General features: G+C 38.2%; 2 protein-coding genes and 1 pseudogene across 4 annotated transcripts; 1 reads left to right on the top strand and 2 right to left on the bottom strand.

The window, feature by feature from the left end:
* Nucleotides 1–3,478: 3,478 nt before the first annotated feature.
* Nucleotides 3,479–4,133, bottom strand: LOC104092395 (protein BUD31 homolog 1-like; annotated as a pseudogene).
* A 27,152-nt stretch (nt 4,134–31,285) lies between these two features.
* LOC104098004 (uncharacterized) lies at nt 31,286–37,547 on the top strand. Of its 2 annotated transcripts, none has more exons than XM_018771412.3 (7): nt 31,286–31,467; nt 31,575–31,768; nt 31,855–31,994; nt 35,120–35,266; nt 35,398–35,457; nt 36,038–36,237; nt 37,226–37,547. In XM_018771412.3, the coding sequence occupies exons 2-6, from the start codon at nt 31,591–31,593 to the stop codon at nt 36,218–36,220; spliced, it is 708 nt and encodes a 235-aa protein (XP_018626928.1). In that variant the 5' UTR covers nt 31,286–31,467; nt 31,575–31,590; the 3' UTR covers nt 36,221–36,237; nt 37,226–37,547. The 2 variants fall into 2 exon arrangements, with proteins under 2 accessions (XP_018626928.1, XP_018626929.1); XM_018771413.3 differs by having other exon boundaries at nt 31,288–31,467; nt 36,044–36,237.
* Nucleotides 37,548–48,841: 11,294 nt separating this feature from the next.
* On the bottom strand, nt 48,842–69,573 carry LOC104098001 (uncharacterized). 2 transcript variants are annotated; one of them, XR_011411661.1, is made up of 13 exons: nt 69,161–69,573; nt 68,257–68,324; nt 67,366–67,635; nt 67,175–67,261; nt 67,029–67,091; nt 66,811–66,945; nt 55,016–55,173; nt 52,016–52,497; nt 50,572–50,696; nt 50,410–50,488; nt 49,344–49,473; nt 49,088–49,245; nt 48,842–48,966 (listed from the first exon to the last, which is right to left on the bottom strand). XR_011411661.1 is itself a non-coding variant. In XM_018771409.3 (7 exons), the coding sequence occupies exons 1-7, from the start codon at nt 69,295–69,297 to the stop codon at nt 55,163–55,165; spliced, it is 771 nt and encodes a 256-aa protein (XP_018626925.1). In that variant the 5' UTR covers nt 69,298–69,573; the 3' UTR covers nt 55,015–55,162. The 2 variants fall into 2 exon arrangements, 1 of the variants encoding a protein (XP_018626925.1); XM_018771409.3 differs by lacking the exons at nt 48,842–48,966; nt 49,088–49,245; nt 49,344–49,473; ... (1 more) ...; nt 50,572–50,696; nt 52,016–52,497 and having other exon boundaries at nt 55,015–55,173.
* Between the last annotated feature and the right edge of the window lie 2,516 nt (nt 69,574–72,089).

Here is a 72,089-nt window from a genome sequence, read left to right as displayed (position 1 = left end):
GAAATTGCAGCAACACCTGTAACAGTAGATCCCAAAAGAGTATACAACGTACCAGATCTGTGTGCTTTCATGATCACAAGAGCACCATGAGAAATTTTCAGAACTCTACCTTCACCTGTGTACTTGCACCCAAGAGATTCTAGAGTGCCCAAAGCGATGTGATTTTTCTTCAAGTCAGGAACATGTCTAACATCGGTGAGAGTTCTCACCACACCATCATGCATTTTGATTCGAACTGTACCTTTTCCAATAACTTTGCAGGCAGCATTGTTGCCCATCAAGACAACTCCACCTCCAATAGATTCATATGTGGTAAATAAATCCCGACTGGGACACATATAATAAGAACAACCCGAATCTAAAATCCACTCATTGTTAGATTTGAAACTATTATTAGTTACTAAAAAAATAGTTCCCTCAATCTCATCAGCAGCTACACTTGCTTCGACAGTGTTAGTATTTTTGTGCTCATTTTTGTTTTCTGTATGTTTTTCTTTGTTTTTCAATTTAATGCATTCAGAAATAATGTGACCTTTCTTATGACAATATTTGCACATGACATTTCTGTATCTGAATTTTGACCTTGATTTAGGTTTCTCACTACTTGAATCTTTCTTATTGGATCTACCTCTTATGAATAAGCCTTCCCCTTGGTTTCCACTAGTTTTCCCAGTAATATCTCTATCTATTTGTTCTTTTGATTTCAAAATAGATTTGATATCTTTATAAGAGATATTATTCTTTCCATAAAGCATAGTATCTCTTATATGTTTAAACGACTGGTGTAAGGAAACAAGCAATAACACAGCTTGATCCTCATCTTTGATTTCAACATCTATGTTACTTAAATCCATAAGAAGAGAATCAAAAGTATCAAGATGAGTAAGTATAGAGGTACCTTCAGCCATACGAAAAGTGTAGAGTTTTTGCTTTAGGTAAAGCCTGTTTTCTACTGTTCTTTTCATATATAAGGTTTTAAGCTTTTCCCATATGCCTTTGGCTGAGCTTTCTGCTGCAACTTCATATAAAATCTCATTTGAAAGATTTAAAATAATATCTACTTTTGCCTTTTTGTCTATGACGGCAAACTCCTCGTCCGTCATTTTATCTGACATTTTCTCCTTTCCTTGCAGTGCCAAATCTAAGCCATCCTGAATTAGGATAACTTCCATCTTTAATTGTCACATTTCGAAGTTTGCACTTCGGTCAAATTTCTCAACATAAGACTTTATTAGAGTCATTTTGGCTATTTAAACTAACCCGATTAGATCTGGCTCTGATACCAATTTGTTAGGATCGGGAACTCGGGTAGTGCGGAATTTAGCCAAACAACGGTATAATGACAATAACAAAGACAATGGAAGTTGATAATAACGGCAATTAAAGAATATAAAAAAGACAAAAATTTAACGTGGTTCGGTCAAGGTGACCTACGTCCACAAGCGGAGAGGAGCAATTTCACTATACCAACAAGAGTACAAAAGAGAGTACAAAATTAGAGTAAATACTCTAATTAATCCTAAATACCCCAAGAGAATAATCTCACAAGATCACTCCAAAGAAAGGGTTCACACAAGTGTTTCCCAACACTCACTCTCTTACAAAATACTCTATAATAAAATAAAGGATGAGAAAGAAAGACAAAAGTGAAAAACTCTTGAATTGGTGTGTTTACAAATGAGGAGATACTCCTCTATTTATAGCAAGAAATCCTTGGCCTTATAATAGATATTATGTCATGGCAAATGTCATGAACCACAAATTTGTTATAATGGATATTATGTCATGGCAAATGTCATGAAAATTTGGCCATATTACACTATTTCACAAACGTTTTCTTGTTTCAGCAAGATTCATATTTCCTTTATGTTTCATCTGTTGCTTAAACTTTTACATGTACGATAATATTGTCTGTGCATATAACCAGGATATTAAATATATAGACACATAGTCTAGGGAAAAAGTATATAAATGCCAGGTTAAGGGATTTTATTGAAGCGATTGCAGTAAAGAATTAATCTGAAATGAAACACTTCATCTATAGGCATCGTACGTAGAAAGAACAGAATATACAGAATATGAGCCTAATCATTCATCTCAAATTAATCCAGTACGACACGGAGGAGGGGGAGGGGAGGGGAGGGAGGGGAAGGGGGATCTGCCAGAGAAAATACAACACGATAAAAGAGTTTGCTCCGCTGCTTAAAATCCTCAAATCAATCATGACTACTATATAATTTTTTGTTGTCGTCGTAGAGACGGGTACAAAGGTCGAATGAAGAATGTTCGGAGAAAGACATAGGCCTTAGTCTATGTTATGCAATGACATGAAACATATTTTTATTTTCCGACGATACAAAAAAAGGGATTTTTAATAGAGAATATTCATGTAGTTGCCACAAAAACATAGTGTTTCTATTACGACTTCACAAGTTGCCACGATATAAATAGGTGTTTAGTGCGATCAAAATAATCGACACGAAAAATAACTTTTATATGACACTACGCAAGGAGTTACTACTTATAAATGAGAATAAGGTTATAAGTTAAAGATTAGATTTTCTCCATGCGAAAGAAATAGCATGAAAACATTTTGGTGGCGACATAAATAGTCAGTCTAGTGGCAGCATAAAACGTTTTGTGGCGACCCTAGTGGTTATGAATTTTATATTTAAAATTTAGAATAAGGTTAAATTACATTAAACACAACTATAATGTGACTTCGTAGTAGATACACACCTTATATTTCAAAATCATACACTTAACTCCCTTATACCAAGAAATTATACACAAGTATTGGATTGAATGATATTTTCGTTTTATGAAGGCATTAAGTGTTGGTTTTGAAAAACTTAATTAAGCGTTTGGATTTGAAAGACAAGTTGAAATTACAAATAGAAACTTTTTATGCATTTAATTATATGAAGAAATTAATTAAGGAAGAAATTAACTTTTTAAGAAAATATTTATCCCCATTTTGATTAAAAAAGCAAAATTAATATTTTTGAAACATATTACTTTCAAAACTTTTAAGTAGAAAATGATCACAAATTATTTTAAAAAATATATACTATCCGACTATCAATTAGTAGTAAGTAATAACTTTCTAACATTTCTAACATGAATATTATATTTATTTATTTATTTATTTATTTTGAATTGCTTGTTATTGTTTCCTTTCAAACTAGTATCCGTACCCGCACGTTGCATGGAGAATAATAAATATATTTTTTCATAAGAGCATGGAAATGCTATTATTTTTAGAACATATAAATGTAATGGTATTCGTACAATGAAGTCATAAGAAAACACGATAAAGAAACATACCGTTATTTTCTTAAGTCCAATAATATTTTTTATAGCTTCAATAAAGCAAGTCATATATACCAGCTAAAGTGCCACAAAGAAATGTTTCTAAGGCCTTGAAAATTCACAAAGACGACAAAGCTATAGTCTTTCAAAATAGAAAAATCAGGCATCATAACATGGAGTTACGAGAAAATAATTTATCTCCACTTGCACAACCTTGACATCCACAATATATACACTCTATTATAACAACTTCTCTGAGGAGCTTGGGGACACGACATGCACAAGTAGTTGCAAAGTTGTGATCCCGATGTTGTATACAGTGCTAGCAGCAGAGACGCTCATATCCATATCCAGGCTGCAAGTCAAAACACAGAAAATAGGAAAGAATTAAATATAAGAAACAAGATTTTTTCAGTTGTAGAGGATGTTGCCTTCAAACACCTTCTTCCACCTTTCAATCAGGTTGCGATCTGCATAATCTTGTTCCAAACAGAACTCATACAACTCTTTAGATATTTCATTCCATCCATAGTAAAGGTCATAAACATATCACTCCTCTTATGTGCAATCTTGAATATGGGCCAGAATGCTTTACCCCTTCTTTTACCATCATTAGGGTCATTGCCAGCTTTCAAAACCCAGAAAATAGAATTTAAAGTCAGGAAATTCAATCAACAAAATAAGACAAAAAAGATTACTCAGTGCCACCATGCATCAAATTACTAACCTTATCTCATTTAAACATCCAATTCATGTAGGTTAGGCTCAATCAACTATCAACCCTCGGGGTATTTTATAAGATTTATCTTGACCCTAGGCATTTTTCAACTGCAAATCAGAAAAAATGAGAGAGACTTATTTCATATGCAAGAAAAGATGAAGAGAGTAGTAACAACCTGCATACCCACTACATGCACATAAATACAATTTTATAGGTAACTAAGTTTTTATAGTCAGTAATCAGCATAAAAAATGTGCTACATCTGCACAAAAGTTAGTGTGCAATCATTCTCCATAAGAGTGCAGAAAAGTCTATGAATTATACTATATTAATAGGATCATCTATCTGGGTTTCTATTACTACAAAATTACATATTATGTAAGTATCTGAATGTTTCCAGTAAAGATAGAGTTTTATCCTGAAATATCTATAGTTCCTTTGAATCCAGACTTCCCTATAATTATACAAAGGAGCGATATTGGTAAGCTTTCTCCGGCTCTTCTTAATTCCGTCCCCGCCACCTGCTTAAACCTGATTAAGGGGGAGGGTATAATAATTCACTGATTGATCATGATCAACAGGTGATCATGATTGTTCCTAGTGAAGCCTTTACCATACAATGATACACAATCTTCAAAGCACCATTTTCCTTTCTTGCATTGTGAATGACTTACCATTACTATAAATTTGGTTCAATACAAACTGTAATACTTCTTCAAGCTACCATGGTGTACTTCAAGATTAGGAAATTTCATATACATACCTTTAGATTGCGTGTTTTAGACAGGATCCAAATGCCAAAGTTCTTTAAATGGGTGTTAATTCTCCAGTTATTGGTGCTTTCCCGCTAATGAGGCAATCCCTTGACTCTTTGCTTCACCTTTCAGAATGTTTAATGAAGGAGGCATTCAATGTTCTCAAAAGTTTTTTGGGGCAAAGCAGGCGAAATGAGCAGATTTAGATGAGCGAGAATTAATCTAAATTATCTGTTCCTTTTGCTACTAAATAGAGATATGTGGTTAATTAATAAGAATACTGATCGAGTCAATATCTTTATTTTTTTACTCTACCATTATTTTAGTTGATATGCTATTTATACTCAGGTAGTAGTAAAGTTTATATTGCAGCCTGTATCGATGTCCTTATCTTTGATATTTTTTGAGAATTCAGATACACTCACTTATATTTGAAGACCAATTTATTTGTCTGATTTATTTCAAACTTTTGATGAGATATTTCATAGTATGCAAACAGATATTTATGATTCTATCCTCAATCACATTTTCTATTAACATACATGAGTGCATGGAGGATGTTGGAGATGTGACTTTTCACTTTATGTTTCTTCCTTCATTGTCATTTGCTTTGGATATATATATCCCCATTGTATTTGCAGGAGGAATTATTTTCAGTATAAGAATGGTGAACAAAGGAGGTATATAATGTTGTCGAAAGTTTCTTAGGCAAAGCATATAAAAGTATGAATTTTGCCTATATGTAATTCCGATTGAATATGATATAATAATAACATATAACACTTCGAATAGAATGGCACACGTGACAGAAAGATCCTTCGCAACTGCTTCATATTTCTCTAATATTTTGGCAACTTAATATTGTTAAGTGTATAATTTTAATAATGATCAAATATCCATAAAGAAATCTTGACTAATGTTATATTAGTGTATGCATATTCAGGTGAAGCAAGCATTGCCAAAAAGGAATGAAGATCCACTTAATAGCTATGCATCTTGAACCATTGCCTTACATGTAACTCACTTGCAAATATAAATAGCAGATTCTGTATGAAGGAAGATTCAAAGTGGAAGAAAAACACAATGTAATGGGAGATAACTTGAAGTGTTGTTCCTCTACCCAATAAATCATAGAGCATGGAAAGCACTCCCTGGATAAATTAATCCAGGCCATCAACTACTCCTTTCTTCGACAAAGCATGGAGCATGGAAGCACTTCCTAGATCTCGGCTTGGAGCACTCCCTGAATTATTAAATCCAGCCCATCCTTCTTGAAGGAATTAAAGGCACGGGTCATGAATAGAATATCAAAAACAAATCAACAACAGCTCAAAAATCTGGTCTATAAGAAGACTTGCATACTCAAGGATTGGATACGCAACTACACAAACTGAGTCTAAACCTTTCTAGTTCTTAGTACAAACACTGTATTCTTGAGTCTACAAATGTCATAAAAGATAGAAAGAGATAGAACGCAAAAAGAGAGTTGTGTCAACATTACGAAAGCTAGTATCACTGAATGTTGTTGATGGTGAGTGAACCAAAACCATCATCATTGTAACCTATTATCAAAGATCTAAGAAGTTCTTGTGACCCAAGGGAAACTGGATATAAGTACCTCACCGGTACTGAACCAGTATAAAAATTGTTGTGTCCTGTTATCTTTCAGTTTGCTTGATTTACTTCTTTTTAACTGTTTACTGTGCAGAATCTAGTCGACTAAACTCATATTTAGTCAACTAAGTTTTAATCTATCACAATTCACCCCCCCACCCCCTTGTTCTTTCAATTGGTATCAGAGCAAGGCTCACAAACTTTGCTTAACAGCTAGTGAGAAAAAGATCATGGGATCAAACACAGTCGTCGGCGCATTATTTCAAGAGGTAACCTCTCAGGTACGACCTCCATATTTCAACGGGCAACACTTTTCTCACTAGAAAGTTCGGATAGAAACATACACTATGTCATATGACATCAAAGTTTGGCGTGTGATCAAAAAGAAAAATCTTCCAATTCTGTCAAAGAAAGATGAGGATGGTCAAGTCATAGTATCAACTGACCTACTTGACTTATATGATTACATTGATGAACATGCTGTTGTCATAACTGTGAATGGAAAAACAAAAAATCTTATGTATAATGCTATCAGTGGAGAAGAGTATGAAAAGATTTCGAGCTGTGAAACTGCTAAGGAAATGTGAGATAAATTGGAAGTGACATATGAAGAGACCAACAAGGTAAAAGAAACAAGGATCAATCTTCTAGTTCATGACTATGAACTATTTCAAATGAAAGATGGAGAATCAGTGGAGGAAATGTTCTCCAGGTTCAGCAAAATCCTTGGAGATCTAAAATCTCTTGGTAGAACAATCAAAAGCGGAGAACAGGTCAGAAAAATTCTTAGAAATCTACCCACAATTTGGCAGCCCAAAGTTATTGCTCTAGAATGTCAAGACCTTGATAAAATGTCCTATGATGAACTTAGAGGTGATCTAATTGCCTTTGAGCAAACTCACTTGGACATGCAAATTCAACAAGAAAAGAAGAAGACGGTTTCCTTTAAAGCAACTGTTACTGAACCAGAAAATGAAGAAGAAGAGGAAGGAAGAGAACAAGATGAAAATATAGCCATGCTCTCCCAAGTTGTCACAAACATGATGAGAAAAAATAGATATAGCAGGAGAGGTAGATCAAACTTCAGAAAAGGAAGGACGAATAATTAAAATGATAAAAATAATAGAAGATGCTATGAATGTGGAAAATATGGACACATTCAAGCTGATTGTCCTGAACTGAAGAAAAAGCTAAGCAGGAACTTTCAAAAGAAGAAGTCCTTTGGAGCCTGGAGCGATGAAGAAGAATCTGACCATGAAGAAATTGCAAATATGTGTTTCATGGTCATAAAAGAAGATAGCAATAAAGACCCAGGTGAGCTTGGGCTCATGGCAAACAAAAGATCAGATGAGGAAGAAGACACCAGCGAACTTTGTCTAATGGCAGATAAGGGAACCAGTGAGGTACGTCTTCTTACATGTCCCAACTGTTATGAACTTCAAGAATTTGTTGATATTGCTCTTGCAGATATTGAAAGAGTTTTAAATGAACTCAGAAAAATCCAAAGAGAAAAGAAAGATTGGGCCTTGAAGCTGGAAGTTTGTGAAATTTAGCGTGACATGCTTCAAGATGAAGTTAATGAACTTAAACTTCAACTGAATGGATTACTAAAATCCACAAGTCATAGTTTTGTCAAATCAAATCAGACTGTTCCTCATACATCTTTGATTAGAACTAGAAACTCTCAGGGATATTTTTATTATGGAAAACCTGGTCACACTTCTTACCGTTGCAGGATCAAAGACAACAAGAGATGGGTCTGGCGACCTAAATCCGTTAGTCAAGATAACACTCAGAAGTCTAACCATTCAGGACTCAAGCAGGCTTGGGTACCTAAAAATAAGTAATTTTGTTTTGCAGGAACACCACAAGAAGAATCAAAAAGGAAAATAGTATCTTGACAGCGCATGTTCCAGACTAGGGGTGGCAAGTGGGTCAGGTCCGGTCCTAAGTGGGCTTCGCGGGCCCGGTCCTAAGTGGGCCGGTCCTATGCGGTCCGGTCCTAAACGGTCCTGGGCTTCGCAGGCTTATTGCTGGAACCGGCTTGGGACCGGGACCACGAACTAACGGGCCCGGGTTATTTCTCTTCCCCAAGATCTCCACAACTAGATGGAGCAGTAGAACGTAAAAACAGAACTCTACAAGATATGGCAAGAACTATGATTATGGAAAATTCTCTCCCGCATCACTTCTGGGCAAAAGCCGTAAGTATAGCATGTCATATCATCAACAAATGCCTTATTCGACCAATACTCAAGAGGACTCCATATGAACTATGGAGAGGAAAAATACCCAACATTAGTTATTTCCATCCCTTCGGTTTTAAGTATTTTATTCACAACAATGGAAAAGATAATCTTGGTAAGTTCGATCCCAAAAACGATGAAGGTATTTTTCTCGGATACTCTCCCTCTAGTAGAGCATATAGAGCTTTTAATAAGCGTACTTTATCCATTGAAGAATCTATACATGTTGTTTTTGTGGATACTAACCCTCATTTGAAGAATGATCATCTTCCTGAAAATGAAGAAATTTTCATAGTGCCAAAGTCTATCGATACAAGTGGAATTGCCTCTGATGAAGTGACTGATCAGCAAGATCAGTCGACTATGCATCTTACAGAAAATCAGGAGTCCACTTTGATTGGTCCAACCAACTTTACTGAAAAAGAGTCAGAATTATCCGTCCCAAACGAATGGAAAAGTGAACCTGAATATCCTCATAAGTATATCATTGGAGACCCTCAGGAAGGGATGAAGACTAGAAGATCTCTAAAGCAAACATCAAATATCACTCTCATATCCCAACTTGAACCAAAAAGGGTAGACGAAGCACTTGGCGACAAAAGCTGGATAACTGCAATGAAGGAGGAGCTTGATCAATTTGAGAACAACAAAGTATGGGAACTCATTCCTAAGCCACCAAATGCATCCATTGTTGGAACAAAATGGGTATTCAGAAATAAGTTGAACGAATCCGGATAAGTCGTGCGAAATAAAGCCAGACTAGTTGCTCAAGGTTATTCACAACAAGAAGGGATTGATTTTGAGGAGACTTTCACCCCTGTTGCCAGGTTAGAATCCATTCGCATTCTATTAGCTTATGCTGCTCATATGTGTTTCAGACTATTTCAGATGGATGTGAAAAGTGCCTTCTTGAATGGATTTATTTCTGAGGAAGTTTTCGTTAAGCAACCTCCGGAATTTGTAAATGAATCATTTCCTAATCATGTCTACAAATTATCCAAAGCTTTATATGGCCTAAAACAAACTCCTAGAGCCTGGCATGAAAGGTTAATCTCATTCCTAATTAAACATGGATTCGACATAGATAATATTGATACTACTCTTTTCATCAAGCGATCATCTCTAGGTAACTTAATTGTACAGATTTATGTAGATGATATTATTTTTGGCAGTACTAATACTGTTTTGTGCAAGAATTTCTCAAATATCATGAACGGAGAATTTGAAATGAGTATGATAAGAGAATTAACTTTCTTCCCTGGACTTCAAATCAAGCAAATACAGAAAGGAATCTTCATTAGTCAAACAAAATATACGAAAGAACTCATCAAAAAGTTTGGTATGTCCAATGCAAAATCCATAGGAACACCTATGAGTCCATCGACTACTTTGGATGAAGACAAAAATGGTTAGAGTGTTGATGAAACAATGTATCGAGGTATGATTGGCTCATTACTCTCTCTCAGTGCTAGTCGACCAGATATTATATTTAGTGTTTGCAAATGTGCTAGATATTAGTCAGCTCCTAAAGAGACTCATTTGACTGCTGTTAAACGTATTATTAGATATTTCATAGGAACAGTCGACTATGGATTATGGTATGAAAGTCTGAAAAATTTCAATCTCAAAGGTTTTTCAGATGCAGACTTTGCAGGAGATAAATTTGATAGAAAAATCACAAGTGGAACGTGTCAACTACTTGGAAAATCCCTTGTATCCTGGCACAGCAAGAAACAAAGCCGTGTGGCCTTATCCACCACATAAGCTGAATATTTGGTACTAGAAAACTGCTGCACACAAGTGCTATGGATCATGCATCAACTGTTAGATTATGATTTACATCTTAATTCTGTTCCGATCATGTGTGACAATAATAGTGCAATTTGTTTATTAAAAAATTCTGTGCATCATTCTAGGGCTAAGCATATTGAGATCAAGCATCATTTTATACGCGATCATGTTGCTAAAGGAGATATTGTGTTAGAATTTGTTAATACTGAAAATCAGTTGGCAGATATTTTTACAAAACCTTTACTTGAAGAAATATTTCGTTTTCTTCTGAACAAAATTGGCATTTGCACAATTCCCTCATAACCATGGTTAATGTATCCCATAATTACTTTTATTTAATTCCATGTATGTTGTTGTTTGTGCCAAAAAAATCTCTTAGTACTTAATTAGTCTTCACTTCTATTCATGATGAACTGACGGTGTAGTTTTACATAAGGAAACTTTTTAGTTGTCTTTCATACGTCTCTCCAGAAATTGAGGCATCCTTTTTTTTCTTTTTTAACTTCTCCTCTCTCGAGTGTATCTCCCATTCTATCAAAGGAACCAAATCTCTCTCTCTCTCTCTCTCTCTCTCTCTCTCTGTGTGTGTGTGTGTGTGTGTGTTTTTTTTTCCTCTTACTCATGGCCAAAGCAAAACCCTCTCCCTCCTCTTCCTTACCCAGAAGAAGCCACCGATTCAAGAAATTCAAAGATGATCCTGTTGATATCGAATCCTCCGAAAGCACAGACAACTTACTCACTGAAGAAGAATTAAGTGGCTCTCAAGAAGAAATCCTCATATCTCAAAAGAGGGCACAAAAACGACCAATAAAATCTATCCCCAAACAATCCTCTCAGAAAAAGGGAAAACTGAAAATATTGAGTTTGGTTCTGAAGACAAGATGATTTTCTATGGCCCTGAAGAGAAGGCTAGATTTGTCGCCTTCAAAGGAAAGTCAATTGCATTTAGTCGCACTGCAAGCTTAAAGTCTATGCAAAACTCTCACTGTGATGTTATGCCTATTTTTGAAACTCAAAAACTTGTTTCCCTATTTGCTATTGTTGGTGATACTTTCTATGAAGAGCCTGTGCACATATTTTATGCAAAGCTTTTTGTGAATGATAAATAAGATCTAGAAACCATGGTCTTAGGAACTCGTATTATCCTTGATTCTTATCAGTTTGAAAAAATCTTTGCACAAAGTTTGTTGGATACAACTTCTTTGTACAATATTCCTGGCCAGATAATTTTGAAGTATCTTTTGATGAGGCCAAAAGTGTTCTGTCTGAAAAAACCCTTGATATAGGTCCTAAGAACTTGAAATTTGAACATCGTGTTCTAGCCCACATTATCGCAACCACTTTGCTACCCCGTATTGGTTCACTCAGTACTTTGTCTCTCAGAGATGTATTTGTTCAGTATTGTTTGGTAAATGGTAAAGCTATAAACTGGTTTGCCTGGGTACGCCAATACATGCTTGAAAGTATCAGGGACGTTTCCTTTTCTGCGAGCATCTTGCCTTATGGTCTACTAGTTTATCACATCTTGAAAGTCATGAAAGTGGACCTATCTCTCTATGTTCCAAAGATTATCTCCAGCACCTATGACAAGACTGCATTTGCCATGATGGGGTATACTTTAATTGAGGGAACTTGTCTTAAAAAGGACAAAGCATCAGAAGTCATCCCTACTCAGAGCAGTGGGGGACTAAAATCTGAAGCCAACAAATCCTCTTCTTCAGACCAACTGATGCTGATGCAGCACAACATTGTAGGTATCAAGGATTTACTAACCTCTATGCAGGAGCAGGTGGACAAGATCAGAGAAGTAACCAAGGAAACCGGGGCAGACGTGGCCAAACTTAGGATTACTCTTCAAGCCACAAGGAGGCAAGGAATCAGGGTCATGCAGGATATTTCTGAGAAGCTAACCAAAGTCACCAAAGACATTGATGCCTCTTATGAAAGCTTCTGCACTAAAGTGATCAACACCCTAAAATATTTCCTTGGGAGGCATTGAATGTTTAGTAATGTTTAAGATAGTCCTTTTTGCTTTGTGTGATAGTTTAAGACTATTTTCTTTTGGCTATGTCTGGGGTGAGCATTAGTCGACTATGCTCACTATAACTGCTTAGCTGTACAAATTTTATGCTTGCTTAGCTAGTACTATTACTGCAAGTAGTTTCTCTTATTTTTTTGATTGATGTCAAAGGGGGAGAAAGCAAGTAAAAGAGTTGCAGGTGTGTTACAGGTGAACTACAAGCTTCTTAAGTACAGATTTAAATCAACAACCAACTTAAAGACATGGGGAGCACACTTGAAAAGAAAAGTGCAGATGCAAATTCAAATCAAATCAAAAATCATCTTAAAGATAGGGGGAGCACACTTGAAAAGAACAGGGAAGTATCCATAAATTAGTCAAACTCTTTTTAGCTTATTGTCATCATCAAAAGGGGGGAGATTGTTAAGTGTAGAATTTTAATAATGATCAAATATCCATAAAGATATCTTGACTAATGTTATATTAGTGTATGCAGATTCTGGTGAAGCAAGCATTGCCAAAAAGGAATGAAGATCCACTCAATGACTATGTATCTTGAACCATTGCCTTACATGTAACTCACCTACAAATACAAATAGCAGATTTTGTATGAAGGAAGATTCAAAGTAGAAGGAAAACACAATGTAATGGGAGACAACTTGAAGTGTTGTTCCTCTACCCAATAAAGCATGGAGCATGGAAAGCACTCCCTGGATAAATTAATCCATCCCATCAACTACTCCTTTCTTCGACAAAGCATGGAGCATGGAAGCACTTTGTAACGACCCGGCCGGTTGTTTCGAGAGTTATAGCCCTATTTCCCCCATTTGTGATTCTTTGTGCTTTACAACTATATTATGTCTTACCGGGTTGGTTGGTTCGGGTCCGGAGTGGTTTTGGAGTGAATTGAGACACTTAGTCTCTTAATTGGAAGCTTAAGTTGAAAAAGTCGACCGGATGTCGGCTTGTGGGAAAACGATCTTGGATTTGAATTTTTATGGTTCTGTTAGCTCTATTATGTGATTTTGGACTTAGAAGCGCGTCCAGAATGTGATTTGGAGGTTCGTAGTAGAATTAGACATTAATTGGTGAAAGTTGGAATTTTGGCGATTTTGGCCTGCAGTGGAAATTTTGATATCGGGGTCAGATTGAATTTCCGAAAGTTGGAATAAGTTCGTGGTGTCATTTTTGACCTTTTTATAAAATTTGAGGTCAATCGGACGTGGTTTGGTAGGTTTCGGCGTCATTTGTGGAATTTGAAAGTTTAGAAGTTCTTTAGGCTTGAATCCGGGTGTAATTGGTGTTTTGATGTTGTATTGAGTGATTCGAAGGTTCTACTAAGTTTACATGGGGTTATATGACTTATTGGTATGATTGGTTGAGGTCCTAGAGGACTCGGGGTGATTTCAGGTGGTTAACGGCTTAATGGGAGTTGAGGAATTACAGCTGAAGCTGCTGCTACTGGTGTAACCGCACCTGCAGAGTGGGAACCGCAGGTGCGAGCCCGCAGAAGCGAAGGAGGAGCCACATATGCGGCTAAGGAGGATCTGGGCAGAGGACGCAGGTGCGATGGAATTCCCGCACCTACGATGGTCGCAGAAGCGGATTTAGGGGCGCAGGTGCGAGTTTGGACCGCAAGTGCGATGAAGTTCCCGCACCCGCCCGCGAAGAGCGTAGATGCGGTCACTTGATTGCAGGAGCGGAGGTAGTATGTAGTGATTTTTCCACAGAAATGGGGCTTTGCCCGCAAATGCAGCTCCGCAGATGTGGAAATAGAGCCGCATGTGCGAGAAGTCTGGGAAGAACCTATAAATAGAACACTTTGAGATTTTTCACCATTTTCATCATTTTTGAGCTCGGATTTTTGAGATTTTGAAGTAATCACTGAGGTAAGTTCCTTGTGCCTATTTATCTTCAATAATGGTGTTTTTTCACTAATTTTACACCTAGTTGGTGAGTGTTTGAGGTGAGATTTGAGAGATTAGGGCTTGGGAATTGGAGAGTGAATTTTGGGGTTTTGGAGGGGCAATTGAGGTTGGATTTTGATAAATTTGATATAGTTACACTAGTGAGTGAATGATCTTTCGGGTTTTGTGACTTTCTTCGGGTTTCGAGACGTGGGCCCGAGGGCCGGGATGAGCCGATTTCGAATTTTGGACTATAGTTTAGTAGTTTTCTTGTGGAATTGATCCTTTTAGCACATATTGATTATCTCGTATTGTTTGTGGCTAGATTCAGGGCATTTGGAGGCCGATTTGAGAGGCAAAGGCATTTCAGAATAGGATTTCTACGCTTTTGAGTTAAGTAAAAGTCTTAAATTTGGTTTTGAGGGTATGAAACCCCGAGAATTGGTATGATGTGAATATTTGGAGGTGACGCACATGCTAGGTGACGGGCGTACGAGCGTGCACCGTGAGGGATCGTGACTCGATCCGTCTCGTGAGACTGTAAAGCCGAGTAGCCATTGTTATTACTTGTTTTTCCTTGTCTTTGAGCAATTGACTGCCTTTCATGTTAGAAACCATGCTTAGGCCATATGATATCACTGTTGGGACCCGCAACGATCGTATACTTGTTGAATTGACTGCTAATTGCTGTCTTGTACTCAGTCACAGTCTTACTTGTATGTTATATCTATGTTCCCTCTCATTTCTTGTTGATACGTGTTGTATTCTCTGTTGGGCTAATTATTATGATATTTTGTGAGCCCGAGGGGCTGGAGAGGTTAGTGACTGAGATAGGGCCTGAGTGCCGAGCTGCGAGCTGCAAGCTGTGAGATATATGGATCGGGTTGCACACCGCAGCAATATAGCGCTTGGGCTGAAGGAGCCCCTCCGAAGTCTGTACACCCCTAGTGAGCGCAGGTACCTATTGAGAGTGTGTATTGAGGGCTGAGAGCCAAGAGTATGAGATGTTGAAATGAGTTGAGTGACTGTTGCCTTGAGAGGCTGTACTTGCTTTTATTTATTGTTGCACTTAGTTGTTATCTGTTGTTGTTGTGAAATTTCTGGAAGATTCATATCTGTTTTACTTGAGTTCGAACTAATTTGACTTATACCATCAGATTTGAGAGCATGTTCACTCTTTACTGAAAACTTTTGAAATAATATGTATTTTTATAGTTCGTCACTGCTTCTCAGTTCCATTTTTAATTTTGTTACTTGCTGAATTGGTTGTACTTATGCTACACCCTACACTTCATGTGCAGATCCAGGTGTGTACGGTTCTGGCGGTCACTGAGTTCGTGCGCGAGCTGATTATCAGAGACTTACAAGGTAGCTGTCGGTGTCCACAGTAGACTCTATTTTCTAGATTGGTTATTAGATGCTCATGACTTAGTAACACCCTGATGTCGGGCTATCATTCCGCACTTGTGTTTTGGATTTTTACCCTGTTATTATGTAAACCTTCAGTTAGTTTAATTACTTTAGCTCACTTCTGTTATATAATGAAAGCATATTGAGAATGTTGGCTTGCCTAGTTTCACGATAGGCGCCATCACGACTGGTTAGGTATTTGGGTCGTGACAAGTTGGTATTAGAGCCTAGGTTACATAGGTCTCACGAGTCATGAGCAGGTTTAGTAGAGTCTTGCGTATCGGTACAGAGACATCTGTACTTATCTTCGAGAGGCTGCAGAACAATTAGGAAACTTCATATTCTTGAATTCTTGTCATGCGAATCTATTGATTCTAGTAACTAAATATCTGTTATTTCATTCTCTCACAGATGGTGAGGACTCGTACTACCAGGCAGGATGGACAACCACTGGTACCACCAGCCAGGGCCGCGAGAGGCTGAGGTCGCGGTAGGGGCAGAGGTACAGCCTGCATAACAGCTAGGGCAGTACCTGTAAATCCACCAGTTGCCTCCAGATCAGGACCAGATTCCAGTTGTTGATGCACCAGCTCAGGCACCACCTGTGCCTATTGTGATTCCAGGCCTTCAGGAGGCCTTAGCTCAGATTCTGACCGCGTGTACCAGTCTTGCTCAGGCGGTCTCTGTTCCGGCCACAGCAGCTACTTATCAGGCCGGGGGAGGTGCTCAGACTCCCGCTGCCCGTACACCAGAGCAGGTGGTACAGGGATTCCAGACACCGAGGGCAACACCAGCCCAGCCGGCTGCAACTGCTCAGGATTATGTGGTTTCTGCTATGCCTGAGGATGAGCAGCGTAGATTGGAGAGGTTTGGGAAACTCTAGCCTCCATCTTTCAGTGGTGCAGAGGGAGAGGATGCACAGGGTTTCCTGTACAGGTGTCAGAGGATACTCCATATAGCAGGTATTCTGGAGACCAGTGGGGTCTCGTTCACTACCTTTCAGTTCTCTGGGGCTGCATTCAGTTGGTGGGAGGAGAGGCGTAGGCCGGTGGCATAGCGCCCCTTACCAAGCAGCAGTTCTCCGTTATCTTTCTGGAAAGGTTTGTGCCTAAGTCCCGCAGAGAAGAGCTGCACAGACAGTTTGAGCAGCTTCATCAGGTTGATATGTCTGTGACGCAATATGAGATGCGATTCTCGGAGTTGGCTCGTCATGCTATCTGGTTGGTTCCCACAGACAGGGAGAGGATCAAGAGGTTTATAGATGGCCTCATTTATCAGCTGTGATTGCTTATGACTAGAGAGAGAGTGTCTGGTGCTACTTTTGATGAGGTTGTCGACATTACTCGTCAGATTGAGATGGTTCGCAGTTAGGAGAGGGTTGAGAGGGAGGCCAAGAGGCCTCGTGGACAGGGAGGATTTAGCGGTGCTCCTTCTGGGGTCAGTTCCAGCAAGGTAGAGGCCGTCCTTTCAGACATGCTCAGACGTCTCATCTAATTCACCGTGGTGCATCATCTGGCCATGGTTCTCACAGTTATCAACATGGCCGGTCATCTCTCGGTGCCCTCCCAGTGAAGAGTTCATCCCGTGCTCCATCGGGTCAGGGTTCGTCTATGCCAGGCCCTTCTGCCAGTTATCCCGCTGCTCGGGGCTCCTTCAGTCCCCTGCACCAGCACTGGGGAGTTACTATGAGTGTGGGGAGTTTGGTCATATGAGGAGAGAGTGTCCCCGTATGGTGGGTGGTCCTGCTCTATAGAGGAGCCAGTCTATGTCATCAGCACCAGCCCCTCCACCACCCGGTCAGCTAGGGGTCGCCCGAGAGGGGGAGGCAGATCAGGGGGTGGCCATGCCCATTTCTATGCCCTCCCTGCCATACCAGATGTCATTTCTTAAGATCCTGTGATTACAGGCATTGTCTCAGTTTACCACATAGATGCCTCTGTATTATTTGACCCTGGTTCCACTTATTCATATGTTTCCTCGTATTTCGCTCATTTTTTGGATATGCCCCGTGAGTCTTTAGTTTCATCTGTTCATGTATCTACTCATGTGGGTGATACTATTATTGTGGACCGTGTATATCGGTCATGCGTGGTGACTATTGGGGGTCTGGAGACCAGAGTGGATCTTTTGCTACTCAGTATGGTCGATTTTGATGTGATATTGGGTATGGATTAGTTGTTTCCATGTCATGTTGTTCTAGATTATCACGCTAAGACTGTGACGTTGGCGATGCCGGGGTTGCCAAGGGTGGAGTGGAGCCGTTCTACAGACTATGTTCCCAGTAGAGTGATTTCATACTTGAAGGCTCAGCGGATGGTTGAGAAGGGTTGTCTATCCTATTTGGCTTTTGTGAGGGATGTTAGTGCAGAGACTCCTGCCATTGATTCTGTTCCGGTGGTGCGTGGTTTTTCAGATGTGTTTCCTGCAGACCTGTCGGGCATGCCGCCTGACAGGGATATTAACTTCGGTATTGATTTGGTGCCGGGCACTCAGCCCATTTCTATTCCACCATATCGTATGGCACCGGCGGAGTTGAAGGAGTTGAAGGAATAACTTCAGGAACTCCTTGATAAGGGGTTTATTCGGCCTAGCGTGTCACCTTGGGGTGCACTAGTTCTATTTGTAAAGAAGAAAGATGGTTCTATGAGGATGTGCATTGACTACCGCCAGTTGAACAAGGTCACAGTCAAGAACAAGTATCCTTTGCCACGTATTGATGATCTATTTGACCAGCTTCAGGGGGCGAAGTTGTTCTCTAAGATTGATTTGAGGTCGGGGTATCACCAGATGAAGATTGGGGATTCGGATATTATTAAGATAGCGTTCAGGACCCGATATGGCCATTATGAGTTCTTTGTGATGTCTTTTGTGCTGACTAACGCCCCATCAGCGTTCATGTATTTGATTAACAGTGTGTTTCAACCTTATTTGGACTCGTTCGTTATTGTATTCATTGATGATATCCTGGTGTACTCTCATAGCCAGGAGGATCATGCCCAACATCTAAGGATTGTGTTACAGAGATTGAGGGAGGAGAAGCTTTATGCAAAGTTCTCCAAGGGTGAGTTTTGGCTCAATTCAGTGGCATTCTTGGGGTACGTGGTGTCCAGCGAGGGTATTCAGGTGGATCCAAAGTAGATAGAGGCGGTGCAGAGTTGGCCCAGACCGTCCTCAGTCACGGAGATTAGGAGATTTCTTGGTTTGGCGGGCTATTACCGTCGTTTTGTAGAGTGTTTTTCATCTATTGCATCGCCCTTGACCAAATTGACACAAAAGGGTGCTCCATTCAGGTGGTCAGATGAGTGCAAAGAGAGCTTTCAGAAGCTCAAGACTGCCTTGACCACGGCCCCAGTTCTAATTCTGCCATCAGCTTCTGGTTCTTACATATTGTATTGTGATGCCTCGCGGATAGGTATTGGATGTGTTCTGATGCAGGAGGGTAAAGTGATTGCTTATGCTTCACGCCAATTGAAGACCCATAAGAAGAACTATCCTGTCCATGATCTTGAGTTAGCAGCTATTGTTCACGCCATGAAGATTTGGCGGCACTATCTATACGGGGTTCATTGTGAGATCTACACTGATCACCGGAGTTTGCAACATTTGTTCAAGCAGAAGGATCTTAACTTGCGTCAGCGGAGGTGGTTGGAGCTTCTCAAGGACTATGATATCACCATTATGTACCATCCCGGGAAGGCCAATGTGGTGGCCAATGCCTTGAGTCGCCGGGCGGAGAGTTTGGGGAGTTTAGTGTATCTTCCAGCAGCAGAGAGACCCTTGGCATTGGATGTTCAGGCCTTAGCTAGCCAGCTTGTCAGATTGGATATTTCGGAGCCGAGTCGGGTATTGGCTTGTATGGTCTCTTGGTCTTCTCTTTATGATCGTATCAGGGAGCGTCAGTATGATGACCCTCCCATCTGCTCGTCCTCCAGGACAGGGTTCGGCGAGGTGATGCTAGAGATATGACTATTGGTGATGATGGCGTGTTGAGGATGTAGGGCCGGATATGTGTGCCCAATGTGGATGGGCTCGCGGTATTCCATTCATCCGGGTGCCGCGAAGATGTACTAGGATTTGAGACAACACTATTGGTGGATGAGGATAAAGAAGGATATAGTTGGGTTTGTGGCTCGGTGTCTCAACTGTCACCAGGTTAAGTATGAACATCAGACACCGGGTGGCTTGTTTCAGAGGTTAGAGATCCCAGAGTGGAAGTGGGAGCGGATCACCATGGATTTCATAGTTGGGCTCCCACGGACTTCGAGGAAGTTCGATGCTATTTGGGTGATTGTGGATCGGCTGACCAAGTCCGCGCACTTCATTCCAGTTGGTACTACTTATTCTTCAGAGCAGTTGGATGAGATTTACATCCGAGAGATTGTTTGCCTTCACGGTGTCCCAGTTTCCATCATTTCAGATAGAGGCACATAGTTTACATCGCAATTTTGGAGGGTCGTGCAGCAAGAGTTGGGTACTTAGGTTGAGTTGAGCACAACCTTTCACCCTCAGATGGATGGACAGTCCGAGCGCACTATCCAGATATTGGAGTGTAACGACCCGGTCGGTCGTTTCGAGAGTTATAACCCTGTTTTCTACATTCCTACTTCTTTTTGAGTTATTCAGCTATATTATGTTATATCGGGTTAGTTGGTTCGAGTCCGGAAGGAACTCGGAGTGAAATGAGACATTTAGTCTCATAATTAAAAAAATTTAGTTAGAAAAGTGGACCGGATATGGACCTATGTGTAAACGACCTCGGATTTGAATTTTGATGATTCCAATAGCTCTGTATGGTGATTTTGGGCTTAGGTGCATGTCCGGAATATTTTTTGGAGGTCCGTAGAGGAATTAGGCTTGAAATGCTGAAAGTTTTATTTTTGAGAAGTTTGACCGGGGGGTTGGCTTTTTGATATCGGGGTCGAAATCCGATTCTGAAAATTGGAATACCTCTGTTATGTCATTTAGGACTTGTGTGCAAAATTTGAGGTCAATCGGACGTGATTTGATAGGTTCCGGAGTTGTTTGTAAAAATTAAAAATTTCAAAGTTCATAAGGCTTGAATTGGGGGTGTAATTCATGGTTTTAGCATTGTTTGAGGTGAATTGAGGATTCGACTAAGTTCGTATGATGTTTTAGGACTTGTTGGTATATTTGGTTGAGGTCCCGAGGGCCTCGGGTGAGTTTCTGATGGTTAACGGATCAAAATTTGAACTAGAACAATTGCTGCAATTTCCTTCTGTTGGAAATTGCTTCTGCCCAGATGTAAGCCCAGATCAAGCTCGGAGTCGAGGGCCACGACCGAAGCCCAGATCGAGCTCAGGGTCGAGGGCCACGACCGAAGCCCAGATCGAGCTTAGGGTCGAGGGCCACGATCGAAGGCATGATCGAGTCCAGAGTCGAAGGCCACGATTGAAGGCATGATCGAGCCCAGGGTCGAGGGTCACGGTCGAAGGCTGGGTCGAAGACATAATCGAGGGCCAAGATCGAGGCAGAACCGAGGATGTCTGGGCACAATTATAAAAAAAATGGGGACTTCGTCCCATTTGCCATTTTTGACAAATTGGAGCTTGAGGAGAGGCGATTTTTGATATATTTTCAAGGAAAACTTGAGGTAAGTCCCTTTTGATCATTTCTACTCCATAATATTAAATTATCATCGAATAATCCGACTAGATTACATGATCTTGAGGTGTAAATCGGAGATTGGAACTTAAAAATTTGGAAATAAGATTTGTAGATTTGAGGGTCGAGTTGAAGTCGGATTTTGGTAAAATTGGTATGGGTAGACTCGTGGTTGAATGGGCTTTCGGATTTGGTAACTTTTGTCGAGTTCCGAGACGTGGGCCCCACAGGCAATTTTTGAGCCAATTTCAGGTTTTGGTCTAATTTTGAAGCTTTTCTTGTGGAATTCATTCCATTAGCGTATATTGATGGTATTATACTGATTGTGAATAGATTTGGAGCATTTGGAGGCCGAGTCCAGAGGCAAGAGCATTGCGGGGTAGAGATTTGACCGGTTTGAGGTAAGTAACGATTGTAAATCTAGTCATGAGGGTATGAAACCCCAGATTTCGTATCATTCTACTATTTTGAGGTGACGGGCGTGTGAGCGTGCACTGTTGGGGATTTGCAACTTGGTCCGTCCCGTAACAACTGTAAAGTTGCATACTTTGTTGAAACCATATGATACTTATATGTTTTAGAAAGAATTTCTGTAAATTGGGCTGAATGCCATGTTTGGGCCTTGCGCCAATGCTGTTTGGACCCTTAGAGGCTGTTTCTTACCATCCTCTCATTGTTTTCGATTGAAAATCTATACTCAGTCATGCTTATACTTGTTTACCGCATAACTCTGTTTTATGACTCTATTTTGATGCATATAAATGTTTTGGGCTGAATGCCCTGTTTTACTGAAATGCCCGAGTGGCTTGAGAGATTTATGACTGAGTGAGGCCGAGGGCCTGATTTGTGAGGATGAGTGTGGATCGGGGCTGCCCGCCTGCAGCATACTTTATTATTATCGCACGTGAGTTGTCCGTGCAGATTATAGCGCTTGGGCTGAAGGAGCCCCTCCGGAGTCTGTACACACCCCCAGTGAGCGCAGGTACCTACTGAGTGCGAGTGTCGAGTGCTGAGTGACTGGGAGGCATGAGCGATTGTGAGGTATGCCCGAGTGGCAAGAGTGATTGTGAGGTATGCCCGAGTGGCAAGAGTGATTGTGAGGTATGCCCGAGTGGCACGAGTGACTGTGAGGTTTGCCCGAGTGGCTGTTTATGATTTCATCATTTTTGCTCACCTTTGCATTGAGCCTTTGTTTGAAAAACTATTGGAAAAATGTCTTTAAAATGATTTTTATTGGAACTGGGTTTAAACGAGATGTTTGATTCAAATCCTGATTTTTAAGAGCATGTGGTATTTTACTGAGATTTCCTGATATGAACGTTATATGCTTTATTCCTCGTCACTACTGCTCAGTCTTTATTTATTGTTGTTACTTACTGAGTTGGTGTACTCACGTTACTCCCTGCACCTTGTGTGCAGATCCAGGTGTAGCTAGACACGGTAGCGGTTATTGAGTGTTCTGGTTGCAGATTTTCTTGGAGATAGCAATGTAGCTGTTTGGCGATCGCAGCCCCTGCTCTTCTCCCTCTTATCTTCCTCTAGTTGTATTTAGCTATTTTTCGGGCTGAGTTAGCCTTGATATTGTTAGACAGATTGTAGTATATGCTCATGACTAGTGACACCCTGATGTCGGGCTTTTCTTTTCCGCACTTCAGTTTTTTTTTTATTTGAACTCTTTAAATGAAGGTTTATGTTAAATAACCTTGAATTTTTCTTTAAAATAAAAATATCGGTTTGTTTTGGAAATGAGTCGGCTTGCCTAGTTCTACGATAGGCGCCATCACGACAGGGGTTAGTTTTTGGGTCGTGACAGATTGGTATCAGAGCCTAGGTTACATAGGTATCATGAGTCATGAGCGGGTTTAGTAGAGTCTTGCGGATCGGTACGGAGACGTCTGTACTTATCTTCAAGAGGCTGCAGAACTCTTAGGAAAATTTCACTTGCTTGTATTTTATCGTGTAAAAATGATTCAGCTTGAGACATAACTCTTTGAATTCCTTCCACGCATCTCGTATGCGCACATGAGCGCTCGGTATCAGTTGTGCATCGTCGGCTTGTGATTCTATGAACAAGGTTGAGATGTGTATTCTGTGTTATGGTGGTGGGCCAGTCTGGAGGACTTGAGGCCATGGTTAGACCGCATCTTAGGCTCGGTAGCTTCAGTTGTAACCTATACATTTGGACTCATATGTCCGATAATGTCCCTACGAGTTGAATTGTCGCTCGATGAGCAGTGGAATGGTTTTGTGGTGAGTATGACGTAACTGCTGGAAGTGTTAAGACTATGTGAATGTGATGAGAAGTGTTTTCTTTGAATGTAAAGGAAGGCCATTGGGTGCTTGGATTTTCGTTTTGATGCGACGTACCGTCTCGAGTGTGAATGTTTTGAAGAATTTTTCACGTTGTTAAATTTTGGGGCAAATTAAATTCTCATGTTTGTCAATGACTTTGAACTCAATAAGAGTAAGTGGTTGTGTAGTAATTGTGGTTGCGAATGGGTATTTTGATGTTGATGGCTCGGGAAAGATAATCTTTGAAGGGACTTAGAGTCGGTAATATTTTTATTGGTTCAGGTGCGACAGAAATACATTTTGATTTGATGCAGCAGTTGGGTAGCAAAGTATGAGGGAAGACATGGCGGGAAGTGCTTGGGGTGGTTGAAGTACTAGCAGGTCAAGTAGGAGAAGTAGGGGTTGAGAAGTTTCTTAAAGGAGATGGTTTAACCGAAGTAAGAGTGTCAGATTAGCATATGAATTCACTAGTAGGGTAGTCGTGCGCCTTGAGAAAGTGTAGAATGGTTTGGAATTGTGTTAATATGTGAATCAGCATGCATACTCTGCATACTCTAAATTGAATATGGCAGAAAGAAGTGTGTTTGAAATGAATAGAGGCGTGAAGATGTGATTATTGTGTCAGGTGCAATATGACTTGAGTTCGGAAGGTATTGTTGACGTACAGTTGATGTCAATAGGGAAAGTGTAGACTTATATAAATGGTGGACGAGCATGAACTCAGGGGAATTTACAAATTTTGTGCTTGTTGCACTCAGTGCAGTGTCATTGGGAGATGTCGGTAAGGAATTCCACATGTGGGTTATCTCCTGTGTGCAGCTAGCGGTGACGTGATGTTGATGAAGCTTTTGTGAGGAATATTACTAGCTACCCGGTAGGAGGTCGCGTGTGTAATTTTGGCTGGAGATTCAGAATGTTCATGAAAGGCTTAATAAAAGACTTCGAGAAGTCTGGCAGGTTAACGGTGCGAGACCTTTGTAATTGAGAAGGAGAAATCCTTACAGGTTCTAATTTTATATAATTGTAGTTTAAGGCTAAGTGGGGGTGTCTGCTATCGACGAGTTGATTGCACGGTTATGGGTCTTATTAGTTTCGGTTCGGGGTATACCGGTAAAGCAGTTATGACTTGCAGAGGTCGAGGTCGAAGATGACTCGGGTAAAGGAATTTCTGGACACAAGTTGCATTACACTCTATTGTTATAGGAGGACCATAAAATAATTGAGTAGTTATTCACAGAGAATGTAGTGTACATGGAGCGGGAATTTGCTCGGTTGCGTAGGAGTGTGGGTTACTCTTTATTCCCTTGGGTGTTGGTGCGCTGATGGGGCACAGGTCGTTTCGGTCCGTTTGGTCGGTTAATTCGATAATGGTTACAATGGATTCAAGATTTATAAATATGGCTAGAAAATTGGGAGTTGCATTGAACGGTGTTGAGACTCATGGCATCTTATATCATTGTGAATTATGCATTTCAGTATCAAGAAGGTGAAGGAAACAGTTTTAGATTCACCTAAAGTCTCTTCAGAGTAAACATTTTTGGTTGTGGAACCTTTGGAATACATAAAAAGAGAATTCAGGGGCTTATAAGCCTTAGGGCGGTGTGATTCTATGCTAGAGTTCGCGGGGCAAGTTTTTAGTTAAGGATAGTAGTGTTCTAATAAGGAAATAAAATAGCAATTTGAAGGCAATTTGAAAAGGACTTGGGGAAATAGGACAGTTCAGAAGTAGGTTGGGGCAGCACAGTAATGGGTATGATCGGTTATTTGTGTACTTATGACGTTGCTAGTATCTATAGGTGCTTCATGGCAGTGCTCCCGGATTTGGCAACCTGTGTGGCTTGGTGAAGATAAAGGAATTCGGTTCAGATAGCTTGATTATGTGCAAATGGATTTCAAAGTGTTCATGATGGGTTCTACCATGGTTTAAACTGGATAATTTCTACCGATGTACGGAGCGTGTTGTGTGTTATGATTTTCTCCTAGAAAGAAGCAAGAAAGAGGTTTCTGACTAATAAGGTATGTAATTGCTAGTGACTCAGAGTTGATAATGGAATTCTTATGCTTGTCACATGATGGCATAATAGATGTGGTGTGTTGAGCGGGAATATGATTTAAATGTACCAGGTCACAATTCAGTTTTGAAGGGAAGGACATAAATTCTTAAGCGGCATGAACGGTTTCTGATGACTAGGTAAATGATATTACTATCTGGTATAGCTTGATGAGAGTGTACATTTCAGAAGGGGCAGTGTGTTTTGATTTATGGGTACTTCGCTAGTATTGCGGCACTCTCCTGGTTGATCGACTGTTGATATTCAAATTTTTGCCAGGTGGCACGGAAGAAGTTTCAAAGTATTTCTCATGGGAGGATTGTGTATGAGAGAGGTGTTAGGCATTCGGGCGGTGAAGGTGGAATCAAATAGGGTGATTCATGTGTTCTATGGAATTGAAGATTGGGAGTTCTCATGAGCAGATTGTTTCATTGTGGTGGACTGTGAAGTTGTGGCTGGAGCTAGCCAGATGATAGAAGGTGTTATGATTCCATCATTGTGGACTTTCGGGGGTTGTTTATCTATTGGTGGCTGACCATAGTTGATCCAGGGCCCATTGGTAGGCCCAATTAGGATGTGTATTCTACACCGAGCCGGATTGATTGGCTCCATACTGCTATTGTTGAAGGATGTGCCATTCAGTTGATATGAAGCTTATTCGTGCTCTGAAATGATCAGTGAGTTACTCTTCTATGCTACGAGGAGTTGGGATTCGTGGTTATATGCACATATGGTGCGGTTCTATTGTGGCCTTATGGCGGAATTTGAGTGAGAATAGTATTGGATATTGCTTAGTTGATGACGTATTGGTTGTGTTCTTTCGGGTTTTATGTGGCATGGTGTCGTTTGCTTCTCTGTGGTTATGGTAATGCACGTTGGGTACTTGATGTCAAATTGCGCATGGTTATTGATTTTTAGCAGGGTGACTTGAGGTGTTTCATATGGACCAGTATTTGGATAGGATCGCGTATTGCAGCAGAGTTATGTGGAAATATGATCCCTTGTGTAAGATTTATATGTTATGGATCTGCAGTATGTGATGGGTTCTTAACATTGCGTCGGGGTGGTACTCGTCGAGCTTGCGGAACGGTTCTCCTATTTGGGTCATTATTACGATTGGGTACATTTGGAATGTTGCTATCTGGTGCACGGGTTGTGGCTTTAAAATTGTATTGATGTGTCATGTCACTAGAGTGGTCGTGTTGGAGGAGACGAGGTCATTGAGCCTAGAATGGATGCTATCAGATTTGATCGTGGTATAATTAGGAGGATAATATCGGAAGTCAGCTTTGAAATTGGCTATAGTTCTTATAGAAGGAACGAGAGCTCCATGGCCTGATAGTCTAATAAATGGTTATGAATTCGGTATGTTTCTTTCATCATCGGCATTGTACGGAGGTTTTAGAACGAGGGTTTGGTTGATATGAGGTTTATTGCTGGCACTGGATTGATTTGAGTCGATACTGTGATTTGAAATCATTGCTTCGAGCATTCGAGCTATGCGGTATTTGAATTTGAGTATTTGAGTTATGGTTACAACTTTTGGTACAGATTGTTCAGACTTATACGGTATGTAAGTGCAAACTTCTCATCTTATAGGAAATTTCGGATATTGGAAATTTGATTTGAAGGCTTGTGGGCTAGGTTGAATTGAGAAATTTCAAACATGCTGTGCTATTGGACATGTATGGGATAGGGTGACGTGGGATCACCCCGGGGTATGTACATGTGAAAGCTACACAGCGATTTGATGGCTTTTGGAACAACTCTGGGCACATTCGAGGACGAACGTATGTTTAAGAGGGGGAGGATGTAACGATCCGGTCGGTCGTTTCGAGAGTTATAACCCCATTTTCCACATTTCTACTTCTTTTTGTTTTATTAAGCTATATTATGTTATATCGGGTTAGTTGGTTCGAGTTCGGAAGGAACTCGGATTGAAATGAGATACTTAGTCTCATAATTAAAAATTTTAAGTTAGAAAAGTGGACCGGATATGGACCTATGTGTAAACAACCTCGGATTTAAATTTTGATGATTCCAATAGCTCCGTATGGTGATTCTGGGCTTAGGTGCGTGTCCGGAATATTTTTTGGAAGTCCGTAGAGGAATTAGGCTTGAAATGCTGAAAGTTTTATTTTTGAGAAGTTTGACCGGGGGTTGGCTTTTTGATATCGGGGTCGGAATCCGATTCTGAAAATTGAAATACTTCTGTTATGTCATTTAGAACTTGTGTGCAAAATTTGAGGTCAATCGGACGTGATTTGATAGGTTCCGAAGTTGTTTGTAGAAATTAGAAATTTCAAAGTTCATTAGGCTTGAATTGGGGTGTAATTCATGGTTTTAGCGTTGTTTGAGGTGAATTGAGGATTCGACTAAGTTCGTATGATATTTTAGGATTTGTTGGTATATTTGGTTGAGGTCCCGAGGGCCTCGGGTGAGTTTCAGATGGTTAACGGATCAAAAATTGAACTAGAACAGCTGCTGCAATTTCCTTCTATTGGAAATTGCTTCTGCCCAGATGTAAGCCCAGATCGAGCTCAGGGTCGAGGGCCACGACGGAAGCCCAGATCGAGCTCAGGGTCGAGGGCCACGACCGAAGCCCAGATCGAGCTCAGGGTCGAGGGCCACGATCGAAGGCATGATCGAGCCCAGAGTCGAGGGCCACGATCGAAGGCATGATCGAGCCCAGGGTCGAGGGTCACAGTCGAAGGCCGGGTCAAAGACATAATCGAGGGCCAAGATCGAGGCAGAACTGAGGATGTCTCGGCACAATTATTAAAAAAATGGGGACTTCGTCCCATTAGCCATTTTTGACAAATTGGAGCTTGAGGAGAGGCGATTTTTGATATATTTTCAAGGAAAACTTGAGGTAAGTCCCTTGTGATTATTTCTACTCCATAATATTAAATTATCTTCGAATAATCCGACTAGATTACATGATCTTGAGGTGTAAATCGGAGATTGGAACTTAAAAATTTGGAAATAAGATTTGTAGATTTGAGGGTCGAGTTGAGGACGGATTTTGGTAAAATTGGTATGGGTAGACTCGTGGTTGAATGAGCTTTCGGATTTTGAAACTTTTGTCGAGTTCCGAGATGTGGGCCCCACAAGCAATTTTTGAGCCAATTTCGGGTTTTGGTCTAATTTTGAAGCTTTTCTTGTGGAATTCATTCCATTAGCGTATATTGATGGTATTATACTGATTGTGAATAGATTTGGAGCATTTGGAGGCCGAGTCCAGAGGCAAGAGCATTGCGGGGTAGAGATTTGACCGGTTTGAGGTAAGTAACGATTGTAAATCTAGTCCTGAGGGTATGAAACCCCAGATTTCTTATCATTCTACTATTTTGAAGTGACGCACATGCTAGGTGACGGGCGTGTGAGCATGCACTGTTGGGGATTTGCGAATTGGTCTGTCCCATAACAACTGTAAAGTTCCATACTTTGTTGAAACCATATGATACTTATATGTTTTAGAAAGAATTTCTGTAAATTGGGCTGAATGCCATGTTTGGGCCTTGCGCCAATGCTGTTTGGACCCTTAGGGATTGTTTCTTACCATCCTCTCATTGTTTTCGATTGAAAATATATACTCAGTCATGTTTATACTTGTTTACCGCATAACTCTGTTTTATGACTCTATTTTGATGCATATAAATGTTTTGGGCCGAATGCCCTGTTTTACTAAAATGCCCGAGTGGCTTGAGAGGTTTATGACTGAGTGAGGCCGAGGGCCTGATTTGTGAGGATGAGTGTGGATCGGGGCTGCCCGCCTGCAACATACTTTATTATTATCACACGTGAGTTGTCCGTGCAGATTATAGCGCTTGGGCTGAAGGAGCCCCTCCGGAGTCTGTACACACCTCCACTGAACGCATGTACCTACTAAGTGTGAGTGCCGAGTGCTGAGTGACTGGGAGGCATGAGTGATTGTGAGGTATGCCTGAGTGGCAAGAGTGATTGTGAGGTCAGTGATGTGTCTTTCATGGTCGGGGAGAAAGTTCTGCTGAAGGTATCACCCATGAAGGGTGTTATGAGGTTTGGGAAGAGGGACAAGTTGATCCCTCGGTTCATTGGGCCTTTTGAGGTACTTCAGAGGATCAGAGAAGTGGCTTACAAGCTTGCCTTGCCACCTACCTTGTCGAGTGTGCATCCAGTATTTCATGTTTCTATGCTCCGAAAGTATATCGGCGATCCATGCCATGTGTTTGGATTTTAGCACGGTTCAGTTGGATAGTGATATGACTTATGATGTGGAGCTGGTGGCCATTTTGGAGCGGCAGGTTCGGAAGTTGAGGTCAAAGGATATAGCTTTAGTGAAGGTGCATTGGAGAGGTCAGCCTGTGGAGGAGACCACTTGGGAGACCGAACGGGAGATGCGGAGAAAATATCCACACCTATTTGAGACTCCAAGTATATTTCTAGACCCGTTCGAGGACGAACGTGTGTTTAAGAGGGGGAGGATGTAACGACCCGGCCGGTCGTTTAGAGAGTTATAGCCCCGTTTCTCCCATTTCTGCTTCTTTTGTGCTTTACAACTGTATTATGTCTTACCCGGTTGGTTAGTTCGGGTCCAGAGTGGTTTTAGAGTGAATTGAGATACTTAGTCTCTTAATTGGAAGCTTAAGTTGGAAAAGTCGATCGGATGTCGACTTGTGGGAAAACGACCTCAGATTTGAATTTTTATGGTTCCGTTAGCTCCGTTAGGTGATTTTGGACTTAGGAGCGCGTCCGGAATGTGATTTGGAGGTCCGTAGTAGAATTAGACTTGAATTGGCAAAAGTTGGAATTTTGACGATTTTGTCCTGTAGTGGAAATTTTGATATCGGGGTCGGATTGGATTTCCGAAAGTTGGAATAAGTTCGTGGTGTCATTTTTGACTTGTGTGTAAAATTTGAGGTCAATCGGACGTGGTTTGGTAGGTTTCGGTGTTGTTTGTAAAATTTAAAAGTTTAGAAGTTCTTTATGCTTGAATCCGGGTGTAATTGGTGTTTTGATGTTGTCTTAAGTGATTCGAAGGTTCGACTAAGTTTGCATGGGGTTATATGACTTGTTGGTATGATTGGTTGAGGTCCCGGAGGCCTCGGGGTGATTTCAGGTGGTTAACAGCTTGATGGGAGTTGAGGAATTGCAGCTGAAGCTGCTGTTACTGGTGTAATCGCACCTGCGGAGTGGGAACCGCAGGTGCGAGCCCGCAGAAGCGAAGGAGGAGCCGGAGAAGTCCAAACACATTTTCATTTTCAAACCAAACTTCACCAAAATCAGATTTTTTAGAATAAATTTAGGAATGTATGGCCAAACGCTAACTTAATGTTATGCCACTTGTCATCCTATCTTTATTTTGTCTCTCCTATATATACTATTATATATTTGACAAGAGGGGTTATTTTGATGGTAAGCGATCTCCACTTCCAACCAAGAGGTTGTGAGTTCGAGTCACCCAAGAGTAAGGTGAGGAGTTGGTGAGGAGTTTTTGGATGGAAGGATGCCGAGTGTGTATTGAAAACAGCCTTTACCTCATGGTAGGGGTAAACTTTGGGTACACAGTACCTAGGTTGTTGTTTTTGATAGATGAGCACCACCTTTCGATAGCGACTAAATCCCTAAATTCACCTGCCCTTGGGCTTTTCTCCTCATTCTGCCATTGAATCAAAAAACCCGATTCTTTTTTTGTTCTTCAAAATTCACAAATCACTCTACTATTAAAAAGATCAAAGATTGAGGTATAAGTTTAATTCTATATCTACTCATTAGTGTTCATATTGATGAATTGATATTTGATTTTTTCTTTAAGTATAGTGAAATGAAAAAAAAATGTGTTCTTTTGCAGAGTTTGAGGTTCGGAAATGGAGAAGGAGAGCTATTGCCTCTCTGCCATCTCACCGTTAGATGCTGTACTTCTTTTAACTATTGGTGTGGTCACAATAGTTATGATTCGAATTGTCTATATTGTATATCGGAGAAGCAAACCGTTCAATCCAAAATCACCACAACCTCTCAGTACTCTTATTGTTTTGGGTTCAGGTCTGATTTTTAATTATCTTTTTAGGTTTTGTTATCTTTTGTTCATCTCATTGTTGTAATTTTCTGAAAGTTTGATTGTAATATAGGTGGTCACACAGCAGAAATGCTAAATTTATTAAATGTGCTTCAAATGGATAGGTTTAAGCCAAGGTTTTATGTTGCTGCTGCTACAGATAATATGAGTCTCCAAAAGGCACGCGTGTGTGAGGATTCCTTGGTTGATAAGGTATGTTACGATGTATTTAATTCAATTGGTCGTTATATTCCGTTTGTGTTCTTTTGCTGGGTCAATTTGGGGAGTCAAAATATAAAGAAGTAAACACATGAAGAAGCCAAGGGTATTAAACATATACTGTATATACATAAAAGATAAACTTTGACCTTGTATATACAATGTTATTTTCCGGGGAAGGGGATTCAGATGAACCCTTTGCGGCTTGCGCCCCCTAGTGCCACCCCTGGATACCATCATGACAGCCTATTAAGATGAAAAGGCAACATGCGAGTGGAATACAATGAATATTCACTTGCTTCTCTGGCCGAGGAATTAAAAGATTTTTTACATTAGAGTGAAGATGACTAGGAGGCACTTCCTCTTGAGAAGTAGTTTGATAGACATTAATTTGCTTACTTTAATGAATCGAAATATCTCCCTTAACTGAATTTTTGTTCAGTGTAACAGATATAGTCAACAAATTTTGTTGCCTATGGTGTAAATTAGGAAATAATGACTGCTTGAGGTACATTCGCCATCCTCAAAATGGTCAGTACTTGCATGGTTTCGAAAATTCATGAGCTCCATACATGCTATTTAAGCTCACTTAAACATTATTAAATGAATTCACTGATGTCTTGGTTTGTTTGAGGCTGCAAGATACTAAGATATAATTGAGTCTAGAGAGATAAGCTCCTTTTCTCTACTTTAACATCCATCACAGAAAGTAAGATTTACTTCGTAGCTGGGAACAAATCTTAAGATATTACAGAAAAACCCCACAAATTCAGAAGCTTCTGGGATGGATCTGTCTGCAACTAAACAAAGCATCGGAAGCTGAAGGCAACAGCTACAGGAAACGAAAGCTCACAAAAACTGGCGTAGACTACTATATCCAAAAGATCAATTAGTATGGGAGATATGTAAGTATGGTAGCCATACAAAGAAACATGAGAATTGTTCTAATATTGCCGAAGATATTTACAAATGCTCGATGGGAGCACATTGCCAACGGGATTTTGAGATTTGTTGAAAAAGGATTTGCTCACAGGAAAAAACACAACCACTAAGACTGTATTGCTGAGGTTACTGAGATTTATCTGGTACGGCCTGAATTTATTTTATCAACAATGAAAGATGAAGAATAACCCCAATCAGAACTGGTGGCACTATTCTTCAGACAAAATTGGATTTCCTTAGCAGGTGTGAGGTCAGGAGATTCATTGGAAGCTACCAAGAGGTGCCTACGACCTTAAAAATTCAAAAATGTGTTTCAAAGTAAATGGAAGGTATCTACCAAAGTCCAGACTTTAATTCCTCTTAGAATTTCCATAAAGAAGAGAAGCGGAGAGGATCCTTACGGTTCAAGCTATCATATCCACGGATTGGTAGGAATTCCTTGCTAGCTATCCTTATAACTTCATACCTAGCTTCATTTTAGGAATTCATAGCTAGCTATCATTTCTATCAATTCTAGCTATCATTTCTATCAATTCTAGCTATCATTTCTCGGAATTCCTAGCAAGCTATCATTTCTAGGAATTCATAGCTAGCTATCATTTGTAGGAGTTAATAGCGACCATTTCTTGGAATCTGTAGCTATCATTTCTAGAAACTTGTAACTATCGTTTCGAGAAATTCATAGCTATGATTTCTAGGAATTAGTATTGTCATTCCTAGAAATTCGTAGCTATCATTCATAGGAATCCATGGCTATCACTCCTAGGAATCTATGGCTATCATTACTAGGTATCCTTAGCTATCATCCCTAAGAATCCCTAGCTATCATTCCTTGGAATTCTTGGTAATGATGGCTAGGAACTTGTAGCTATCATTTCTAGCAATTCATTACTATCATTTCTAGCAATTCATTACTATACTTTGTTGGAATTCACTACTATCATCTCGTATATGGATGACCAAAAACAATTAAAAACAATTGTTTTATCGTTAGTGAACAGAGTTACCTGCTACCTGTTGTTGGTGGGAGGTGGCAGGTATCCCCTGGAATTAGTCGAGGTGCGCGCAAGCTGGCCCCGAAACCACGGTTATTAAAAAAAAATTAAAAATAACTTCTGTGGAATATATTGCAAAAATGAACACTAAGTAAGACTTACACAAAAGAAATATTGCTTAGCGACCTTCTTGGTCTATCTGTCACCATAACTTTCTTAATAATAATTTCTATAGGATTGGTTGGAAAACTTGAAGAGGTTCCGAGCATCATGATGTTTCTCTCAATTTTTGTAGACTTGCAACATCTTGTTGGTAGATTTAGAAAATAACACTTTGTTGACTGATATTCCGAGAAGAAGAACACTTGGGGCTTGTTAGCTAAAACCTTTTCTTTATAGTGCATCAAAGAGTAAACAAGCATATGAATAGTTGTGTAATAATTGGTGTATTTTGAAAAAGCTGCATTCATTCTTGAAATTTTGTTAGTATTATCAGCATATATCTAATACAAGAATGAGTTTATTCATTACTGAGAGTGGTTATTGAAACTTGAAAGTAGCGTGTTAATGGAAAATGTTAGTTATAAAAGACATGTCTTTTCAAAAGGTAGAGTAGTTGTCAAATTCTTTCACTTATGTCTGGTTCATCTATAGGAAAATTTTCTTTCACTTATTGTCTCAATAATTTTGAGACTAAAAAGAGAAACATCTGCATATTTGTACAATTTGTTCCCTTTTTATGCTGAAAACATTTAGCTATCAAGTGTCTGCCCAGCTTTGCTCTATGGTATCTGCTTTTGTCCTTAGAGCTAATCAATGATCTTACTTTTTTTATGTACTTTGGAATCTTCAATTCCAGGTTAAGAGAAAAGTTAGTTTCCTTATAGTAGTACCTTACTTTCTACCACAACATATGCAACCTAGTAGGTCGACTACTCTATCCTTCTTCCCCTCTAATTTTCTGATGCTATATTTTAGATAAAGGAATAGGGTTGCGGTAGGTTGTCGGCCCGCTTAGAAATTGTGAACTCTGTAAATCTCTGAATGTTGAGCCTTAATAGAGCAAAAGGGGTACAGAGAATTCATCTAGCCGATCCCAACTAGCTTTGGGTTGAGGCATAGTTGATTGATTTGATTATTCCTTGATATCGTGTATATTAACAGGTTCACCTCTTATTCTAGGAAGGAGGAGATGCAGTAGGAAGAGCTGAATTCATGCAGATATATCGGAGTCGAGAAGTTGGTCAATCATATATTACCTCTGTTGGGACGACATTGATTGCTATGGCACATGCGTTGTGGTTGATGATCAAGATCAGACCCGAAGTGGTACCAGACAAACTTAGTTCATATTACTTTTTCGGAAACCCCCTTTCCCGATGCAACCTTTCTGCATTTCCAGATTCTTTTTTCCTTTTAAGATCCTGCTTAACTGATTTATATATTTTTTGATATCCCAGATCTTGTGCAATGGCCCAGGAACATGTGTTCCACTATGTGTAATTGCCTTCTTTTTTAAGGTTCGTATGTTAGAGAGTGATTTTTCTGTTTTTTGATTTATTTCGATTTGCTTCAGCATGAAAAAATTGCTTGTTAAACGCTTGATCCCATTAGGTTTGAGGTTGCACATGGATAATATCTGTTATATTCCTGATTTGGGATATCAGGCTCTTAAGAGCTTGGTTTCAGCATGAATCCACTTAACTTTTATTCGTAGAAAGAACATTAAAAGTATATTAGTTGTTAGACCATTTCTATGTTCTCTTTTGGGGCACCATGGTAGGTGTTATTGAGAACTCTATTTACCAAATTTCGAGCTTATTTTGTAATCCTATCATACTCCAACAACCATTGGCCCTTCCTCTATTAAAAAAATAATAAATAGAGAAAAATAAACGAGAACAAATAGATGAAAAGGGAGAGAAACAGTTAATAAACTGAACAATGGATTAGAGATATCCCTCAGTCAGCTTGAATCATTGACCTTGATAGCTCGGTGAGGGGTTAATCAATCATTTCCATTACAGTAGGATTCGGTAAAGCTACTTGCATTTTTGTTTTACTTAGCTGACAATTTGAGACGCTAATGAAACTTTATAGCTTCAGGTCTTGGGAATAAGGTGGTCATCTGTTTTCTATGTGGAGAGCATTGCAAGAGTCAGGAAACTTTCTTTGAGTGGTTTGCTTCTTTACAAGCTACACATGGTTGATCAGTTATTCGTCCAATGGCCACAATTGAAAGAGAAATATCCTCGAGCTCATTATGTGGGTTGTCTTATGTAAATAGAGTTGTTCCCAAGGTACGTCTCATAGTCGACCTCCTTTTATGCTCTTGGAGGAACTTAATAGACTTGGTTTTCGTAACGGATGCCCTTCTTCTCTTCGACAGTAATTTTGCTGTCTTCGTGAGCTAAAAGTTGATAATTTTGAAGTTATATTCACTGACTTGAATACACTTACTGGTCACATATAATTGAAAAGATCGACAGGATTTTTTTGCTATCGAAGTTGGCTTTTCCTTTTAAGAATGTTTTAGAGAACAGTAACAAGGTAGTTGAGTTGATGCGTTTGATGTTCAATTGCAATTGCAATGCTGTGTCAGTGTGTGTGTTTCAAACTACTCATGAGCATTACTTTTCTGTAAGATTTAATCTTAAAGCTCTAAGCTTTAACTCTCATCAGAAGTTCGTAGATTTATGTCACTATGCAGGTTTCCATATTAAGAAAATAGTGACGATTAGTACTCCACAAAATTATATAACATCCATATTCCCTTTATGTTATTGCATTTAATTTCCTGGAACTATTAGTTAATTAGCGTCAATCTGAAATTGAAAAGGCGTACGTCCTAAACTCATCATCTGGGTCAATCATAACATTCAAGAAAAATGACATATTTAAACTAATTATGTATGTGTGTGTATGTATATATACAATTGAAAGAACTTATTCAAAGAGTTGAATAACATTATCCCTCTCACCTAAATAACTTAGAGGCAGGTGAAATAAAAAAACAATAATTTAAAGACTAACTAAACATCTAAATAGACTAAATACTTGGACAAACACCAGAACAAAACAGAAATACTGCTACTTCACATACCCTCGAATCGAGCAGGACGAACATCAGGAAATTTTTGTACTATACCAGAAGAAACATTTTCAATCAAAACTTGACAAGTAGGGCAGTGAACCGAAGTTGTAGGATTACGTTCAGGCGTGTTAATCCAGGACAAATCTCCCAACAACATATTCAAATAACACCTTGTATGCATTGAATGTCCGCAGGGCTCAGCAATAATAAACCACTTACGGCGAAAGTGTGGATACTCACAGCAACCAGAACGGAAATTCAGAAGCATCTCGTCGTTGTGCCCTAGAGGGATAACAGGTGCCAATGGCAACTGCGGATTTGGTGGTTCTAAGCAAGTTGAAGGCGGATACATGCTGTTGAAATAAATAAAACTGGTTTTATCCTCTAACGGACGCTTGCATGTAAAAGTACTTCAGGTCAGTAATAAATTTAACGTCACGTTAGTAAAAGAGGCACTCCACATGGACTGGATGTGCAAAACATTCCATTGGAAAGACAATTCGTTGGCTTTTGCGACTTGGAACTTCTGTTGTGTATGGTGATACTAGTGTGCGTCAGCCCGAGCCCAATCATCGTAGCCAAATTCAAATACATAAGAAATTGCTTATGAGGATACTTTAAAAATCTATGTTTACTTGACGGTCAAAAGGAATGGCAAATCAAGTTCATAGCAGATATAGAAGAACACTTCATGCAGCTAACAGGAAAGACAATCTAATTGCACTAATCACAGCAAAACCAAAATGTAGGAGAATGTTTGATTTTGTAGATATAGAGACATCCACACGAGTAGTTACATTGAAGCAGTATTTATATTTCTGACAAAGTATGCATCAAACTCCATCTTCAAAGGTATGCCACAAGTGTCAAACTTCATCTTCAATGACAAAGCTACTGTATAGATACGCAAGCGTCAAACTCCATCTTCAAAGGTATGCCACTGATTATTTGTCGCGAGAATGAATACTGGTGAGGAGAGAAAAACACTCTCTAACAAAGGATGTTAGTAATGAAAATAATGTTCCCAAATATCTGCAAGCAACAAAAAAATGTCACAAATATGGAATGCAGAGTTTTCGAGCGTGAGATCTTCCACTATATTGGATTGGCATTATTACAGCAAAAAATTTCAGATTTTAAATGTAAAAACAAGAAAAACCGAAGAGAGATTTTTCAAGGCAGCAGTTAATGTTGAAGCAACAAAAAAATTCAAGAAGAGTAGCAAGTCGGGACGAATTGCCAATCTTGATAGCCCTCCTGTTCACAAGATTCGTAAGGAAAAGTGCAGTCTCAAATAAGGAGTTGGAGACCCAAGTACAACGTTGAAATATCTATTTGACTAATAACTCACCTAAGTTGTGGTCACAAAGATACTTTGACCTTCTAACATCTTCTGTATCTGGTTTTTTAAGTCTCTGCACATTTAAATGTAAGGCATAGAGTTTTCAACTACACTTTCTGTACCTATTTTTAAACACCTTGCATGTAATTTGTGTTTCCTCCTAAAAGAAAACATGTAGTTGTATCTCAGAAGAATTCGGTGCATAAAGAGCATATATTAACAGGATAACTCCACGAAGATGAGAAGCCTATCCATAAGCATGTCAATCAACATGTTCAGTCAGAGGACTCAATTTTTTTTAATAAAAAAATATAGGTGTCAATTATAGGACCCTTAGTTTACTGAAAGAGAATGTTTCGAACTCTTTTAAGGATTATTTGGTGGTGCGGTCAAATTCATCTATAAATTACGATAATTTATGTGACTTATCAACAGCAAAAGAACTCTAGTTGTGTGTCGAGACAACAATTTCTAGTTTAAGGGATAAGCTCCTTCACAATTATATATGAGTATGAACTTCAGCTAACAAAGCAACAACAAACTACACATTGCATTTTCTTATGGCATTAACAATATATGTCTACATATACAACAATGGTAGATCTCCATAATCAAATAGAAACATGCTGCACTTATTTTTCTTAAGAAAGGGAAAAGGGAATGAAGAAGAAGAACGAACTGAACTCAACTTTTTCACTAAGAACTGTTTTCTATGCACTTCCATTACTTTGATTTTGTTTATATCAATTTCTCTCTCACTTGTTCTTTCCATTGCTAATTGAACAGAATTACCTCATTAAATACTTATTGAACATACTAACAGAATCTACTTGTTTATTTCTCATCCAGTAATAAAATATATATACATATAATTTATCTTTTAGATACCCAGTGTTGAGTTTTTTCATAAGTCAGATCCATCCCCATTGTTTATCTCAGTCATCCTGCTTTGAAAATTTAAAGACTTCAAGTTGAATTTTTTTGATAAGTAAGAATTCAACTTGAAATTACATGGATATGTTTCCACTAAAAGGCAAGTCCTTATTTTTCAGCGTTTAGGATCAACAGCCACATCTGTCATATTTGTGTGGGCATCGATGTCTCAGCTTCACAGCTATTAATATGACTATCATAAAAAGTACTCTTCCATCATGGCCCAATCCGAGGTTATACGGAAGAAATTGGTCAGATCCCATACACGGATGACATAACTCATATCATTGCTATAATCCATGCTTACTACTTTTTTTAGTAAAACGAAAAAAGCAATCTTTGAATATTGACACGCAAAGTGCAGCGATCAGTAAGTCGTTACGAAGCAGGGTGATCAAGACATGAAGGGGAAATGGAGAAGGACTTAAGCAACTCTTAAGACCAGCTATTCATGCACATAATATGTTTATTCTATAAATAGGACAACAGAATCTTATGTAGAGGACCAAATTGTAAAGTCAAATAGAAGTAAATTATGTGCCTTGTAAGTTGTTGAATGATAGATTTGAATGTTGCAAAAAATCTGTTGAAAAAAAAAATACAACAAAATATTATTAGTGGTTTCACGCATATAATCAAACACCTTAAACGTGCACGGTGCAGTAGTGCTCAAGGTGTTTTAAATGAACCTCATCTTGCATAAAATACGTAAGGAAGAATATGTAAAAGATTACAATTAGAAAATAACTTTTCGGCGAAGAAATTCTGACTGCATAATGTTTATGAGTTATAGCTAAAACCACCAAAAGTAATCTCAATTACCGGGTATTTTGGAGATAATCTTGCAGAGGTTTTGATATTAGCAGAAAAGCACTCAAAATTCCAGTGCTGGCCTACAGATTTATCATATTTACTGTCAATGTGTAATTGAAAAGAGAAATTAAAAACAAAACTCTAAGAAAACGCGAACGAATGAGAAAAGTAAGAACAATCAGTTGGTTAGGTATATTCTCAAACACCCTAGGTCCATCAGAGGGCAAACCTGATATGATTTCTAACATGTATGGGAAATCTAGCAAGATAATGTCCAAAAGAACAAAAAAGCTACCAGATATCCACCAAAATTCTGTTGGCAATAACAGGGTGCGTTAAAAAAAAGGCTGAGTATAGAAAAGCTTAACTGGACAAGATTAAGCATATAGCAGAAAAATTAAGCACATAAACAAAATTAAGCACACACCAGAAAAATATAGAACTTGAATTGAGAAATTTATGAATTTGACAAAAAGAACCTCGACTACAGATGAATGCAAGCATGACATATTGACATTTGCCAACACACCAAGCAAGAGGAGCAAAAGATTCAAACTAAACTCACGGGTAAGAGCAGACAGTAGACGGAACCACGGAAGCAACCAAATCAGAAGTACAATCAGAACAAAGGACAAACGATTGGAGGCAAAATTAGTAGAAGCATCATTTATAGAACAAAGAATAATGAAGAGATTCACAGATTGTAATACTCTAAACCATTTAGCAACACAAAGCTATATTCAAAAACTCCACTCTTTTTAAAAATGTCACCTTTCTACAAAATAGCAGATCAAAAAAGAGACTATTGATGAGGAAAAAAACTCTGACTAAACAAGCAAAATTCATCAGCTTTCAACATCTAAGAACTGCAAGGAAACCAAGTCCGCATAGCAGAACGAAAAGTAGGCGCATTGGAGCAACAAAAATTTAGTGTTGCAACAGCTTGTTCCCCCCCCCCCCCCCATAATTGAACATCAAATGTGAAATTATACTAAGAAAAGAGCACCCACACGATGATATAGATGACTAAGTCGGGACTCGAGTGTTAAACTCTTGCCCAACAATGTTCTTAAACTCATGAAAGATATCTTTGCAGTTATCAGTTCAACCAAATAAATCATCACCTAAAAAGTTGATATTGGAGAAAAATTGCACAATATGGCAACATACTGCTGAAAACAACGCTTAAGCAACAGATTACTTTATGTTTCACCATTTTTTAGCCACTACAATGAAAACACATGTATCATAATTCCGCAGAAATCCAACATAAAAAATAATTAAGAAAACAATCTGTACCAAAAATTCAAAACTAATGTACAAAAAGCTTAAAACTTTTCATATAAAGATGGCAAATTGGAGTACGCAAAATCCCATAAGCTTTTTACAATAGAGATGAAGGAAAAGACCCTGATTAAATAGCCTACGACCCTCCCTCTCAAATTCTACAGCAGGGGAATTGCCATTATTATCAAATTAAGAGAGGGGGGAGTAGAGTTTTTCTTTTGTTTAATTTAACTAACTAAATCCCATAAGTTTTTTACAATAGAGATGATATACTAACGCCATGAAGATGAAACTGTGTAATTTCACAAACAGTCGCAACCAACCGTTTACCCAATTTGAACAAAAGAAAGAAAAAACGAAAAGTCACCTTATAACTAACACAGCCAACAAGAGAAGATTCAAAAGACAGGAAAGTTGGAGAGCAATTGAGTATATCGGAAAACCTGGATAAAGAGCAGTAGAGGCGCACGTCAGAACCGGGGAAACTACGGATTCCACGTCTGTTAAAAAAAGTTGCAGTTTTCCCAAAATGTCCTTGACGACCCCAAGCTCCTCAACTGTCCTTTATTAGTAAGAGGAATAATAGCAGTAGTAAGGGTTGCCCGAGTAAAGCCCGGGCCAACATGAACAAAGCTATCTGCTGTAAGTAAAGTTATAATGACAATGTCGGCAAAGAATGAGCTTGCTTGTGTGGGAGAGAAATAGAAGACTACGGAGCTACTACAGGAATGTTATAAGCAAAGGCAATTGTTAGTATTTCCTTATAGGTTTCCCCAACTATGCCACAACCGAAGCTAGCATTGTTGCGAGCTAATGCTGAATTTATCGTGGAAAGTTCCATTAGAACAAAGTTATGAGATAGAGTAAGGTTAAATATTGGAAAAATTAACACCTATGTATACCAAGAAAATTCATTTGAAAAAAAAAGAACTCCTACACTGCACCCAATATAACATATATATTAGATATATCATCTGCTACTGCAGATAGGCTGAAAGCTTCAATTATGCCAAATCTTAACCTATGAGAAGACACCAAATAAAATAGCATTAATTGATTTAATTCTACTTTTCACATTATCATATGTAAGAAGAACAAATCTAACTATTGGCCTCAATGACTTCACCGTTTCATACTACATGACTCAATACAAAGTAAAAGATATCAACTAAACATGGTAGATGCATTAACTTATTTCTCTGCTGCACTACTCCATCAAAAGCATAGGCACCATTGCTAAAACTTAACTTTCTGGAAATTTAGTTAAAACAGGAAAATAGTGCTATGATCTGTGTCTGCTATCTCCTTCAAAAGTAACTTTTATTGCCGCAAGCAAGGAAGTACTGAGCTGTTCAACAACTTGGTCAAGGAGAACTATCAATAAGCTAATTATGGTATCACTTTGGATATTATTGTTTAAATAAATGTTAAATTTTTTATAAGGATTACTGTTTAAATGTTAATATTAAGATTCAGTTTGAAGAATTCCCTTTTTTCTTTCCTGTTCATCGTGACAGACAACAAATAATAAATTTAACATGATACAATAAAAAAGCGTCAAAACATTCGTACTATTTCAGATGTATCTTCGGGAGACAAAATGAGAATATCCCAAGTCCTAGAAGCAGGTACATGTAACATGAGGTGAAGCAAGGTTGTTCTTTCCATTAAACTGATTAAAAAGAATTAACAAGGAGTTGTCCATTTGCCAGTAGGAGTTGCTGGATGGCACATTCTTCACCAAGCGGAATGCATCTTTTTTATGGGTGTTATACTTTATTTTCCTCTTAGATTAATCTATTACTAACTGCTTTGATGCTCAAACCTAAGCCTGAAATATTTTCAATGAACCAATAGCAAAATTAAATGAGCTCTCTTTAGCAGAACACTTCTCTAGTCTTTCGTCATCTCTATCAGGATGGCTGAGCCAATTTCGTGAGGTTCTGTTCTCAATGTACTTACCTATGTGTCTTCAGTCTGTTCTACATCCTTGCCTTTATCAGGAGAGATGCTCCTCAGCTTATGTTTCCTTCAATAGTTATTGTGATCTTTTAACAACGGACCTGTGCATTAACAGAGTGTTTCGCAAATAGGTCTGAGAGAGAATATACATGCCAAAGAAAAAGTCTTACACTGAGCATCCATTCCAAGGATTTTGCTTGTATAAATACCCTAGCAACTAATAGAATTAGTTTAAGTTTGGACCATAATTGACTCTTGTTTGAGTGTGTCGAGACCAACGATACCAACGTCTAAATCTCCTGATACCAACTTCCGAACAATGTATTTTGGCTGTTGAAACGAAACTTCCAGATTGGATATCTGCAACCCACAAAGAAAAAGAAGTCGTGTAACTAAAGTAAATCATGTGTTCTCCTGAATAATAAGCTCTAGATTTCCAAAGAGATAACCCAAAAGATGCAAAGCTTAAATGAGAGCTTTCAATAAGTATGAAAATGCCAAATATTCAATAATACAGTCTGCCATAATATCAAACTGAGTGTGAAGTACAACAGTCAAGATATTCACCATATCTTGCTCTAGAGACTTATAGATAACAATGTTACCACCAGCAGAAATGCGATGTCACTTCCCTTTAAAGTGGAAGAATACCTCAGTTACTATCCAATATATTGGTAGAGGTAATCTGAACTTAAAATAGTCCAGAAGGACATCAATAGGAAAAGCCTTAAAATAAATTTTAAACAGTGATTTACTCTAGAAATTACTTCCAATGCCACAAATGCAATATCAGGATCATTTATCTAATTTTTGTGCAGCTTCGTCAACTTATCCACCTAAACACAACATTGTAATTAAGGGTTTATTTGTAAAACCAAAACAACCAGTTTAACATAAAACCATGAGTTTTTATAAAGAATCTTAATCAGAATTGAACATAAATGTTTCTGTAAAAAAGCATGCCAAGAGAACTCCATGTGTGTGGGTTTTATCGTTAATATAACATAGTTTATCCCACATTTATAGAAGCTTACTTCTGGGTAGAATGCCCAAAGAGCTTTGGCTTGGGTGCTCGAACTTCCTATGAGATGTTTTCTCCTTCAATATGTTAAAAAACGCAATATAAAAACAATCAGTTAAGCTTCAATCTAAAACAAATTAGAGTGAGCTATACGAATTATCTGTAACCATTCAGCTCACTTTGGCCACAATACTACTTCGCTTATAAATATTTTTTATTATACTGAAAAGCAGAAGCATGTAATGTAAACCATCAGTAGCAAATTAAATATGAACCTGTTTGGAAGAGTAGCATTTTGTAGTACTATTTCTGAGTCACAAACGCCAGCAAAAGAGCAGCCACTAACATGTTCGTTATAGTCTACCACTACAACTGGAATAAGAAAGAAAAAAAGGTTACACAAAATACTTTATTAAAAGTAAGATATGGAAATATGTGTATACAAAATAATAAAGCATGGAAAGAACAGAAGATCTACGGAATCATCTTATGTCGAAAACATAAATCGGCTGCCTTTCGAATGATTTCATCATAATCAATGTTATATGCAGAATGATCATCATCGCTTGTCGGCGTAGGTGGCTGAATCAGCAATGTTATGCTATTCGAATTTTTTGTTCTCGATAATGCAACATAAAGTTGACCATGTGAAAATATAGGTTCCCCCAAAATAAATCCCTACAAATCTAATGTTTGATCCTATGCTTTATTTATAGTCGTAGCAAAACAGACTCTTACTGGAAATACGATTCATGAACAGTAATCGACACACAGATATAACCAGTATAATTGAAGCCACCTGTGTTTCATTTTTAGAAAAATTGCCTTCTTGCCTAACATTCTAGAAGGGGAAAAAAGGAGTTTACTTTCAAATATCAGTCCATCTAAAAATGTTAAATCAATAAAACATCTCACTTGAAATTAGTTTGATGCTTCTCTTGGTTTTGTTCAACTTGAATATCGAATAGAACTTGTGGTGCGAAAAGGAACTTACAAATAGCAGATATACGCAGAAGGCGAGAAAACACAAGAAAAGAAGAGGAGCACAAAACAGAACTCACCGGATAGTAGATCCACAGAAAACACAGCTAAACGTAATAGTGCCAGAGAACAGAAAAAGAGATGAGAAAAGGAATTTGAGGAACCGAAAAATTTGTGCGAATTTTTGAGTTTCAACCTGTCTGGAATTACCCTGGAATGATAGTAAAAAAGAGCATAGAAGAGACGGTAGTAAGGATTAGAACTGCCTGAGGGAGAATACAGCAGCAACTCAAATTTTAGGGATATACACGTCAGAATTGGGGAAACCACGCATATCTAATTCTTCCCTCATCCGGCACAACCCACCCTAACAGATCATGTTTGAAGACTGTAGTGTTGAGTACGTTGACATGTCAACAGAAGATTGGAAATTTTGTAACTATCTTCTGTAATCAGGTTTTTGTCCCAGCTTTTCATTTAAGGTTCAATCTATTATTTGTCCCAGTTTTTTCTGGACGACCGACAGAAAATGATGGACCAACAATTTAAACAATTACAACACAGCAGCTATTCCAAAAATCAGGAAAATAAGAAATCAAAACTCACCTTATAATTGTACAACCAACTGGAATAAACTGTCCACGAAGAGAAGACTCAAACAGACAAAGGAAATTGGAAGAGAGTTGAGCAACTGTGACGAAGACCAGTGTAGAGACTCTGCAAATCCGGAGGAAGCAGAGTATTGAAGCCGAGCATTCGTTTGAGCGGTGTAAAGGCCAAAACTAAAGCGCGTGTCAAAACTAAAGTAAGGTTAGCACGTGGCTTAGGCTAAAATATTTGCAGTTTTCCCAAAATGCCCTTACGACCCCAAGCTCCTCAAACTGTCCCTTAATAAGACCTTACGACGCCAAGCTCCTCAAACTATCCCTTAATAAGATATACTTAGTGGGAATGGCCCGGGCCCAAACTTCATAAAAATAGCAACTTATATTAATTTATAAAGAAAATAAATTACATTCTATAGGGAACAAATATGAATTGATTTGTTAAACATTATGATCTCTGTGAGTCTGAGACGAAGAGCGTCGCGATCACTCTAAATTATTCCTTGGATGACAGTAAGTTTCTTTCGATTTAGTCTTAGAAAGTTGGATATATAGCAGAGCAAAAAAAAAAAAAACTCAAGCCAAAAAAGAGGTCATATTTACTGCTAGTCTTTCAACCCACTATTTACATCAGTTACAACACTAATATATTTTACTGACTAACAAAAAAATGCCAGTAAGTTACACAAAGCGAACTGCATTGTCCATATTTTCTGCAATATTGAAAACAAAAGGACGTCAGTAACGGCAAGTGACAACGTATTTGGTAGCTGAAAAAAGTAGATGTTATTCTTTGTATTACCTGTCAAACACATGCTAGCGATCTTCAAACACGTATGTACATATCAGGAGAAGACGTATATACAGGCATTTTTTACAGAGTTATAACACCCTGCGAACAAAACATACGTAAGATCTATAATGATGCCTTTTTTCGTCAACCAAAATTTTTATCAGTGAACCACAATTTATATTGAAAAATATGTTGCATAATCCTAGTCAGTTATACCAATACAAGGAAAATAAAAGTGCAAGGTAGAAAGTATAAATCAATTCAAGCACAAGAATGTCTTAGAAAACTTGTACGGATACAGTAATACTACTTTATAAGTAATTTTTTATCAGGAATAAGAAGTGTAACAATAATCAGTCAATGCAGCAGTTATGTAATATATTATCATAGGAACTTAGAGAATTCTTTTCTAGACATGAACAATGGAATATTACTGATGTTTAATGAAAGATAGTGCACTTGAAATTTAGCTAACAATGTATTGTCAACATTATCAACACAATAATGTTTGCTAATGACCAGGCAAATTAGGAGTCGAATGAAACTATTGCTTTCTCTGTCTGTTATTTTTGGATTGGCTGCTGGAGGGCGTTCTTTGGAGAGGATGAATGTGAGCGAATTAGAGCTTATGAATGAATATAGAATGGAATGGAATATGCAATAGCCTTTTTTTTTATTTGAAGTTTCTTTTGATACTCCTACATCAGAAGTCAAAGAAGTTATTCTTGAATATGAATAACAAGGTCCTAAAAGTTTATCACCTTTAAGTATGGAAAAAAGTAATGAAAAAGTAGAGATAAAGTTTATTAACCTTCATTTTTTCTTGGGGGAGTCTCCAGTTCAGTTTGTTGCCTCTTTGTTGCCTCTTGGTAGAAGAGCCACCTTTAGTAGTTAACTCGTTGTTCAGCTCTTCTCTGGGTGTAACTTGTTCCACATTCGACTGAATGTTGTCTTCGTTTTCTATCTCTTTCTTGAGTTCAACATTTTCCAATTTAGTGTTACTGCTCTCTCCAATTTCTTCAGAGGCTACTGGTGCGGGCAATTGAAACAAATCTTCCTTCACATAGTAGGACACAATGAACAACCGCGTATCAGAAGTTCTAGAAAATGTTTTTCTCAGTTATATCTTGAAGAGTTTATGAGGAAGACACTGTCGAACATGTTCAAGAGGTAATGGTTGTTCCTGCAGGAGAGAAAAAAATGAATTAACACATCAAGATAGTGGTCAAAAGTAATATACTCTGAATTAAATTGGATGTTTTAAGCCTATGAAGTACTTGGGATGCAGAGGCTACAAGCTTCTATAGCGTTTAATTAAGCCAATTGTAATATTTAAGCGACCTAAAAGAGATGTTTTAGTTATCAACAGGCATGTGGAAATGGAGGTATAAACAGACATAATCAGTACTTTAGCAAGAAAATTGTTGACAAGCTCTCTGCATCGGCAGTAACTAACATTGCCGAGCAGTACAAGTCAGATGATGAACCAACAAAGCAACATTGAATAGTCAGGTAACAACTTAGAATTAATCAATTAACAAAAATGCATTGCTGGGAACAAAAAAGTACGTAGTTGTGTAAGGTAAAATAAGTCAACATCATTTTGCCTACTACAGGCAAACAAAATCTCGTTTTTTCCTCGTTTTGATGCTCTTCTTGTCTCTCACTCTTTGTTTTTTCTCTCCTTTTTCATCTTCAAAGAAATAATCAAGAACTCAACTTTAGGTTCTAATTTTCAGTTACCAGTGAGATTCAATCCAAGAATTTTCAAGGGGTTAATGTTAATGTCCTTTCAAGACACTTTCTTGAATTTTTAGAAGGAAGAATAACGACATTTGAGAAGAATGGTTTGTTCTAATTACACTTGAGTAAGTATTGGATGATTTGCAGTTCTGTTTTTTTAGTGTTGGTGTATGGTCCAATTTGCGTGCAGGTCAACAAATTAATCGAGATATCAGTTATCTCCTACAAAGGCAAACATCAAGGAAGACAGAATTGGAAAAATTGAGAGTAAACTTGTTTTCACGATATCATAGTTTTAAAAAAGTTTCTCCTGTTGCCATCAACAACGTACCTTAACTGAGATTATTTCACAGATATCTGCGGCGGTCATGTCAAGAAATTTCTCTCCTAATTCGCCTATTAATGTCGCAACAGCTGATCCATTGTCATCTGTCATTACAACCTCAAAGCAGGCCCTAATATGCAATTAATTTACGTTATTTAATTTTCATAAAGCCAATGACAGAAGAAACTTTTTTTGTTTGAAGATGTCGAACAAACATATTTTATTAAGCTCGGACTCTAAGCTGCAATAACCTGGGTGTTAACATCGCACGTTGCTTGCAGCTTGCACAATGAATAATTTTCGGCAAATGAGTTCTGTACTGCTGCCCGCAGTGGGAACACAGTAATTCATAGAAATCTTGGTCACCAGTCGGCAATGATAATTTACCTTCCACGTAAAAGAGTTGTATCTGCGAAAGAGGGGAATAGAAGTAGATTTATTGAGTTGGGATAAAAATACTAAAGTAGTCTATATGTACACATATTAGCATGCATGAAATACACATACATGAGGTTGTGACTGGATATCAGCAATTGGGACAGTATCATTGTGTTCTGCCGCAAGCACCAGAGACGAATCAACCGCCGAAAAATTTTGCTGACTGTATCTCATCAATCTTGGTCGGTTGTCTCTGACCCTGTACGTGTATAGAGGCATTTCAATGGCAACAAAATGTGAGGTAGATTTAAAATGACACAAAAAGGTTGTGACAAACTTTAAAAACGTAGGAAAAAGTAGGAATAGGTTGTTTCAGTGACAAATTATTGCGCAGATTACACCAATAACACGGAAAATTAACAGAAAGTACCAAAAAAAAATACATCTTTTAGTTGACCACAGTTATAATGCATATAACATAATATTTCAGTTGGCTAGAGCTCCAACATATAGTACATATATGGTATGTGGACATAGAGTGTAGACACGTTCTAAGAATACAAATAAGAAACTCTGGTTATTAGCTTCAGTAACTGCAGCAGGAAAAGTTCCTGTTGGAAGAATAAGTTAATTTTGCAGAAATTTAGTCAACATTGAACAACGATATCACCTTATTTGTCAGATTGTAGAGCAACTATCCCCAACAAGCAACACGGTGCAGTGCTATTTCATAGCTGATCAAAGGAATAACAGTACATATTGGAAGCTCATAGAAGTACTGGTTGTTCTTACCAATGTTACATATACCATACCAAAATACTCACCGAATATAAGGGCAAAGTCACACATCCCCAAGAACTGTTCAGTAAATTATTTTGGTGAGAAAATTTGCATATAAGCTCTAAGATCTTAAACTCATAAAGTTATGTTGTAAAATGAGATGCAATGTAGTTCAAAACCATTTCAATAAAGATACACATATACCAAGTTGTTATAAACTTGTAATTAACTGAAAGAAAATTTTTGAACTTATAGCATGCTAAGCATGTCCCTTTTTCTTGGGAAGAAGGGAAACACGGTAGTACAATAGGGAATTGCATATGCTGGACCATCTAGTTTTACCCGCACATGTTTAGTTTGCATATAACTAATTAACGAAATATAAAATTCGATTATATCAATATTTGTTCCATACCAGTTCAGAAGTCTTCCAACTTGAGGATATGGTAGATTTATTAGTATGACCGAGTTGTACCTTGTCGACAATGATAATCCTATATGACACATTATGTTAGTAAAGAATTCACAACAGACCTCTTGCAATACCCAAAAAACAAAAGCGTAATGTTTTCCATACCAACATAGTTGGTTCACGTAATTCGTTTTGCTACAATTATTGGATATTCAGCAACCTGTGCAGCGAGGATGCTTCCATCAGCGTCGGCGAGGTCTTCCCACAGCGTAAGGATAGTAGGCCTCATACTACAGTAAAAGAAATGGACAATAAGTGACATTACCTAATAAATAAAAAATAGAAGTCTTACAATGTTAGCAAGAGTAGTAAAGAAGAGGATGTAAATATATAGCAGAGACAATTCCGTAAGACCGTAATTCAAACAATGCTCTAAGAAGTAAGTAACATGTTCGCGCAGGAGAGTGGAGGTTGGCAGAAAGGTTTTTTAAATGATGCATCTTGCGTGTCTAAGCATACAAATGCAGCATAACCTAAATAGTTTGCAACTGTCACTGTATTTTCTAAAATTTACGCAGCGAATACATAGTAAAAATATATATTTTAGGGCCCAAAAAAGATAACAAATAAATTACCTGATAGATTGCCGGGTATAAGGATTGAGAAGAGAATTTTTCTGCCTATATAGGAACTTAAGAACTTATCTAAATAGTTTTTCATATGTTAATATATTGCACTTTATCATTCTTTGTTAAGTTTTTTTTGTCAACCAAAAATATTTCTACAAAAAGTTGTAACTGACGTAGAAGAGGAAATAGGGGAGTATTTGGAGAAATAAGACACGTCTATCTAATATATTAGAGTTAGCTGCATATTAAAATCTTATCTAATGGATGATCTTCTAAAATGAGTAACAAACTTTCTTAACTCATATTATATATGAATCACGTTTTAGCTACAAAAATGACATGGACAATAGAAAATGAGGAGTTTTGATTTCCCACTGACTAATGAAGTCTTCTTGACTAAGATGTGTCAGATGGTAGCAACCAATGTTACATTAAAAAAGGCAGTAATGGACACATTAAAAAAACAGTGATAGACACATTTCAGACTTCTTTGCATTTCTTTTCTTGTGAGCAGTATTGGATTTTACCTAGGCCAATATACAAAATAAAAATTTGTACTAAACCATGGTGATCACTGAAATGTTGTAGTTCAAAATGTCAAGACAAAGAGAAAGCTGGATTACGTCCGAAAGCGTATACAATTTCTTTTTGGAGATCTTATGCCTTGTTCTATTCATAGAAAGATAAAATTTGTTGAACAAAACGGTAAGGCAAGTGGCATAGATCAAGCTCAAGGTGCAATAAATGAGTCTGGAGAAATTTCTTCCTGGCAGCTTTAGTCGAAGAAGGTGACACTTATGAGGAGATGGCTGAGATTATAATCTCATGACATTATAACTTCTTAATCGAAGGTATCTGACCAAAGTAATCAACTGAATAAGACGACATCGTCGTACAGTATCTGGCTATATATTTATAGCCAGTTTTTTTTGCAAGCTGTAGCAAAAGTAATAAACTAAATAGAGTGCCAGCAGACTTACTTGGTATCCATTACGATGATTTCACGACATTTGTTACTGTTAGTGCCAGCATACTTTATCGAGCCACATTTCACCACAATGGCAATTATGTCTGTTTAATGGACATTGCAAGCGGCTTATAATTTAGACCAATGTACAGTCTCAGAATGTAAGGATACGAATAAATTTAATTGTCAGAGAGTACTACGCGTAAAATAATGGTTACCAAATTCCGTATTTCGCTGTTGCTCGTGCAAATATGCAAAGGGTACAGTATTCAACCTCGTCGGCGGTGGGAGCAGTGGGTCCTGTATGTTATCATCTTTGACCTCTTCGACGACAGTAAATTTGTCGATAACCTATTCAAAACGGTTGATAAGTACTCCGTAGGGTAAAGGAACCCTCACTTTTGCAATAGATATCAAGTAAGTGGAAAACGGGGTGAGCTTGTCTGCATACTTTTCTATGTCTTCCCCGTACAGAACAGCGACTACTTGCTCTTCCTGCATTTTCATAGAATGATGACTTACTCAACTACCCGTGCGGAAGTGTATCCATATAAACACATGGAGACATACAAATGCAAAATATTGAAATATTAAAATAGTAAACAAGTACAGTATGAGCAGCCTCAAACTCATGAAACACAATTGATAACTAATCTATACAAGAATTGCAATTTGTAGAGCGCTACCAAAAAAAGGGCCCGAGGAAGAATATTAGTCAGTCATAATGCATAGCTAAAATTGTTTCATACCATTGACCTAAAGTCAGTATGACTCTTTGAACTAAAGAATGTGTAGTTGAACTCCCCTCTCTCAAATGTAGATCTCATCCAGCAAAACTAAACAGAATCCACTGTATTGCATCACAAAATCTGGAAAATAATTATATATGTCTAAAACGTTAAAATGAGAGAAGAAACTGACTCGGGAAACTTTTTGTGACAACCCCAAAAAATCTGTAAGTTTTAGCTACTTCTATTATGAGGCCAATCCGAAGCTTCCACCACTTTTAGCTACTTTTGTTACGAGGCCACCATCTCAAGATTCCACCAGCTGTTTTTTCTTTTCTACTTCTCAATTGGAATTTAGGGAGCAAGGGAAAACTAAATGCACAGGCTATTGAGAACATGAAAATTTGGACAGAACTATGGAAGAATAATGGCGTAAACAAAGTTGTTTGAGGTACCTTGTTACTGTTCGAAACAACTTTGGATGAGATTGACGATATTTCGTGCTTATTCTCACCAATAGTCCAGTAGTAATGGTAAAGAAAGCAAGTTAACAGTTCCCTATGGATGAGACCAAATAGACCTGTTACCAAGTGTGGTTCGTATTCCAGGCGGCAAGAAAGTAAAAAATGCTCTTGGCAAAAAGAAAAATTAAAATGATGTATACATTAATTAACTGAGAATTGGTATTACATGGAAAATGCATAGTCTAGCAGTCAAAAGGTTTGCAGCAAGGTAGTAAATAAAATTAACTTCAAAGGATCGCAAATTAGCAGGATGAATAATAACTTGATACGATGTATGACTGCCAAAGGACATTGACGTATTAGCTACTCGTATTATTATCAGCCAACTACATAAAATGTTTCAAGGACAACAACATGATTTCAATAATCTGTCAATTATGAAAGTGTAAGTTTACTACGTTAGAGGAAACGTCTACATTTAATCCTTCAGCTTACTAAATAAAAGTATATCTGATCAGTTAACACAAGGAAAACAATATGGTCTCAATAATCTGTCAGTCGTGGAAGGATAACTATGAAATGACACTCCTACAGTTGAAGAAAAGGTCTAAAGTGCAGACTTAACGAATGAAAATCGGTCGCGAAGAGTCTTTCAAATAAGAGGGCACTTTAAATTAAAAGGAAACATATTCCTATGTCTATGCCCAGGTATTTGCAAGAAAATAAACTCATATTGTTGACATACAACAACAACAACCCAGTAGAATCTCACTAGTGGGGTCTGAGGAGGGTAGTTTGTACGCAGACCTTACCCCTACCCTAGGGTAGAGAGGTTGTTTCCGATAGACCCTCGGCTCTCTCCCTCCAAGAACTCCCCACCTTGCTCTTGGGGTGACTCGAACTCACAACCTCTTGGTTGGAAGTGGAGGGTGCTCACCACTAGAGCAACCCAATCTTGTCAATATTGTTGACATAATAGTACCTAATATGTAATTTGCATTATGTAAGTAATTTGTGAGCTGAAGTACTTTAATGAACTGTTTCTGGTATTATTAGCATTGTGGGTGTGTGTTCAACAAATACACGATCTATCAGATGTCTAGCAATTAAGAATGCTTTCATTTACTCTATTGTTTGAAATAGTATATGTAATCTGATTTTAACGTGATTTTATGTTGTTTATTGTAATGCATAATTTGGATTTTCAAAAGGCTTCGTAAGATACAAATAGCAGCTTCCTAGAATTTATAAAGTAACAGATCTCATAATCATATTTCGGAAGATAAATTTTAAGCTAAAAATAATTAGAGGTACTTAATGATAAGCTTATCATCATCAATAATTTATGGATATCTGTTTTATCAGAGTGTGGCCGTGGAGAAAGAACATTTAATGATTGAAATAATTACCATCAAATTGGTCCTGCCTTCTAAATTCTTGCCCTTTAATTTCACAAGATGTAAGAAGTTTAAGCAAATTTCAAACACAGCGACTGCAAAGTGTACTGCAAATATATCACAAATAAAGTACTATTAAGGCAGAAGTAAGTAATCCAAAGAAGAAATTCCAAAGTTTGGTACCACAATTTTTATGTAAAGAAACTCATATCAGACAGATATAAATTGTAAATGCGGAATATCTACTTTCATAGAGCATGTCAAACATTTAGTTCCTCACATAACCAGTATTGAGAGAAACGATTAAATTTGTGATTACCTAAGTTGATGGATCTCTTTCTTTTCTTTCAATTAAAGAATAGTGGCGAATGCAATTATATTTGAATCAGTAGAATAAGAAGCGACACGGTAGTTAGAAAATTACTCTTTCGTCTCGGACAACAGCAATCTGGAATCGCGTCTTTCCATCTTTACTTTGCCTTGGCCGAGGTTTCTCAATGAGTTGTACCTTTGACGTCCACTCTTTTGTTTGTGGAGCGATCCTATCAATGGTTAATCTGTGCTCCATGTATTATGCAGACTCTACATTGGGGGGAAAAAGAAGACATCATCAATATATACCGAAAGATAAAAAAAATAGGTAGACACAGATAATAAAATGGATGACCTGATTAGACGGATTAAAAATTTTCCATTTAATAAATTATATGCAGTGACAATTAGCACAAGAAGTTGGCATTATTAGTTAAAAAGATCATTCATGGCTAATTGGCTTGTCCCTGTATACCTAATGACTGTAAGATCTAACAAATTGTTTTTTCTTTTTCTTGTACTAAATTTTCATGCAAAAATGCCTCTCCACGACCATCTTAGCCAATGCCACAGCCTCCTATTGATTCATCTTTGTTGGAGCAGTCATGTGCGAAAAGAGCATCAGCTGTAGTTTTCATCGCTTGAGCGAATACAAGCTGATTGCTACCAATCGGATTGCACATCATCAATATCCTTCGTCAGTTATTTCATTTTTTTTAGTTAGGATACTATTTGTTCTTGTCGCAATATCCCTATAAAGTAGCTTTTTGGATGATTTCTTTGTAAACAATGTTATCCGTGTAGTGATCGTCCTCGCTACCTGGTATAGTGTGTCGGATTAGCACTTTCACACAGTTCGAACTCTTTGCTCTGGACAAAGCGACATAAAGTTGACCGTGTGAAAACACAGGTTCTCGCAAATAAACTCTAACAAAATCTAATGTCTGACCTTGCGCTTTATTTATAGTCATTGCAAAGCACAGTCTTACGGGAAATTGTGTCCTTTTAAACAGAATAGGCATTTTTTCATCTTGGGATGATAATAGTGGTATTCTAGGGATAAACACATGTGTATTCTTAAAGTGACCAACTGAAATATTGGCGCTAATGACATGCGATTTAAAATCACAGCAAGTCAAACGTGTTCCATTGCATAAACCATCACACGGATTTATATTTCGTAATAATAGAATTGGGCAGTTTTGTTTCAATGTCAATTTGTAAGGAGGCAGACCAGGTGGATTTAAATTGTGCAACAGATCCTCAAATTGTAATTGATCATGAGATTCAATAGTTTCATCAGTACCAATAAAAGTTTTTGATTCTTCTGGGAAGCGAGCAACAAGCATGTCGTTGATATCATCGACGAAATCATTCTTAATTGTTAAAAAATATATGCATGTCTGGATAAGTTATCGCGAATAATTTATCCAAAGATTCCTTTTCGGTTGCATAAGGAATGATCAAAGAAGTAGGAATTTCAATCTTGTTTGTTGAGTTTACTTTTTCTTCTCCGTTTCCTATTCGCAACAAATAATTACAAAATGAAGGATCATCTTTCGCTCTCATATTTTCGAATAACCGCAGCCTTTCAAGTTCTTCCCAAATATGAGAATATAGTAAACTTTCATTAATGAAATCTTCCTTTTTTCTGTTCCGAACTACCGGCAATGTCTGTCTGAAGTCACCTCCGAAAATTACAACTTTCCACCAAATAGTATCGTTGAATCCATTAAGTCCTTTAAAAGTAAATCAAGCAGTTCGATCATTCTCTTTTTCGCCATAGATATTTCATCCCATATAATTAATTTTGTATCCTGAATCAAACAAGCAAGTGAGCTTTGTTTGCTGATGTTGCAGGTCACATTGTCATCAGTATTTATTGGAATTTGAAAACGTGAATGTGCAGTTCGTCCACCAGGAAGTATAGATGCAGCTACACCAGAAGTGGCAGTTGCCAATGCTATATACCCTTTAGATCGTACAGTTGCCAACAATGCACGATATAAAAAGGTTTTCCCTATTCGTCCAGGTCTGTCAATGAAGAATGCCCCAGCTTTGTTTGAAAAAATTCTCTCTATAATTATATTGTATGCTCTAAGCTGATCTTTATTCAACTTTTTGTGTAATAGTATATTCTCATTAGTAACCGTGATGGTCCTTTCAAAGCGTACCTCCTTTGCATCTTTTGCCGCTACAGAAGGCCTTATTGTTTCAGGAATGAGTTGATATTCATTTATGTCACCACCCATAGAGTGTAATATGTCGTTAATATGGTTTAAAACTTGGTATCGAATATCTTTTTTTGTTAATATTGGATACCAACGTATAATCCTCGGACATATGCTCTTCAAATTGTTCCCAGAGTTGTCTTGGATTAGTAGGATTACAGTAAATCAGTAATGTAGCAAATAAACGTCTCAAATTGTATGGCATCTGGTAACTTGTTGCTTCTGACATGCATTCGAGCAAACTATTGTCACTTTGTAGCAATCCCCGTTTTTCCATTGATTCTCTAAAGGTGCTGCAACGTTGTCCATTAACAGTTAGTAAATCCTTATATGATTTTGATCCTCTAATATTCATTAATAGCATTCTGAGATAATATCACTCACCTTCCGTTGGATGACACGTTAAAACACGACCAATAGCATGTCGTTGTTTGTGAGGTGTCCACATCTTCTCTGTTAAAGACTGTGAGAAAGCACAGGAGAAAATATATTATTGATATTTGATGATAAATACAATACAAGAGGTCCCTATTTATAGCTATACACTACAAGAAAATATTACTCATCTTCCAATGTGGGACAAGACTACACTATACATATCTATAAACTAACACTCCCCCTCAAGCCGGTGCATACACATCATATGTACCGAGCTTGTTACACATGTAACTAATACGAGAACCAGTAAGAGACTTAGTGAAAATATCTGCTAGTTGATCATTCGACTTTACAAACTTTGTAACAATATCTCCTGAAAGTATTTTTTCTCTGACAAAGTGACAGTCGATCTCAATGTGTTTAGTCCTCTCATGGAACACCGAATTTGACGCAATATGAAGAGCAGCTTGGTTATCACACACTAGTTCGTTCCATCTTGCTGATTTCTCCGAACTTTAACTCCTTGAGCAACTGCTTGACCCAAACTAATTCACACGTCGCCATAGCCATGGCCCGATATTCGGCTTCGGCGCTAGATCGAGCAACTACATTCTGTTTCTTGCTCTTCCACGAGACCAAATTACCTCCTACTAGAACACAATATCCAGACGTAGAACGTCTATCAAAAGGTGATCCTGCCCAATCAGCATCTGTGTACCCAACAATCTGCTCGTGGCCTCAATCCTCGAATAGTAATCCTTTGCCTGGAGCTGACTTTATATACCGAAGAATGCGAACAACTGCATCCCAGTGACTATCACAGGGAGAATCCATAAACTGACTTACAACACTGACCGGAAAAGAAATGTCAGGTCTAGTCACTGTGAGGTAATTCAATTTGCCAACCAACCTCTTATATCCTCGTAGGGTCTCTAAGAGGCTCCCCTTGTCCAAGCAGAAGCTTAGCATTCGGATCCATAGGAGAGTCAATAGGTCTGCAACCCATCATTTCAGTCTCCTCAAGAATGTCTAAGGCATACTTCCGCTGTGAAATAACAATACCTGAGCTAGACTGAGCGACCTCAATACCTAGAAAATACTTCAATCTGCCCAGATCCTTAGTCTGGAAGTGCTGAAAGAGATGTTGCTTCAGATTAGTAATACCATCCTGATCATTACCAGTAATAACATGTAACGACCCGACTTGTCATTTTGAGTAATTACTCTCCTTTCAACTATTTGAAGTCTCGAATAACTTCCTACGAGGTATTATGACTTGTACACAAAATTTGAGTTTATTCCGAATTGATTTTCTATGTTTCGATGTCGATTATTCAAGAATATGTGGTATCACATTAAGCAAATGAGCTCCAAATTCAGTTTTTATTGAAGTATTAGATCCGTATTGAAATTACGGAGCCATAGCAAAAAGAATCATTGAATTCAGATATCGTATGAGAGAGTTATGCCTATTTTTGTGTCTGGAATGATTTTTCCGTCGCCGCGAGCGCCCAGGGTAGCGTGGGGCGCTAGCCCTGGCGGTGGGAATTTTTGGGTACTGGAAACTGCGCCACAGGCAGCGCCTCACGCTACCTGTGACGCCCGAAACAACTGAGGGTCTATAATACGGGGTTCTTGCCATTTTTACTCATTTTTGAGTTTATGGAGCTCGGTTTAGGCGATTTTTGGGCGATTTTCATGGAAAAACATTGGGGTAAATGTTCCTTATCCTATATTGATTATATTTCATGATTCCATGCTCATTTACATCATGAATCCATGAATTTATGAAAGAAAAATCAGATTTTTGTAAAATCTTCCAAAAATGTAAAATGAAGATTTGAAGGTCAATCCGATGTCGGAATTTGATAATTTTTGTATGGTTGGACTCGTATCGGAACGGGTGTTCAGATTTTGTAACTTTTGTCGGGTTCCGAGACGTGGGCCCCACGGGTAATTTTTGAACCAAATTTCAAATTTTTATGAAAAATTAGTATTTTCATTGGAATTGATTCCTATACCTCGTGTTGATTGTATCGAATTATTTTGACTAAGATTCGAGGCGTTCGGAGGCCGAATCATAAGGAGAAGGTTTATTGGAATAAAGAATTTGCTTGGATTGAGGTAAGTAACTCTTCTAATCTTGGAGTTGAGGGTATGAACCCTGAACATATGTATTTTGTGAATTGTTGGGAGATGACGCACATGCTAGGTGACGGGCGTGTGGGCGTGCACTATAGAAATTGTGACATAATTATTTATGTGGAATGTTATAGTTAAATAACCTTGGTATTTTCCATGCGGTTTTATGTGTTAAAGACATTGAGCTGAAAAGCATATTACAAATCATGTTAAGGCTATGTGCCAGTATTATTGGGACCCACAGAGGTCATATTGCTGTGAATTATTGTGTTAAATCGAAAATTTATACTCAGTCATATTCATTTCATTGCATATCATAACTCAGTTTTATGACTCTATTTTGATGCATATAAATGTTTTGGGCCGAATGCCCTGTTTTACTGAGATGTCCGAGTGGCTTGAGAGGTTTATGACTGAGTGAGGCCGAGGGCCTGATTTTATATTGCATATTTATGGGATCGGGCTGCACGCCGCAGCATGTTGCATATTTATGGGATCGGGCTGCACGCCGCAGCATGTTGCATATTCATGGGATCGGGCTGCACGCCGCCGCATGTTTGATATCGGCCGAGGGCCTGATTTGTGAGAATGAGTGTGGATCGGGGCTGCCCGCCTGCAGCATAACTGAGTGATTTATGCCATGATTTGGCTTGATATAGCGCTTGGGATGAAGGATCCCCTCCGGAGTCTGTACACACCCCCAGTGAGCGCAGGTACCTACTAAGTGCGAGTGCCGAGTGACGAGTGACTGGGAGGCAAGAGTGATTGTGAGGTATGCCCGAGTGGCAAGAGTGATTGTGAGGTATGCCTGAGTGGCAAGAGTGATTGTGAGGTTTTCCCGAGTGGCACGAGTGACTGTGAGGTTTGCCCGAGGGGCTGTATATGAGTGATGTTCTGCCCGAGGGGCTGTTTATGATTTTTATCATTGAGTTGCATTGCATTGGCATGTACACATGACATACAGGCATAGAGATGTATTTTTTTCCTCATGCTGTACAACATCACATCATTCATGAGTTTTCACACATTGTTGACAGATGGGTATAGTGATGCATTTGTTTTACACGGGTTATCCGGAAAGGAAAATGAAACATCTTATTTATTATTGACAAAATTTTGGGAGAAATTTATTATTTTCAAACTATTTATATTATTGGAAACTTCGGCAAAAGATTTGGGTTTTCACTGAGATATTTGGAAGGAAGAACTATAATTTTTGAAATCATTATTTGGCTGAGTATTTTATCCCTGAGTTATTTCTGGTATTATTTGCTTTATGTTGTTATGGATTGTTGTGTACTATCGGTTGTGGACCCGACTTTGGTAGAAGCTCGTCACTACTTTCAACCTACGGCTAGGTTTGTTACTTACTCAGTACATGGGGTCGGTCGTACTGATACTACACTTCTGCACATTGCGTGCAGATGTTGGCTGTTGTTGCTGTGCTCGATGGTTGCGGGACTTGAAGATGTACCTGCGTTCCTGTTGTAGCTGCCTCTTGTTCAGGGTAGCCTTAGATTTATAAAAGCTCTGTTTATGTAATATTCAAACAGACTATGTATTTATTTCATTTCCGCTTTGTATACTCTATTCTTAGAAGCTTCATGATTTGTACTACCAGTTCTTGGGGAGATGTATCGGTTTTAGATATTTTCTTTTAATTAATTTCATTGGAATTGGATAGTTGGAAATTGGCTTACCTAACAGGTTGGGTTAGGTGCCATCACGACTAGTGGGATTTTGGGTCGTGACATAACAATATCATCAACATAAACCACTAGATAAATACACAGATTAGGAGCAGAATACCGATAAAACACAGAGTGATCAGCCTCACTACGAGTCATGCCGAACTCCTGAATAATTGTGCTGAACTTACCAAACCAAGCTCGAGGGGACTGTTTCAAACCATATAGTGACTTGCGCAATCTGCACACACAACCATTAAACTCCCCCTGAGCAACAAAACCAGGTGGTTGCTCCATATAAACTTCTTCCTCAAGATCACCGTGGAGAAAAGCATTCTTAATGTCTAACTGATAAAGAGGCCAATGACGTACAACAGCCATGGACAAAAAGAGACGAACAGATGCTACTTTAGCCACGGGAGAGAAAGTATCACTATAATCAAGCCCAAAAATCTGAGTATATCCTTTTGCAACAAGACGAGCCTTAAGCCGATCAACCTGGCCATCCGGGCCGGCTTTGACTGCATAAACCCAACGACAACCAACAGTAGACTTACTTGCACGAAGAGGAACAAGCTCTCAAGTGTCACTCGCATGTAAAGCAGACATCTCGTCAATCATAGCATGTCGCCATCCTGGATGAGATAGTGCCTCACCTGTAGACTTAGGGATAGAAACAGTGGACAAAGAAGATATAAAAGCATAATGTGGTGACGACAGACGATGATAACTTAAACCGACATAGTGGGGATTAGGATTAAGTGTGGATCGTACACCTTTGCGGAGTGCAATTGGTTGACTAAGAGGAGACAAGTCCGCAGTAGGTGCAGAATCTGATGCGGGGCGTGAATCACCTGGGCCTGATGCTGGATGTGGACGACGATGATAGGTCAAGAGTGGTGGAGCTGCAGAAGGTTGAACTGGATTATGTGGAGGAACTTGAGCTATAGGTGGTGGAGCTACAACCGGAGCTGTAGGTGGTGGAACTGGAGCTATAGGTGGTAGAGCTACAACCGGAGCTATAGGAGGTGGAGCTACAATTGGAGCTGTAGGTGGTGGAGCTGGAGTGACTGAATCTCCAAAAGATGAAACTGGTAGTACCTCAGAAATATCTAAGTGATGACCCGAACCTGTGAAGTATGATTGGGTTTCAAAGAAGGTAACATCAGCGGACATAAGGTACCGCTGGAGGTCAGGAGAGTAGCATCGATACCCCTTTTGTGTTCTCGAGAAACCTAGAAATACGCACTTAAGAGCACGAGGAGTTAACTTATCTGTTCCTGGAGTAAGGTTATGGACAAAACAAGTGCTTCCAAAGATACGGGGTGGAAGAGAGAACAAAGGTAAGTGGGGAAACATGACAGAGAATGGAACTTGGTTCTGGATAGCTGAAGATGGCATACGATTAATAAGATAGCAAGATGTAAGAACGGCATCTCCCCAAAAACGCAACGGAGCATGAGATTGTATGAGTAGGGTACGAGCAGTTTCAATAAGATGCCTATTCTTTCTTTCAGCTACCCCATTTTGTTGAGATGTGTACGGACAAGATGTTTGATGAATAATCCGATGAGATTTCATAAACTGCTGAAATGGGGAAGACAAATACTCTCGGGCATTATCACTACGAAATGTGCGAATAGAAACCCCAAATTGATTTTGAATTTCAGCGTGGAAGGTCTGAAAAATAGAAAACAGCTCAGATCGATTTTTATCAAAAATATCCAAGTGCACTTGGAATAATTATCAATGAAACTGACAAAGTAGCGGAATCCTAAGGTGGAACTGACCCGACTAGGACCCCAAACATCTGAATGGACTAAAGTAAAAGGTGACTCTACTCGATTATCAAGACGCCGAGGGAAATGGGAGCGGGTATGCTTACCGAGCTGACATGACTCACACTCTAGAGCTGACAAGTGAGATAAACCAGATACCATTTTCTGAAGTTTTGACAAACTGGGATGTCCCAACCGTTTATGTAATAAATCTGGTGAATCAGTAACAGGACAAGTTGTAGAAGGAAGACAAGATGTGAGTCCATGTGATTTAGCAAGGATAAGGTAATAAAGTTCGTTTGATTCACGCCCGGTACCAATGATCCGCCCTGTACTGCGTTCCTGTATAAAAACATGGTCATCAAGAAATAAAACAGCGCATTTAAGTGATTTGGCTAAGCGACTAACAGCTATGAGATTAAAAGGACTATTGGGAACATAAAGGACTGAATCTAAAGGTAAGGAAGGAAGTGGGCTTGCTTGACCTATTGCAGTTGCCATGGTTTGAGACCCATTGGCCATTGTGACTTTTGGAAGAGATTGAGAATACGAAATAGTAGTGAAAAGAGATTTGTTACCAGAAATATGATCTGATGCACCTGAATCAATGACCCAAGACTCAGAGGATGAAGATTGGGAGAAACAAGTCACGCTATTACCTGTTTGAACAACAGAAGCTATCTCAGAAGATGTCTGCTTACATGCTTTATACTGAAGGAACTCAATATACTCTGCTAAAGAAACCATCTGACTATTCAAAGCATCGGTTCCCATGTCGCTACAATTTGTAGTAGTATGGTTAACTTGAAATAGTGGAAATAAGTAACTCTTGTGAGAAAACTGAAGAAATAGCTTGAAAAACACTGTTTACAGCAGGAAAACAGAACACTGTTCTGGCCGGAAACACTGTAGCTCGCCGGAAAATTCCAAAGTTTTCGGAATTTGTTGTAACCAGGATGGATAGACTCGGAATTCCTTTGCGAGCAAGCTGTCCTAAAGAAATATTTTCAAAAAATGGCCAGAAAGGTCACTGTTCACGCCGGAAAAATATAAAAGTGGCCAGAATTTGATTTGAATTAGATGGGTAGACTCGGAATTTTGAGGAGAGCACACTGTCCTGAAGAAGCTTCGCGAAAAAATGGCCGGAAAGTGGCCGGAACCCTCGCTGGAAAAGTTGTTGCCGGCGCGTGGAGGAGCGTGGCGGCTTTTCTGCCGAATAAAATTTCAAGGGTTGGTAGTCGGAGGGTGATCTACCTTGTGGTGGTGTTGGTTTTAGCACAACACCGACAGAAAGTGACTTTCACTTAGACAAGCCTTAGGTCACCGGAAAAATTACACGATGACTAAGTTCTTTCTTCCCGGTTAACGCTGGAATGACGCACAACGATCTTTTCTCACTAATGCTCTGATACCATGTGCGAAAGCACAGGAGAAAATATAATATTGATATTTGATGATAAATACAATACAAGAGGTCCTTATTTATAGCTATACACTACAAGAAAATATTACTCCTCTTCCAATGTGGGACAAGACTACACTATACATATCTATAAACTAACAAAGACCAAACAAAATGTTCAGGGAATTCCCGGTATAATAGATTGAGCTCCATAGCCTCTGCATTTGTTCTATTCATTTCGAAAAATTGTGTTAACATCGTATGCTTAATCAGCGGATTATTTACAAGTGTATCTACATTTGCGCTACTTCTGAATGAAACAAATTGTTGTCCTTTAAGATGAAGTTGAAAAGGGCATACAGTCGGAGACATTTCACTAATGGAGAAACCGTACAAGCGCCACATAGCTTCGGGAGGCGATACCCATCTAGTAGACTGATATTCCTTTATTTCATCTACTTCTGCGTTTGTGTCATTATTATGTACCGAAAATGCAATCTTGCCATGTCCTTTACATATATACTTATAAAGATACTTAACGACTTTAATATCAGAGCATATCTCAACATTCAGATGGCAGTCAAATTTGCCGAGCAAAAAAGGATTATATGGAACAACCCATGAGTTATCCAAGTACTGTTCTCTTATTTTTACCACCACCCCTGTATTGCGTCTTCTATAAATTGGGTAAGATTCTATTCCTTTTGATGTCTGGTCCGCAAAGCTTTTTAGATACTTGAATTTACAGTAGCCTTTTTTCTTCATACAAGAATTTGTTGGGTTTAGATTACCGCATGGACCATGCATCATGTGTTTAAGAACAAGCGAATATAAATCTGGTTCTGCATTTTCATCAGGTATTTCAGCACTAATAATACTATCGTAAGCCTTTGGGGTAAGTAACTTGTATTCATTAGTTAATATTATAAGAAAATGAGCGTGTGGTAAACCTCGCTTTTAGAACACTACAGTATACATAAAAGCTGCTACCTTTCCAAAGATATTTCGCTTTAGTATATCCTTTTTGAATTCTTCTATTTTCGCTCTAATACTCGGCTGATCAAATCAGGCATATTATGTGACTCATCAGTTGAGATTAAATGTTCCTTTATTTCCGTCCAAGAGTGATTACATGTCATAGTTATAAATAAATCAGGTTTACCGAAATGTTGGACGAGCGCAATAGCATCCATGTACCGTTGTCGCATATCCCGGGGCCCTCCAATAAAAGAGCTTGGAAGGAAATTTTGTTTCCCGGTATTAGAAGCATCGCGTTCACCTACTCGCAAGATGTCAAGAAGTCCTTGTAGCATAGCCATCCTAAATAAATCTTGATTGAACACTGCGAAATCTAACCTTTATGTTTTGAGTTTAATGTATTCATCAACTGAATACTGCTGAAATATTCTTCCAGTATGCAATATTTCATCTTCATCATCATTTCTCATTTGTAATTTGTAACAATATTACTCACGAACAGAAACTGTATCTTTTCGTCGTTGTCCTTTTTTAAGAATTTCAGCTCCCATTTCAAGATATCCGTCAAGTGACGTAACATTTCTTATACTTGGTACCTCTTCGTGATGCGTTGTTCTCAAGTACGCAGGACAATTTGCTGGGAGCTTCTTAATTCCACAATGCCATCCACTTTGCCCTAGCGGAAACAATAGCGGATATTGCAATGCATCATAACAGCCATAATAGTAATTCACTATTTGTGTTCGATCAGTGCGAGGGTAAATTTGAATATGTGGTGCATTAAAGGCTGCGCCATCATTTTCCTCTGTCCATATTGCTGCAATTTCAGATGAAGTCGGCAAATTATATACTCTCTGGTCCAAATTTAAATCGCATTTGAGGGCTATGTGGAAATCTTGAAGGTTCGATATATGTACCAAAGATCGTAAAAACACAGAGTATGGTTTATTGATAATATATCCATCAATTCTTTCACTACTGATTCGTGGATTCTATCGGAACATGCCATCTTGTGTGCCAGCTCATTGCAATTATCATAAAAGTATAGCTGAATATTTCTTGGTTTGTCATCTGTAGGGTGCAAATTATTTATCCAGTGGTACATCTTCCTTGAACTCTAAAGGTGTAGATACCAAAGTTTCTTTTTGTTAAATCTTTGTCATACTTTACACCAAGTGATGTGAACGCAAAAAGATTATTATACGTTCTAATGTATGTTCGGAAGTGTTTAGACTCCACATTATTTCCAAGAAATAAATTACGTAGTTTGGTAGGCATTTGGTGAGAAGTTAACTTTATTATCCCACTACCACAGCAAAATGCAGGCGGTTCATATTCAAATCTCTTTACTGAGGAAAATTTGCAGATTGGAACTTTCTTCAGCAGAGCATAGTTTGAACGCATTTGACCGATAATTGGAGCAAACTTTGTAGTTGGTGTACGACCTATATATTGGAAAAAGACCGTTAAAATTAAGGTGAACGAGAGGAAACAATTATTGTTTCGGCAGACAGAAAACCAAACGAACCTCTACGCGTAACTATTTCTGAGTCTTTGTTACGTAGTTCACCGGGTACTGCTGACGTTGAACCTAAGACCAAGTTAGGTGGTCCTTAGATGGCACAAAATGATGGCAAGTAGTATAAAAGTAAGCGTAGAAGGCGGCATACTCACCTTTTTCGTACATAGAAAGTGGATGCAGTACATCTCTTTCATTACCCAAAGCACAAGGCAGAGGATGATCCTTAGACGTATTAAAAGCTACATCGAAGAGAAAGTGTAGAGGAAGTTGACTATTTAAAATGAGAGATAACTCTGCGAGACAAGGTGAAAGCGATATTGTACGGAGAATCGTATCTTCTAACCTGGATGCAGAATGTAAGAAGTGTTCGTAGAGCATTCAGGTGGATCCATTATTCCAGTCAAGCGATCCACAATTATATTCTCAGGAGGTGTACGTGTCTTTGACTCTTGGTATTTAAGTCGACGTTGTAGTAACAACTTTTGCTTTTTCTCTTCGGACATCGCTTTGTATTTTTCACGTCGGTTGACATTCCTATCCATTTCTGATAGAGGCCGCTTGTTTTTTTTTTTGTATGATCCATCAGAACCGTAGTATCTACTCTTAAATGATACTGCGCAAACTGTCATAGCCTTTTAGGATTGTATTAATTTTTATCACCGAGATGCATATCACACGGCAGGAAGTGACAAAATTGAGGCTATCTTTGAACAGATATAGTTATCCCAAGGAAGACATTATGGGAGGCGATTCATAATGTCATGATATGTTTTCCAAAAAAAAATACGTTTTGACTATTAGTTTTCGCACAAGTAACATTGGAATGAAGTGAAATACCTCTGGACTTTTTGATCAATTTTTGTACCTATAGGGGGAACAATTAGGATAATTTTTAAGGTTTTTTTCTCCGTAGTATAACATCCGCGCAAAGGTACTTTTCCAAAGGTAAAGCTTCGCTTACTAAGCGGAAAAATCTAACTAAAACATGACCCGAAGTGAAATAAAAGAAAATGGACACCGTGACACGACACCAAAAACTAAAGAGCGAATATGTCAAGCCAAAGTTTTTGTTACACACATAAATCGGTTTACAAACAAAAAATAAACAAAATAATTGTACAAAAGAAAAAGGTGGACAACAGCAGCCATTAGCAGAACGACAGGGATGTCCAAGAATGAACGCATTAATATGACCCAACGTGTACAAATATACGAAAGTAAGATAGTTGGTTACCTTTACAGTGCTGAACTTCTTCTGCAAGTATGTTGGTTGTACTTAACGTAGGAGAAACGTCAACAATTCTACAAAGCCAAAAAACAATTTCAGCCATGGTCAACATGTGAAACATGTTGGGCATCGAAAATACTCTTAGAAATAATTCTCTACGGAAATTGTACCGTCACTGTCTCAAATATAATGGTACAAGGAAGAAAAAAGGCTGTTAGTGTATGCTACTGGGTTATTCCATTAGTTCATGCCGTGGACTAAATAACCGATCAAAATAACACGCAATTCACCAATTTTCATGGGAGAGCCTTTCATGATTTAAAAAAAAGAGAATTTCTTACAGAGTTTGGTAACAGTCTTTTATCATAGCAAACATTAAAAAACAATTATGGTTCAATTCATCTCCGTAGGGTGAAAGCAAATTGTTTCCCCTTTCTTCCCCTTCTTTGTTTGTGTTCTAATAGATACTAATCGCTAAAAATATCATTCTGGCACATTAACTGACAAAATAAAGAATTTTTCCTAAATTCATTATCTTCAGTTGATGTTATATTCATTCTCTCAAAAACAGAGCTTTCTTCTTACAGTTGGAGAACTCATGATTCACTAATTTACTTTAATAAACACCTACAATGTATCAGTGTGCAAAGGTTGACACGCGTGTGAAAATTCACAACTGAAATATCCGAACAAATAGAGAAGCTGCCGGACACCCACCAAGATTTCAGAGAAATAACATGGTTCAGTTAAAAAAGCAAGAACAGAGTAAAACTGACAAGAACTGAAAAAAAAATTAGTTCAAAAAATTGGTACAACTTCAAGTAGAGTCGTATTGTCGATGCCACTACACTGTGTTGGACCACACAGAAATCTAAAGGAGGAGATAGAGAAGGAAGCAAGAAGTACTCACTTGTTCCAGCCAGCAAGTAGAGAGACCAAAAAGAACAGAGTAGTAAACCGGAAAACCCAAGCGGAATAGAAGCTGTTGCAGATATTTTTGGCGGTCACCCCTAATCGGATATCCATCCAAATGCAGGTGTTACACATCTGGAGAAACAGCTGACAGCAGCAGAAGAAAGAGCCGGTTTGTCTTCCACGTCGATGGAAAAGGGGCGTATCGAAGAGCGTGCGAAGGGAGAAGACGCTGCAGAAAGTAAAAAATGAGCAGAGTCACAAAAATAACCCGACTTTTGATCCAAAAAAGGGACCTAATTGTAAATCGGAAGCAGGACGACAAAGAGTCCAACTCCCGCTTCTAAATAAGTAGAAATAGAAATATATAAGAGGAAGGAATGTGGAAGGTTTGATAGCAAATAGGGCACAGTTTACCCTCAACAAGAGAGTAGAAATGTGGATTCTATTTCTAGGAAGGAAGAGACTATCGAGCATCGAGCAGTAAGAGAATACTAGTACCAGTACTAGTTATGGCTGTCCAACGGGACGGGACAGGATAAAATTAACGGGACGGAACGATATTTAGCCGATACGGTGGCGGGACGGGACAAACGGGATGAAATGATAGGCTTATCCCGTCCTGCTAATAAACGGGATGGGACAGGATGAGACGGGACGGACGGTAGGCCTATCCCGTCACGCTATCAAACGGGATGGGACGGGTTCGCGGGCCTTAAGTGTCGTTTTAAAAAAAAAATTATTTAAGTATTGAATTCGGCAACGACTATTCTTTTGACAATGACTAAGTTTTTAAAGTTTGCAACAGCTAGTTTTTTTGACTTATTTAATAAACTTAAAAATTAAACGGAAATTAGAAAACTAAGTAAAGAATTATAAAATATTAAAACAAAAGACTTGTAATGAAATATTCTAGTAATTATAAATTTATAATAGAGTTATAATTTATTTAATATAATTTCAAGCCATTAAGTAACTAAGTAAGAGTGTAAGACAATTCATAAAAAAATTCAACGCGTAGAGCCTTTTATTTTATTAATAGAACTTTCAAATCTCACATACAAATATAATTCTTTTGAACAGCACCTAATCTACGCAACCACCTTCTAGGAAGGGTTCTGTTTGAACTAGACCTCTTAGTAGCTAATTACAAATTATCATACTAATATTTGTACGCTCGTATAGAATTTCGTTGTAACTTATCTATAATTTCTCTCGAACATTTTTCTGAAATTGGCAATGTTAATTGATGTTCCATGAGTTCCAGGCCGTAATCGCTGCTAGTGCTAAGTAACTCATTGTATTGTTCTTCTTCCCTAGTGGTTAATTTTTCAAAACCAAGATTTCTTCTTTCTGAATTAATCCAATCTCTGAATAATACGGAAATCTTTAGGTTGTCCTCCGCTAATGAATGTCTATGATCTCCGATTTGAAATCTTGCCGCGCTAAAAGCACTATCCGATGCTACTGATGATGCTTGAATAAAAAGGATATCTTAGGCCATTATTGAAAGTGTTGGAAAAGTCTTGCCACACTCCCTCCACCCTGTCAAAAGTTGTTCGTTGCCTTCTTCGTCTTTAATACTTTCCAACCCTTGATTAAGATAAGAATCAAGTTAATAATCAATAGATGAATCAAAACCTGTTATATCATCCATATCTTCCCATAGAACTTCTACTCTAAACTTAGAAGTAGAAGGAGTAGTTTCACCACCTGTTGTTTTCATAGATTTATATTTATCAAACATTGATCTAACATAAGAGTATATGTTAGCTTGACAGTTTTCGAGAGATAGTTATTCATTTCCTTGAATTGCTAAATTCTCATAAATTTTACGAACAAGTCCCTTTGTACCTCTTAATTTTAAAGATGGGCTAAGTATAGTAGAAATTAAATAAACTTGGGGAATAGGGAAAAAAAACTTTTTAAACTTTGTAATCATTTCATTAATGGCCGGTGCATTAGTTGGATTAGTTTTATACTTACCAAATACAATAGAAATTTCACAAATATACCATAATATTTGTGTAACAGTAGGATAATATATACCAGAAAATTATTCTGTAGCATAATAAAAATTTTCTAAAATTTAGTAAGCAATTGGAGTCGTTGCCCAACGGCTAGAATTCAAAAAAAAAAAAGGACGCAAAACAGGCGGGACGGGACGGGACAGACGGAATGGGATGGGACGAAACGGGATGAAATGGCCATTCCGTCCCATCCCGTATGCCGTTTAACATGGACCCATCCCGTTTAAAATTAAACCGTTTAAAATTAAATGGGACGAGACGTTGGACAACCTTAGACTACTATTACAAAAGAAAGAAGAGAATAGCCCGGGAAGATTACTTAAATAGCCGCAAGAAAAACGCTGCAGTATTAAACCGACTCGAGGAATCATACAAATTAATGTTGAGAGTTTCATATGATGATAAAAAAGGAAAAGAATCTCAGGTGATTATAGAAGGCTGCAGACAGAAAATTTATTTTATGTCATAATCCTAAAAGAATGGGGGTATCAAGTTGTCTTCTTCAACAATGTTACTTATTTATTATACTCCTTCTGTCCTGATTTACGCCACACTTTTTTTTCGAGATTCAAACTTATTAAATTTGATTGAGTATTTGAGCATAAAATCTTTAAGTTTTTCAAAATAAAATTACATATTTGTAAGTTATACTATACTCACAATAACCAATAATTTAAAATATTTAAAAGACATATAAAGAAATTACGGTCAAAGAACAAGAGTCAAACGACGTGAAGTTTGACTAATATTTTAAAATATTTTTTTTTATTATATGGACATAAGAAAAATTGTAACTTACAGTATTATTTGTGTAGTTTTAAATATCTAATTTTTTTAAAAAAAATACTAAGTTAAACTAATCCAATTTAATTTTAAAGTTTAGTCAAATTAACTCTC

The sequence above is a fragment of the Nicotiana tomentosiformis genome, chromosome 10 (assembly GCF_000390325.3).
Source record: "Nicotiana tomentosiformis chromosome 10, ASM39032v3, whole genome shotgun sequence".
In the NCBI taxonomy this organism is placed as follows: Eukaryota; Viridiplantae; Streptophyta; class Magnoliopsida; order Solanales; family Solanaceae; genus Nicotiana; species Nicotiana tomentosiformis.
Note: the sequence above shows the minus strand (reverse complement) of the source record. Positions and strands in the feature narration are given on the sequence as shown.

Bases quoted from the DNA above. Each gene is read 5' to 3' on its own strand.
- LOC104098004 (XM_018771412.3), top strand. From the start codon at position 31,591: ATGGAGAAGGAGAGCTATTGCCTCTCTGCCATCTCACCGTTAGATGCT. The intron at 31,995-35,119 runs GTATGTTACGAT...CTCTTATTCTAG, and splicing joins AGGATTCCTTGGTTGATAAG to GAAGGAGGAGATGCAGTAGG. The intron at 35,458-36,037 runs GTTCGTATGTTA...GAAACTTTATAG, and splicing joins TAATTGCCTTCTTTTTTAAG to CTTCAGGTCTTGGGAATAAG.
- LOC104098001 (XM_018771409.3), bottom strand. From the start codon at position 69,297: ATGTGTAACACCTGCATTTGGATGGATATCCGATTAGGGGTGACCGCC. The intron at 68,325-69,160 runs GTGAGTACTTCT...TTGGCTTTGTAG, and splicing joins CTACTTGCTGGCTGGAACAA to AATTGTTGACGTTTCTCCTA. The intron at 66,946-67,028 runs GTTCGTTTGGTT...TCCAATATATAG, and splicing joins AGAAATAGTTACGCGTAGAG to GTCGTACACCAACTACAAAG.